This window comes from Brassica napus, chromosome C2 (genome assembly GCF_020379485.1).
Source record: "Brassica napus cultivar Da-Ae chromosome C2, Da-Ae, whole genome shotgun sequence".
In the NCBI taxonomy this organism is placed as follows: domain Eukaryota; kingdom Viridiplantae; phylum Streptophyta; class Magnoliopsida; order Brassicales; family Brassicaceae; genus Brassica; species Brassica napus.
In genome coordinates this window covers 31,314,536-31,385,383 of record NC_063445.1, presented here as the reverse complement: position 1 = coordinate 31,385,383, position 70,848 = coordinate 31,314,536, and the positions used below count along the sequence as shown (strand labels likewise).

Genomic DNA, 70,848 nt, shown 5'->3' with positions numbered 1-70,848 from the left:
ACCGGCGGATCGAGACTGAAGCACCATGGCCATTGCCGCCAAGATCAAGCTCGTGAGATCAAGCCGGCGTCGAGTTCAATTCTCGAGCTTTGTTGCGGTCTTTCTGAGCCAAGATGACTTGGAGCAGATCGCCACCATTTATCTTTTCTCCTTCAGTCACAGGCTAGCTCGTCGTTGGCGGGGATGGAATGTAACTCGACCGATGCGGGAAAGCAACAACAGCCTCATCGACATCTTCCATGTTCGATTCAATCTTTCAGAGCCGTCGTCGGTCATGACTCCTCCTTCTCCCCGAGGACTCCTCTGGCTCGATCTCCCCGGCGACTACTGCGATTGTGGACCAGAGACGCGTAAAGTCATCGACTTTTTGATCCCCCTCCCGGAGGACGAGCCTTGAGCTTCGTCGAGTAGACATCGGAGACGACACGTTCAACTTCACCGGCGGATCGAGACGGCAAGCTTCACCGGCGGCGTATATGAGGATCGAGATGACAAGCTCTATCAGGATCTTTGGCTCTTTGGTGGGTACATAAAAAGCAAAGCTTTTTCGTTGGTTGAAGAAAGCTCCGAACTTTGACCAATATCTCTTGCTCCGTCGAATCAAACCCGTGTGTTGGTGAAGAAACAAGAAGACATTGTTGATATTTATTTTATTTTATTTTTGTTTCTCTCAAGTTTTGATAGATTTCAAGATAGTTATCCTTGAGCCCCCTCCTTCTAGCGCCAACTGTTTGATCCAAAAATGATGTTTATGCTGAAATGTTTGTTGAATCAATACAATAAAAGAATCTAAAAATAAAAGATTAGATTCTTGAGGTTTAGGAGAAATTTTGAAGAATCAAATGAGATATGAACATCAAAAAGAATTTATAGATCGAAGATTGTATTACAAGAGTGATCAAGTAAATCTAAATCTATAAATTCTTTGTAAGAAATGTTTAATGTGTAAAATGGGAGAAGAGATCCCTTGCTAAAGAGACACATCTCTTTATTTATACAAGGAAGAAGCTAGGGCATCATAATAAAATGGGTCTAGCTCATTGTCTAATGGCCCTTGAGGGAGGATGTAAATCCACCCTCAACAGTGATCGTGAATAGCAAATAGGGGAGGCGGCTGGGACAATCACGATGTTTTAGGTTTCTTCAAGGAGAAGTAGATATATATATGATATATCTATACGGGCCCATTTAGCACTACACACAATTGATGGTAAGTTTGGTTTAATTATAATTCAAATTAATGAATTAAAAACCGGTTCGCATAACCGGGTCGTTACAATTCTCTCCTACTAATGAAGAATTCGTCCTCGAATTCAAATCCTAAACCGAATGTCTAATACCATCAAAACGAAATCCAAATAATCAATCATCATCAAAATCTCAATCTCTCATGCCTGTTGCTGGAACCGTCTCTCATACAACCAACTTTGATTAAAATGGTCATCATCCCTGCATATCTTCTCTTGAACCTTGTGGGTGCCATGGCTCACCCACTTGCCGCCGCTCTTTCCGAGTATAACTGATACATCTCGATGAATACCAACAGCTCCAAATCTCTCTGCGCCGGCAAAAGAAATAAGATGTCTTCAACTTGACTTAACTCTGTTAAAAAAACGCTTGGCCGCTACAGACACTCCGAACTATGTGAATCTCCCATGTCAAATAAGGTGGAAGCTCTCACACTCGACCGAAACTGATCTTACAAATTTGTTTTTTTTTTTAACACATGATAACCGTAGAAGACATCATGCACACACATACACCATAAACTACCAAGGTGAAAGATACATACCATCAATCGGCTCGACCCTCATTGCCTCCTGCAGCAAATCTTCATGGGGCGATGGCCGGACGCTTAGCCGGCGGTGGAAGTGTAGTATGTCCCCTTGCTGGACACTCTCTGAAATAATGACCCGTCTGACCACAATTAAAGCAACTACCAGGTCCTGCTGCTGGAGCTGCAATCTGCCCAGTACCCTGACCATCAGCTGGTCTGCTCCGACAATACTTGGAAACATGTCCCATCCTTCCACAACTAAAACACTGGACGCATTCTCCAAAATGGTGGCGATGGCACTTGTCGCAACTAGGTGCTCCTAACTGTTCCATGTTCTCTTTTGTGGCTCTGAACTCTCTCCCGACTTAGGTTGAGTTGCTTTGGAGTATTTCTGCTCCTCAGCAATACATGCGTCTTGCACATCAGCTTTCTCTACTAGATCCTCCAAGCTGGTGTAAGTAACCATACTGCAACTTCGCGGAGATCAACTCGCATCCCATCTAAGAACCTCCTGATCAAGTCCTCTGCATCGAAATTATTACCAGCAAACAAGCGGAGTTGGCAAAACTCTCGCTTGTACTCCCTGACACTCCTAGTACCCTGCCTCAAATGCTTAAAAGCATTCTTCGCCTGGTGCAACGCTTCTCTGGGAAATTACTTCTTGTCGAATGCAATGAGGAAATCCTCATAAGTCATGTCGCCATCACGCATCAATCGCACTCCATCCCACCATACTAATGCATCCCCACGCAGATACAACTCTGCAATATTAAGGCAAAGGCGCACTGGACAATTGATAGTCTGCAGACACGTAGCCAGCCTATGCTTCCAATTATAGGCCTCTACAGGATATATTGTTCCCCCAAAAGTCTCCAAATCCACAGATTTCATCTGTCTCATCACTCGCATAAGCGTCTCATCAACCTCGGGAACTTGCCCTGGAAGGACAGGTGGTGGTGGTGGTGGAGCCTGAAAAACCCCTGGAACATGCTGGATAGGGGGGCTGCTGCTGTCCCTGAACCTGAACTGGTGGAACCGGCTGAATAGGGGGCTGCTGATGCCCATGAACCTGAACTGGCGGAATCTGCTGACCCTGCTGAGCTGCAGCCATCTGCCTAACCACTTCTTGTGCAGCTACTCTAGCAGCCTCCTGGACAGCTTGCTGGACTGCTTCCTGTGCGGCCTGTCTGGCAGCATCCTGCACCATCTGCCTAAGGGCATCCTGATCAATCGGTGGAACTGGTGGCGGCACATGCTCATCTCCACCCTCTCGAGAAGCACTAGCAGCCTGAGTGCGAACAACTCTCTTACGCGGCGGCATCTGAAAGAAATAGTAACTCAATTAACTTCTGCCGAAACCGAACACCAACGATTCAAGACATAATGCCAAACATAAAGGTGCTATTTACTTTTATTTTTAAAATCCCCATATTCCCATAAATATTTTAAAAATCGTCTAAAAACCAATTAAATCTGAGTCCCACAAATCGCCATCCCGGGTCAGAGCCGGGACGGAACCCCGCTCTGATACCAAATTGTAACACCCGTATTTTCCGAAATAACTTAAATAAATAAAAAATCTGAAATCTCCATTTATTACTTCTCAAAAGTCAACTTCAAAGTTGTAAATCAAAATAACATAATAAATCTCGTAAATATCTATAAAAGCATAAAAACTGCAAGTCTGAAAAAGAAAGAAATAAAACTCCCAAAGCACCAGTCCGATAGTAATCACTCATGCTCGTCAGTCTCACCTGAAAAGGAAAAGAAAGGAGGGGTGAGTAACAGGGGAGTTACTCCGTGAGGTATGAGATGTTAAACCGCAAACCGCTGACTCAGTACATAGCACTACGACCATGTAGGCCTAGCTCTAGCATGAAACAAACACAGTGTCTAATACACCACATAAAACATCCAGTGCGCTGATAATACATGCTACTCTATGCACCCCACATTTCCTCATAAGGATATATGTATATCTCCAGGCGTACAGTAGTCCATCTCTGTACTCCCAGAATCTGCGCGTCGGCGACTGATACAAACGTCTTTGTACCCCCGTAATCTCACTGCTCGTCGGCGGTTTACACAAACGTCTTTGTGCATCCGCAATCACACTGCTCGTCGGCGGCTTACACAAACGTCTTTGTGCACCCGCAATCACACTGCTCGTCGGCGGCTTAGACACAATTGATGGTAAGTTTCGTTTAATTATAATTCAAATTAATGAATTAAAAACTGGTTCGCATAACCGGGTCGTTACATAATGTTTTAACACCCAACTAATCTTTCTCAGGACCGGCTTTGACACTCGATAGATCTTGGGACAAAATTTTAAAATAGGCCCTCCAACATATAAAAACATACTACTTATAAAACTCTTACTACAAATAAAATACTAAACAACAAATTTGTCCATTAATATTTTTTTCTTATCAAAAATTTACCCATAGAACATTTCTGAAATCTTATTACATAAAGTTGTGTTTATTCACTCCAGAGGCTGCCACATAAGATTCCATCTAGGAAAGTCGAGCTCTCTCGCGCTGACATGTGTCCCGTCCGTACAAAACACCGCACTTCATTTACACTGGTTTGATGGGGTTTTATCTGATCCTTGTGTGTTTTCGTTTTGGGCTCTAGAAATAAAATATTTTTGCGGCCAGAGATGATGTATTTATGCGTAACTTTAATTCTAATGAAACGAAGAGAAGGAGATTGTCTCTCCCCTTTGATCGATGGTGGTGACGCCTGAGCTTCTTCGCACTATCTGAAACGGTCTGATTTATGGCGGTGAACCTGCGACTATAAAAAGGTTAGATATCCTCCTCTCAAAATAATCTTCTCAATCTGATTAACTTACGAAGTTCTCCACTTATCTTATTCGTCTCAGCGACTTTGACGCCTGCCATGGCAACCCGCGACTTCGCTTGTCATCTCTGACGCGGATGCAATTGATCTCCGGTTGGGATTGCCTCCCTCCATCGTCGTGTCTAAGCTTCCTCCGCCGCGTGAGCGACGTTCATCTTTTCACTACCGTGACCTTTAAAGCTCACGATGAACAGCCATCTCAGCTCCCAAAGTCGTCGATCTCACCTCAAATTGCAGAGGATGTGAAGCTGAGATTTATTCTTCATCAGGCGACGAGCCTAATCCTCTGAAGAGCTTGAGATCGACTGATATAAAAAAAATAGTTTACATCCCTTCTCTTTTGTTTTTACTCTATCTGATAAACTATTTAAGTTACACATATTTGCAGTTTGGTCCTTTCTCTTTTGATTCTTGAGCGTGAGCTTCGCCTTCTCCTTTGTCTTGGTGCTTCTCCGAGAGTCTCTGCTTTTTGATCGGTCCCGTTACGGCGAAGAAATACACCGCCGCCGGAAGTTTGAAATCGAAGAATCCGACCGGATCTAAATCGAGTATAAGCTCTTTCGAGGATGATGATGATGTTGGTGATAGGGGTTTGTGGTGAGGAAGAATCAGAGAGTGGAGGATGTCGATCTGAGTGGAGGTGAAAGATCTTCGTGTAGGGAGCTGGCGAGAGCGATTTTGAAATTGGGAGAGGTGTACGAGAGGATTGAAGGGGCGAAGTAGAGGATGATGATTGAGTTGGATAAGCCGATGATGGAAGCTGCCAAGGAGCTTGAGTTGTAACGGAAGAATATTTTGATGGATATGTAGATGGAGCTTGAAAGATCCAAGCTTGGCAAGCGTAGAGTTGCTGCTTCATGTAAAAATATAAATTTTCTTTGTCTCTGCTTAGCAACTTGTGAATATATGTAAAGTTTTGATTTTTATGTGCTTTTATATATTGAAACTTAAGCTTGTGAGATTTCTGACTGTTGATTTGGAACCATATCTTTGAGCGTCTACTCAATTGAGTTACTGAAAACTTGAATTGTGCTTTTTTGTTGTTGTTCTTGTGTAGGTAAGAAGTTGTAGGGATTAGATTGTGGAGAAGCTATACTGTGATAGACAAGGAGCAGTGGTTGGATCTGAGAGCTCATTCGGAATTAAAGAAACTGTTATTTTTTTTTTTTGACGAACGAAACTGTTATTATTCTTTCTCACTAAGTTTCAAATTAGAGCAATGTTTTTTCTCTTTTGTTTATTCTCTTCTATAAAGTACATCGGTACCAAAGAACCTCATATAAACTAAACAAATACTAAAACTCATATGAGGTTTTTAGTATTTATGAGGTTCTTTGACCAATCTGAGGAAACCAAGATGCAATCAATTTCCAAAAACCGGCCAACCAGATATCAATTTGGGAAAGTTTCCAACCAATTCGATTTGGTCCGGTCCAAACCTATCTATGGAAACCAGGAGATACTCTAGACCATTCAGAAGACATCCAAGACGTCCTTAGCTACACCAGCATCCAGAGGATCAGGCGGATTCTCTTTACCATCAAATTTCCTTATTTGGATGCGTTCACACCATTTACTTGCAAGGAAAGTCGTCATCAGCTTATGGCAAAGGAGCAACGACCATATTCTTCATCAAAGCCATTCAGAGACATATCAGGAAGACTTCTTGACCGTTGCTCCCTCCAGAAGCTGTCCAGATACAAAGGCTCCACAAGTTTCCTTTTGTCTCAAGAGCAAATCAAGCCTAACGGCTACATTCCATGGAGTCATCAAAGTTTTGCTTCCAAAACTTTTACTTCAAGTTTATTTCTTTCATTTTATCATTTTATGACTGTTAGAGTCTGTCATTATCGAGCATATATAAGCTCAAGTCATTTGTCTTTGTAAATCACCCCCATTTTGAATGTAATAAGAATTATTCAGTTTTTCTAGTTTTGTCAAAACTATTGTTCTAAGTCTTTTGAGTGTGTGTGAAGCAGCTCCAAAGCATCTTGACTTATCAAGTCTCCTTTCCATAGAGTCTTGTGGCGTCCTCAATCCACCATCACTTCCATCCCATTCGTTTTCCAAGCTTGAGCGTGATATACATCGAGCAAGCAAAGCACCATCTCGATCCACTTCAATCATCAACTGATTAGGCTGAGAGTGTCACACGACCAGCAGCCTAATTCCATCATATCCCATCTTTTCAACTATCTTATTTTATCATTCATAAGCATTTCATTCATTTTTGTTTGCATTTGTTTCAGGTACAACTAGCATTCCATTCATATCTCCCACCCGATCATATATTTGGTCGATCCATCAAGCTTCCATCATCCATCTTTCCAACCCTGATTTCCAGCCTGTAACATTTGGTATCAGAGCCAAGCTCCTGAATCAGGTTATCATATCCTTTCATCATTCATATTTGCTTGCATTTGTTTTTTCCATCCATAAATCGAAAACTCCATAAAAACTGTTTCTTTTGTTTCAAGTTTTGTTTCAAGTTTTGTTTCTGCATATTTTTGTTCTTGCTGTTCATCATATTTTAAAACCACGAAAAAGAAAAGAAAAAGCTTCAAAACGTGGAGAGCTCTTAAAGAAGTCATGAGATATGAGTTTTCACCAGAGTTTACAAGTTATGAAATCCAAGAACTATACCCAAGGAGATATCTAACTCATGGTTCCAAAGAAGCAAGAAAAGTTGTAGCACAAGAAGGTCAAAGAGTCTTGCCTAAAGAAGACAACTTTCAGCCAAACCAGGGGCACGCCATTGTCCATTTCTTAGATCAGAAGAGTGACATCCCAAAGGCCATGAAGATGAGTAAAAGTGTCGGCCAAAACACTTTGATCAGGTCCAAAGGAAAAACAGAGCAAGCTATTGTCCAAGTAAAGGCTAAGGTAAGTCCTATACTTGATAAATCTTTTCATGAATCATCTACCACTTGTATGATGCACTTGTCTTTGTCCAAGAGTGTTATTACAGGTATTAAAGAACCTACATCCCACAGAGATGACACACCAAGAGAAAACCTTCTAATGGATCAGAAGGACAAGCAATCCAAGTTGTTTAAAGAAGCAAAACCAGTAACCAAAGTATCAAACCAAGGTAAGTGTCTAACATCACTTTTAGATACTGGTTTAAACGTGTATATTACTGGTACAGGGATACCATATGAGATCCATATGCTTACTGAACTCACAAGGGCCGACCCAGAACATGAGCTCAATCAAAATCCACACCACAAGTGGAAACCGAAATCTGAACAAAGAATTGTTCAAGTGCCCAAACCTGAGGTAACTTTCACTCTAGATCATCATGATATTACTAATCCCATGACATGATTGATATGCTTGTCTTGTCCAAGAGGAAGTGAAATAGTTACAGGAAACCAAGGTGGGAACAAGCCAAATAAAGAACAAGAAGTTCTTACGGCCAGAGCTGACATTAAGGTTTATTGTTCTTTGTTTTCTTCAGTTTATAAATCCCTCTACTTTGGTATAATACACTTGTCTTTGCCAAGATGTTTTTATCCAGGGATAAGCCAAAAAGAACATGAAAACCGAGCTGGGGTATCAAAAGAAGGCTGCAAAGAAGAAAGCTTCAAAAAAATCCCATCGGATAATCTTTTGTTACTAGGAGAATCAACCCCAAAGATGGTCAGAAACGAGGCTACTAAGAGTGTGAAGGACCATCAAATCAAGAATATATGAAATGAAAATGTCCAGGATAGAGGCGTGATCATTTCCCATCTGTTCAAAGAAGAGCCATCCGATGCACAATCCATCCCCAGACCGAAACAAAACCGAGGTAAGACTTTGGAATCTCAAAAGAGAATGAAAGCTGACTTTCTCTATCTTGGTGCAGTATATCCAGTTTCGAGGTCAAAACTTTATCAAGGGGCAGGGTATGATGCGGTCATCAAATCAGCAGCTCGACCAGAGTGTCACCAAACCATCCAAACCGGCCACTATGGAGATACCAGCGACAGAGGATCAGTACAAGGAGAATATCTCAACAACCAGAAGGTTTTTTTCCATGAATATAATTTTAAAAGAAGGATAACTCATCAAGAAATCAATGAGGCTTGGAATTACAAAAAATGATTCACGGAGGAAGAAGTTATGAATTTTACAACCCGGAGGTTCCCCAACCCGTCTAGTTGCGAGTATCAGCCATTAGAAGTGGATTTCAGCCCAACCATGAAGCGGCCTTCTCCTGAATCAAACATGAGCTTCAAGTTTAATGTCGTATATTTCCAGTAAGCCTGAAATCAGAAGAATTAGAAAAGGAAAAACCAAGATGCAATCAATTTCCTAAAACCGGCCAAACCGACATCAATTTGGGAAAGTTTCCAAGCAATTCAATTTGGTCCGACCCAAACCTATCTATGGGGGAACAAGGAGATACTCTAGAAAATTCAGAAGACATCCAAGACGTCCTTAGCTGCACTAGCATCCAGAGGATCAGGCGGATTCTCTTTACCATCAACTTTCCTTATTTAGATGCGTTCACACCATTTACTTGCAAGGAAAGTCTTCATCAGCTTATGGCAAAGGAGCAACGGCCATATTCTTCATCAAAGCCATTCAGAGACATATCAGGAAGACTTCTCTTGACCGTGGCTACCTCCAGAAGCTGTCCTGATACAAAGGCTCCACAAGTTTCCTTTTGGCACAATAGCAAATCAAGCCTAACGGATATATTCCATGGAGCCATCAAAGCTTTGCTTCCAAAACTTTTATTTCAAGTTTATTTCTTTCCTTTTATCATTTTATGACTGTTAGAGTCTGTCATTGTTGAGCCTATATAATCTCAAGTAATTTGTCTTTGTAAATCACCCCCATTTTGAAAGTAATAAGAATTATTCAGTTTTTCTAGTTTTGTCAAAACTATTGTTCTAAGTCTTTTGAGTGTGTGTGAAGCAGCTCCAAAGCATCTTGACTTATCAAGCCTCCTTTCCATAAAGTATTGTGGCGTCCTCATTCCACCATCACTTCCATCCCATTTGTTTGCCAAGCTTGAGAGTGATATACATCCAGCAAGAAAAAGCACCATTTCGATCCACTTCAATCATCAACTGATTAGGCTGAGAGTGTCACACGACCAGCAGCCTAATTGCATCCTATCCTATCTTTTCAATTGTCTTATTTTATCATTCATAAGCATCTCATTCATTTTCGTTTGCATTTTTTTTCATGTACAACTAGCATTCCATTCATATCACCCACCCGATCATATATTTGGTGGATCCATCAAGCTTCTATCATCCATCTTGCCAACCCTGATTTCCAGCCTGCAACACTATCTCTTCCTTTTTCCACGTTCCATGTTTCTAGGAGTTTAAACTCCAACTAATCATTTTAGTTTACATATTTAACTCGTTCGAAAAGCCAAAAAGAGGCTGTCTTTTCTGTCCAAAAGCTATCATTTTCAGTTCTAAAGCTTTGAAGAGATTCAAAGCTATCATTTTACTGTTTCTTGTTTCGCATTACAAGAAACATGGGAGAATAAGGGAAATTGAGAGAGCCGGAGAGTCATGGAAATATCTGAGGATGACTCATGTCGGAGAGACAAGACCACTGACTGATACTATGACTCATACACAACAGGTTATAGGATAATTCTTCACGCTCTCTAAAACCAAAAAATCAACCCTATCTCCCCACCTTCAATCATCGTTAGATCCTTGCTCTGGCGGCCGCCATCTGCGTGTGTCACCATCAGAGGCTTCCTCATCTCCACCTCCTCTTTCATTTTTTCTCTGCTGTTAGATTCAAGTTTATTATGAGCTTCCAATTTAAAATCAATTGGTGATTAATGGATTGGCTCTAACCCTTTATATATTAGTTAATGTCCCATTAAATTTCCGATGTGGGATATATATCCCTAATATCCCTCCTCGAGATGATGGCTTTTATCGGCCAGAAATCTCAGAACTTTAGGACATTTATACTCGGTCGAGGGAGTTTATTATGACAGTTATACCCGGTTGAGAGGGTCAAATACGACCTTTATACTCGGTCGGAAGGGTAATATTAATTAGGAGTTTAGGGTATTTAGGACATGTGCTCTGATATCATGTTAAATTTGGGTTTATTATGGGCTTTAAACTTAAAACCAATTGATGATTAGTGGATTGGCCATAACCCTTTATATATTAGTTAATGTCCCATTGAATTCCCGATGTGGGATATATATCTATAATATCTGCTTTGCCATCTTTCGGTCTTCCGTCGATATGCCAGGTTTTGTGGAGGCAGCTCCGCCAAGGGTTCGTTTGCATCCACCCCTGGCGGTGTAGATCCGAGGTTGTGGGTTCTTCTCTGACGTATCAGCTAGGCGGTAGACGTTGTGGTAGATCGGAGTTGACTCTTGAGTGCTTTCACCATAGGTCTCGATTTTACTTTTGTAGGTCTCGCTTTGTGAGCAGAGTCGAAGGCGAGTGGCAGTAATGACATGCTCTCTCCTCCTTTTCCGGTCGTTTTGTTTTGAAGAGTCTCTTTTCGTGTGGAGTGGAGCGAAAAGCTCTCTTTTGACGTCGGCTTGGCGTCTCATCGATCGTTGAGGATCTGACTTTTTACTCAGGCTTGGTGATGGTTTAATCTAGTCGGGGCGTGCTAGGTATTTGGAGCGGCTGTGTGGTTGCTTTCTTTATGTGGTTTGCGTTTGTAAGAAAAGTTTAGAGTTTCAAGGATGTGATTTGAAAAAAAAGTTTAGAGTTTCAAGGATGTGTCGTCTATGGCTCCTCCTCCTCTTCTCTTGTTTTGCACCCCTTGTCCTGTCCTCGTCACTTCAACATCGTGTTGTTTTGGCCATTGGTGTTAGAGCTTTCTGTTTCAGCATTGTTTGTTTTTCTGCGTCTCTCCAACGAGGTTGTCGATGCGCAGTTAGGCCGGATCATGTTCTGTGCTCTGGAGTAAGCACTCGGTTTCAAATCTCTGAGTGGGTCAATTGGGTTTTGTGTCAATGTGGAGACTTACTTGAGGAATCACCATCCCAGTGCGCGGCAGATTGTTTGATCTTCCTAGTAGGTGTTTTCTCTTCTTATTGCAGGTAATAAAGAACATGATTTCTTGCTTGCCTCTATCTCAGCCCGTTTCTTGTCATTGACCGTTGGGATCTTCAGGTTCTGGTAGGTTCTCCTCGGGTTTGCTATCTCCTACCTCTTTCTTTTCAGCATTTAGAGCTTCATAGTCAATGGAGGCGAAAAGTTTGGGAAGATCGTCATGAACTTACTCCGGTGATGGCTCGAGATATTTCATCAACCGAAGAAACGAGGTGAATGCCACCCTCTCAGAATTAACATTAATAGCAGACAACGGGGATTGATAGTCTAAGAATCTCAGAGTTTTCTAATGGAACGGGGATTGATAGTGTGGTGGTTGAGTGAAACTATTTAGGCTTTGTGTTGTTTTAGATCATTTTGTTTGACCCGAGCTTGTAAACCAAAACTTGAATTACTGCTTTAGGTGAATGAATAAAGTAAATATTAAATAAACATAGTTATGTGATTAAGTTGCGATTATATATAATATAAAGTTTACATAAACTACGAGTAATTACTTTTATCTAGTGGTCATTTCCCTTAGAAAGTTTAGTTTCTGGCGCCCGGATACGAAGTCTGCAAGAAGCAATTTTCTTTTATTAAACGTTGTCGTTTTGATGATGCCAAATCATCGCCACGTCGGATGCCACATAAGCGAGTAAACGGTTGACTAACTCTTCTAATGGTCAATGTAGTTTTATGCACATTTTTGAATTAGTTTTTATTGCTAAAATTTGGTACATTTAATTAAATGTGGAAAGCATACATAATAGTTGATCTATTACAGTCTCTACTTAATATTTTGATAACCATCCTACTGGCTCAAAGTTTAGAAAGTGATGTAGATAAGAAAACGTATACCAAAATACAAAAATCTTACTTGGCTTTTTATCCTGGATAGTTGCCCAACTCGCAATAACCTCCTCTCATGGGCTTTGCAAACGGATCCTCTCTGTAACCTCAATCCCGAAAGCAGAGATCATCTCTTCTTCTGGTGTTCCTTCTCAACTGAAGTTTAGAGACCACGGTCTTCGAAACTACGCCTTACACTCCTCTCGGATGGCTGGGATCACACCTTACAGATTCTGATCAGGCTTACTAGAGACAAACGCTTGCGGTTCCTAATTATCCTTGCTTGGAAATCCGTGATACACGAGCTATGGCGTGAAAGGAACAATCGACTCCACCGGCGACTGTTCAGGTCCTCCGATTCTCTCCGTTCTTCCATCAACTCAACAATCAACAATCGCATCTAGGCCATGCGTTACAAGAACACAGCAGAATCATCGACTTACATACAACTTTGGCTCTTCAGTTTTATCGTGCTCGAAAGGAAGAAATGGAGGTGGGCTCCCAGTAGATTTTCTTATCTACATCACTTTCTAAACTTTCAAAAACCGGTTAGCTAAAGGCTACAGCATTGTAAAAATAATTTTTTATTCGAATAAATTTTACATTCATTCAAAAAAATGTCTAGGTTCTCCCCATAACTGTTTTCCGCTAACTCATTTTTTTTTTGAATTATACAGTGGTATCCTGGCCCCACATAAGTGGTCCAGACTAGTCATGTGTTACCACGTGTCGGTTTCCTGTCTCTGGCGATGCCAAAATGTTAATTCTCCAGTAGCCGGGATTCATTTCCTTAAACACTTTGATATAAAAAAAGCAGGCTCACAACTGGGTGAAAGCTCATGTATCATAGTTTATATGGATCACACTAACTAAAACATTACCAAAAGACTTCAATCAAAACCAGTTTGACCTCTTCTTTGATAACACCACTATATGAAAAGTATTGCCAAACAGCAACAGGGTAGCCACCGTCGCAACCATCACCACAGCGGAATCCATAACATGCTAAGAAACCATTTACTGATAAAAAATGTATCATTAAATGTTATATTCTTATAAAATCTCTTTTATTAAAATAGAATCATTCCCATGGAGCAAACATTTTTCTCGTAAGTTTTTTAAATTAAATACACTCTTCTACTATATAGTTAAACACACCCAAATTAATTACTCTCTCCCTTATACTACTACTGAATGTGTTTCCAAACAACTACTAAATGTGTTTCCAAACAACACAATAATTAATCTTGTATATAAACAATATAAAACATTAGCTCCTACATTTTTAATAATTTTTTTTTTAACTTTTTTTCGATGACTTGGCTAAAACCCTCAATTCATTTATGAAACAAATTCAAAAAATAAGTATAATTATTTTTCGGGCTTTATATACTGCAAAATATTTTCATTTATTATAAAATAAATCAATTTAATCGATTTTAAATTTATATTTTCATAAATAAAAAATTGCATTCATTTAATCTTAATAAAGCTTTCTTACTAGATTTTTTTTCTTAGATTGTTTTTATTCTTAAGAGCATATAATTATTAATGCGAGATTATGCTTGGTTTAAATTGACATCGAATAATTTTGATAAGATAAAATGTTAGAATAAATTGACATAAAATAAATTTTATTATTTAAAAATTTATCAAATAAGTATATCACACAATTAATCATAAAAATTACATAGATTTTATTAAATATTTATAACAAACAAGTTGAATAATTTTAAAACAAAATTAAGTTATATATAATTTTCAAATTAAATATAGATACAAATAATATAATTATATAGTTTTCAAATACATTAAAATTAAAATGTTTAAAGTTTACTTGTAAAAAATGTTAAAATATATTAATTTTGTAGATTAGATTTTATTAAAAAGTATTTCTTCTCTTTTAAGCTCATATCAAAATCAAAATTTATATTTATATGCAAATATATCTAGAAATAAAGGTGATTACTGCAACGTTCATAGAGAGACGTTTACAACCAAGAGAGGCGACTCATAAGGCGACGTTTACATAGCAACGTTTTTCTTCTACTGCAGGCTCCGTCCGCCAGATTTCGTTTCTGTTTTTAATTATTTTCACAGTTTTTCGACACAATAAGTTGATGGCCTTGAAGTTAGTGCTATGGGAGATTTGGGGATTTTGTTTCTTTGGATTTTCCAATTCCGCTGAATATGGTGGATTTTGTTTGATCTTGCCATGGATATGTGTAAGACCCGTTCTGTGGACCCTACTCTTTAATAACTCTCTCCCACAAAATAAGTTGTCACTAATTGATAGTTGACAACTTGATGAAAACTTGTCCTATAAGAAGGTTGTTAAAATGTGAGGTTTTGAGTTTAAATAATGTCAAACTCACCAATAACTACATGGAGAGCCAGTGAGACTCACAAAGGAAGGGTTAGGTTCGATACTCTGCAGGACCAACCTAGAGTCCACGGGACGGATGGGGTCCACGGGACGGGTTGTTATAATATGTTTATGGCAACTTCTTCTTTGGGCTGTGATGCTGATTTCTGCGTTTGATGTGGTGTTTATCTCCTTTTGGGCACAACTTTCCTGTATACGGTGGTTTAGTGGCGGTGTTGTTCCGTCAAATCCCAAAATTGAATGTTTCTGTTCAGCGGTTGGGGTATTTCTTCATCTCCATTTCGTTGTTGTCGTTGCTTCGTCAGCCTTTTGGCATGACGGTGTGATCCGTTCCCTTTTGGACAGAATTTTAAAACCGCCATGGCCACCACCGTTAAAGAGGATGTCTATTCGTGGGCTGTTCATTGAGTCTTTGTTTTCGTCAAAGAGACGTCTCTGTTTGATTCCGTTTTGGTGTGTGGGATCCGGACTTTGTCAGAAGTTAGTAAGGATTATGAAGTTTGTGTCTACGGGTTCTCGAATTTGGGTTGAGTCTTTTTGGCTCTTTCGGGATTACATGATGCAGTTGTGGTGTGTGAATGATACATGGTCACGATTACGGCGGCAAATTATTGTAATGACCCCAACCCTAGGCTTTGCCCAAGGGTCAAGTCATTTTTTCTTTAAAGAGAGAGAGAGAGAGAGAGAGAGAGAGAGAGAGAGAGAGAGAGAGAGAGAGGGAAGGAAGAAGCTCACCAAGAGTCCTCGCCGGCCAACTTTCCGGTAAGCCACCGCCGGATCTCCGCCGTCGCCGCCGGTGACCGACACCGGTGACTCGCCGGCGACTCGCCAACTCGGCCGAGTCGACCCGGTGAGTCAACTCGGTTGACTCGGTTAACCGGTTGGTTAGCCGGTTTGAATTGATTTCAATTCGGTTAGGCTAAACCGGTCGGTTTAAATCAATTGGAAATCGGTTAGGATAAACCGGATTAATTAATTAAATAATTAATTAATTAATTAATTAATTAATTAAATAATTAATCTTTGACCAGCGGGTTGACTTTTCCGTAAATACCCGTTTTAAACCGTTCGAAAGGCGTTCTGACTCGAAATTTCGATCTGATTTCAGATTTGGAGTCCATTTGAGCAGCTGGAGTTCATATATACCACTTCTCTTCATTGCTAAGGTGAGGGCTACTCCGTTAAATCCCGAGCTAGTTTAGTACTACCGTTATGGAAAGTTTAGTTTCGAAACATGATCCGTCTCTGTGAATCGAGTCTGTTTGAGAGTCTTGCTTGTTTATTATTATTATTGATTGTTAAACCGGAAATAGGATAATAGAGGATTCAACGGTTGATTGAAATGATTGATGTTAAGAATTGTTATATATATGTATATATATGCGAGTCCATGTTTTGGAGATTTGCGGGGTGCAGAGACGTTTGCACTGGCTGCCTATGTTTGAGGAGTTTTGCGGGGTGCAGAGACGTTTGCACTGGCTGCCATGTTTGTGGAGATTTGCGGGGGTACAGAGACGTTTGTACTTACGACGCCTTAGAGATTTGCGGGGTGCAGTGTGGACTACTGTGCTAGCGACGCCTGTAGAGTTATATATATTTATATCCTTATGAGGAAATGTGATATGCTATTATCGCATTGGTTGTATCATGTCTAGTCCACTAGACATATGTGATTGTTCTGTGTGGTGTAATAGGCACCGTGATTGTCTCGTGCTAGAGCTAGGCCTACATAGTTGTAGTGCTATGAACTGAGTCAGTGGTTTGCGGTTTAGCATCCCATACCTCACTGGGCGATTCCCCTGTCGCTCACCCCTCCTTATTTCCCCCTTTCAGGTGAGACCGATGAGCAGGAGTGATTTTTCGGACCGGTGCTATTGGGCTTTTGGGCTTCTATCGTTTATCGTTATGGTATTTCGTATTTTGGATTCTCGGTTTATGTCGTACCTTATGTTTCGGATTTTATTTTATATTATGGAATTCATGCGTGGATGTGGACTTTCAAATATTTATATATGGATATTTCAGATATTTGTATTTATCGAAGTATTTTTACTATTTCGAAAGTGACGGGTGTCACATTTTGGTATCAGAGCCAGGTTCCGTCCCGGCTCCGACCCGGGATGGCGATTTTTGGAGACCTGGTTTTATTCGGTTTTGACGGTTTTAAACGATTTCAAAATATTTTCAGGGATCTGGGAACTTTGAAAATAAAAATAAATAGCACCTTTCCGTTCGGTATCACTCCTTCTTAAATGTTGGTATCCACAGATCGGCATAAGTTAACTTTTTCGCTTTTCTTTCAGATGGCGCCCAGGAAGAGAGTTGTTCGTACTCAGACTGCCAGAGTTGCTAGAGAGGCTGAGGATGAGCATGTCCAGCCCGCAGTTCCGCAGCAGGCGGCTCCGCCTATTGATCAGGATGCTTTGAGACAGATGGTTCAGGATGCGGCTAGGCAGGCTGCACAGGAGACAGTCCAGCAAGCTGCCCAGGAGGCTGCCCGAATAGCTGCTCAGGAGGTTGCCAGACAGATGGCTGCAGTACAGCAGGGTCCGCAGATTCGCATGCAGCAGGCTCCACCAGTTCAGGTTCAGCATTATCATCAGGTTCCACATCAGCCGGCTCCAGTCCAGCAGTACCCTCAGGTTCCTGTTCAGCCGGTTCCAGGAGTTTTTCAGGTTCCACCGCCGCCACCTGCTTTCCCAGTTCAGGTGCCCGAGGTTGATGAGACATTTATCAGGGTGTTGGGACAGATGAAGTATGTGAGCTTGGAGCATTTCACTGGAACGACGGAACCTACAGTTGCTCACGATTGGAAGCACAATTTGGATAAGTGTTTGAAGACCATCTCGTGCCCACCAAGGCTCAAGCTAAACATCGCTGAGTTGTATTTGCGCGGAGATGCATCAATCTGGTGGGATGGAGTGAGATTGATTCACCGTGGCGAGCTGACATATGATGATTTTCTTTACGCGTTCAACAAGAAGTATTTTCCGAGGGAAGCTTTGCATGAGAAGAAGAATGATTTCGAGCATTTGAGACAGGGTGCAAAGTCTGTCAGGGAGTATGAGCGGGAGTTTAACCAGCTCCGCAGATTTGTGGGTAACAACATAGATGAGGAGGATCTGATCAGGAGGTTCTTAGATGGGATGCGAGTAGAGCTTCGTGGTAGGTGCAGTGTGGTTACCTACACCAGTTTGGAGGATCTGGTAGAGAAGGCGGCTGTGCAGGAGAAATGTATGGGTGAGGAGCAGAAGTTCTCCAAAGCAGTTCAGCCTAAGGCAGGAGGGGCTTCGGGGTCGCAGAAGAGGCCTTGGGAGCAGACTGGAGCACCCCGTTGTGGGCGTTGTCGTCGCCACCATTTTGGGGAATGTTTCCAGTGCTATAATTGCGATCAGTTTGGGCATCTTGCGAAGAACTGTAGGAAGCCACCACGAACTCAGGTTGCAACACCAGCAGCAGCAGTAGCACCAGCAGTGGCAACGAGGAACTGTTACGGCTGCAACCAGCCGGGTCACATCTACAGAGATTGTCCGAGGAGAGGCAATGCGGCACTTCCACCACCACCGAAGCGTCTAGCCATCGCTCCACGTGTCTTTGCAGTTGGAGATCCCCAGGGAGCTGAGCCGATAGCGGGTATGTGACTTTTTCATACTTGTTGTGTTTGAGTAATTTGGTTTGTGGATGCCATGTGTAGTTAGCAAAATCTTGTGTAGGATCGGTTTTGGTTGGAGGAAAGTCAGCTCACACCTTATTCGACACGGGAGCCTCTCATAGTTTTGTGAGTCCACGCTTAGCCCAGTCTTGGCCTTTTCGGGGTGTATTCGAACCGAAGGCTAAGAAGATTCAGACTGCCGGCACGGAGAGATTGGGAGCAGTCGGCGTCCATCGCAATGTACCAGTTATTCTTGGAGGAGTTGAGTTGCTCGGAGATTTGACGGAACTGGAGATGAGCTGCTACGATGTTATACTTGGAATGGATTGGTTGTCACGACATCAAGTAGTACTGGATTGTCCGAGAGCGAGAGTCCATATCCCCAGAGCAGAAGGGAAGATCATATTCCAGGGGATTAAGACGCACCATGGAATTTCCATTGTCTCCATGTTGCGCGCAGATGAGCTACTGGAGAGAGGAGCAGAAGGATTTTTGGCGACCATTTCGATGGTTAAGGAGGATGGTCAGCAGGAGCTGCATGACATTCCAGTGGTTTTCGAGTACGAAGACGTTTTTGAGGCTTTAAAAGGGCCGCCACCAGCTAGAGCAGACGTTCTTGCGATCGAGGTGGAGCCAGGAGCAACACCAGTTTCACGAGCCCCATACCGCCTTGCACCAGCTGAGATGGCGGAATTGAAGAAACAGTTGGAAGAGTTATCAGATAAGGGATTTATCAGGCCGAGTACTTCACCGTGGGGAGCACCAGTGTTGTTCGTGAAAAAGAAAGATGGGAGTTTCAGACTTTGTATCGACTATAGAGGTCTGAACAAAGTGACCATCAAGAATAAGTATCCGCTTCCGCGTATTGACGAGTTGTTGGACCAGTTGCAGGGAGCTTCTTGGTTCTCTAAGATTGACTTGGCATCGGGATACCACCAGATTGCGATAGCTGATGGAGATGTGCGGAAGACGGCCTTCCGTACACGCTATGGGCATTATGAGTTTGTGGTGATGCCATTTGGATTGACGAACGCACCGGCAGCGTTCATGAAGCTTATGAATGATGTGTTTCGGGAGCACTTGGATAAGTGTGTGATCGTTTTCATCGACGACATTTTGGTTTATTCTCGGAGTAGAGAAGAGCATGCTGAGCATTTGAGGATTGTGCTGGATAAGCTTCGGGAACACCAGTTGTTTGCCAAGCTGAGTAAGTGTAGCTTTTGGCAGAGGAAGATTGGATTTTTGGGCCATGTGATTTCAGAAGCAGGAGTTGCCGTAGATCAGGAGAAGATTACCGCCATTTCAGAGTGGCCGACGCCAAAGAATGCTACGGAGATCCGCAGTTTTCTCGGTTTGGCGGGGTACTACAGGAAGTACGTCAAGAGTTTTGCTAGCATTGCAAAGCCAATGACGAAGCTGACGGGCAAAGACGTCAAGTTTGATTGGTCAGACGATTGCTCGAGGAGTTTCACTGAGTTAAAGCGACAGCTGACCCATGCGCCCGTTTTGGTACTCCCGAGGCCAGGGATACCATATGAGGTTTACACTGATGCGTCAGGCACTGGTTTAGGATGTGTATTGATGCAGGAAGGTCAGGTCATTGCATATGCATCACGTCAGTTGAGGCCTCACGAGGTCAACTATCCTACGCATGATTTAGAGTTAGCAGCAGTTGTATTTGCACTGAAGATCTGGAGATCATATTTATATGGGGAGAAGGTGAAGATCTTCACGGACCATAAGAGTTTGAAATATATCTTCACTCAGGCGGATTTGAATTTGAGGCAGCGTAGGTGGGTCGAGTTGTTAGCAGACTACAACCTGGATATTGCTTATCATCCGGGAAAAGCTAATCAAGTAGCAGATGCCTTGAGCAGGCGCAGGAGCGATGTTTCAGGAACCAAGGAGGTTCAAGAGTTTACTAGGACACTTGCTAGTCTCAAATTGTGTGCCACTACCGTGGAAGGTGAGGCAGTTGGCCTCGAGGCTGTGGAGCAAGCAGATTTGTTATGGAAAGTGCGTAAGGCTCAGGATGCTGATAAGGCTTTGTGTAAGCAGATCGAGATTGAGAGTATTGGATATCATACAGCTTCGAGTGGGATGTTCATGTATCGGAACCGGGTTTGTGTGCCTAATGATGAGTTGTTAAAAAAGGAAATCTTGCAGCAGGCACACCACTCGCGTTTCTCTATTCATCCAGGAAACACCAAGATGTACAAGGATCTCAAGCGTTATTATCATTGGCTTGGCATGAAGAGGGATGTTGCTTCATTTATATCGCAGTGTCAGACGTGTCAGATGGTCAAGGCCGAGCATCAGGTGCCTAGCGGGTTATTGCAGAACCTGCCATTGCCAGAGTGGAAATGGGACATGGTAACTATGGATTTTGTGACGGGGTTGCCAACCACCTTAGGAGGAAAGAATGCCATCTGGGTAATCGTGGATAGACTTACCAAGTCAGCCCATTTTCTAGCTATTAAGAAGACGGACAGAGCTGATCAGTTAGCACAGACTTACATCAGCGAGATTGTGAGATTGCATGGAGTTCCTGTCAGCATTGTATCAGATCGAGATACAAAGTTTACGTCCGAATTTTGGAGAGCCTTCCAGAAGGCGCTTGGGACGAAAGTGCATATGAGTACGGCTTATCACCCGCAGACAGACGGTCAGTCAGAGAGGACGATTCAGACTTTGGAGGATATGCTTAGAGCTTGTGTTTTGGATTGGGAAGGGAGTTGGGCAAAGTACCTACCCCTAACGGAGTTCGCCTACAATAATAGTTATCACTCGAGCATTAAGATGGCACCATATGAGGCTCTTTATGGTAGGCCTTGTCGCACACCGCTTTGTTGGACCGAAGTGGGGGAGCGACGTGAGATAGAACCTGCAATGGTTCAAGAGACAGTTGAGCAGGTTGAGATGCTTAAGATGCGGCTTAGGGAAGCCCATGACCGTCAGAAGAGTTATGCAGATAAGCGGCGTAAAGATCTGGAGTTCCAGGTTGGCGACCTGGTATACCTGAAAATGAGGACATTTCAGGGAGGATCTAAGACTCGGAAGCTGAAGAAGCTTAAACCGAGATATATGGGACCATATCCCATTTTGGAGCGAATTGGAGCAGTTGCTTACCGATTGGATTTATCCGAAGAGTTATCAGATTTCCATGACGTGTTTCATGTTTCGGTTTTGAGGAAAGTCGTGAGAGAACCAGAGCTCATTTTGCAGCAGCCGCCCAGTGACCTTGGTAGGAATTTGCGTGCGCCGTGTCAGCCAGTAGAGCTATTGGATCGCCAAGTGAAAGCAGATGATGGTATGATGACTATGTTGGTCAAAGTTCGTTGGGAGAGAGATGGTATTCAGGAAGAAACTTGGGAGTCCGAGCCCCAGATGAGGATTGATTATCCGGAGCTTTTCCGGGTTGACATTGGACATGACAACTTATGAATTGAATTCGGGGACGAATTCCTTGTAAGTAGGGGAGAATTGTAATGACCCCAACCCTAGGCTTTGCCCAAGGGTCAAGTCATTTTTTCTTTAAAGAGAGAGAGAGAGAGAGAGAGAGAGAGAGAAAGGGAAGGAAGAAGCTCACCAAGAGTTCTCGCCGGAGCCACCGCACGCCAGGACGTCATCAAGCTCGTCATCACCATCAACCGCAGCTCGAGGTAACCGGAAACCGCCATGTTTTGAGTTATGTTTCGGTCGTTTTAGTAAATCGATCATAACTTTCTAACCGTAGTGAATCTCGTGCATCCAAGGCCATCATCGTGTTCCTCTCGTCAAGACGAAGCCGTAGACACCAACCGCGTCGCGATCGGAGCCTGGACGAAGCCGTACGCGCCCCCCGAAGATTCGCCTCTGCGCGTGCGTGAGTTCCTCGCGCCGCCGCCGGACCACCGTCCTCCGCCGCAGCGCCGCAGCGCCGCCGCCGGACCACCGTCCTCCGCCGCAGCGCCGCAGCGCCGCCGCCGGACCACCGTTCTCCGCCGCAGCTCCGCCGTCGCCGCCGGCCAACTTTCCGGTAAGCCACCGCCGGATCTCCGCCGTCGCCGCCGGTGACCGACACCGGTGACTCGCCGGCGACTCGCCAACTCGGCCGAGTCGACCCGGTGAGTCAACTCGGTTGACTCGGTTAACCGGTTGGTTAGCCGGTTTGAATTGATTTCAATTCGGTTAGGCTAAACCGGTCGGTTTAAATCAATTGGAAATCGGTTAGGATAAACCGGATTAATTAATTAAATAATTAATTAATTAATTAATTAATTAAATAATTAATCTTTGACCAGCGGGTTGACTTTTCCGTAAATACCCGTTTTAAACCGTTCGAAAGGCGTTCTGACTCGAAATTTCGATCTGATTTCAGATTTGGAGTCCATTTGAGCAGCTGGAGTTCATATATACCACTTCTCTTCATTGCTAAGGTGAGGGCTACTCCGTTAAATCCCGAGCTAGTTTAGTACTACCGTTATGGAAAGTTTAGTTTCGAAACATGATCCGTCTCTGTGAATCGAGTCTGTTTGAGAGTCTTGCTTGTTTATTATTATTATTGATTGTTAAACCGGAAATAGGATAATAGAGGATTCAACGGTTGATTGAAATGATTGATGTTAAGAATTGTTATATATATGTATATATATGCGAGTCCATGTTTTGGAGATTTGCGGGGTGCAGAGACGTTTGCACTGGCTGCCTATGTTTGAGGAGTTTTGCGGGGTGCAGAGACGTTTGCACTGGCTGCCATGTTTGTGGAGATTTGCGGGGGTACAGAGACGTTTGTACTTACGACGCCTTAGAGATTTGCGGGGTGCAGTGTGGACTACTGTGCTAGCGACGCCTGTAGAGTTATATATATTTATATCCTTATGAGGAAATGTGATATGCTATTATCGCATTGGTTGTATCATGTCTAGTCCACTAGACATATGTGATTGTTCTGTGTGGTGTAATAGGCACCGTGATTGTCTCGTGCTAGAGCTAGGCCTACATAGTTGTAGTGCTATGAACTGAGTCAGTGGTTTGCGGTTTAGCATCCCATACCTCACTGGGCGATTCCCCTGTCGCTCACCCCTCCTTATTTCCCCCTTTCAGGTGAGACCGATGAGCAGGAGTGATTTTTCGGACCGGTGCTATTGGGCTTTTGGGCTTCTATCGTTTTATCGATTTTATCGTTATCGGGCCTCTAGGCCTTTGGACTTTTATCGTTATGGTATTTCGTATTTTGGATTCTCGGTTTATGTCGTACCTTATGTTTCGGATTTTATTTTATATTATGGAATTCATGCGTGGATGTGGACTTTCAAATATTTATATATGGATATTTCAGATATTTGTATTTATCGAAGTATTTTTACTATTTCGAAAGTGACGGGTGTCACAATTATATTCGCGACTCTAGTTCCACTATTGCTGCAATGGTTTTCGGGTCAAATTGAGATGTACTCGACATGTAGTACCATTACTCAAGCCATCCATTATTAAACAAAAGAAAGGATGGTGATGATAGATTGTGGAGTGCAATGATCCCAGGATATGCACATTACGGAAACTCTGACAGAGAAAATGAAACATTTGATAAAATGCAAAGAGCCAAGGTGACACTTAACGAAGTCACTTTCCTTGGTCTTTTATCTGCTTTTTCACATGTTGCCTTGTGGCACCGAGGCAGAAGACGATGCGTTATTCTGGCTTATCAAGGCTCTTTATTATTCTTTGATGAAGATTTCAAGACTGGAATGTAGAATCAACAAGACTGTTGTTATGAAGAATAATATGTTATTGATGGATTGTATCAGAGTTATGGGGTCTACCACTACAAGAAAACATATTTTTTACGAGGGCAGTATTCGAGGTTAAGTCGTCGTAAATGGGGTGTTACGACGAATTAACCTCGAAAGACGTTTCGTTGTTAAACGTCCGTGTAACGGAGGTTTCGTCGTAAAGGACTCATTACGTTTACGACGAAATAAATTCCTCGTAAAGCGAAAGGAAAGATTTCGTCGTAAAAGACACGTAACGCTTTGTGGTAAAGCCCACGTAATGCATTCGATGTAAAGCACACGTAAACGAATTCATTGTAAAGCCCACGTAAACGTTTCGATGCAAAACCCTCGTAAAAGTTTCTATGTTAATCACTCGTAAACTTTCGATGTAAACTCCATGCAATGTTTACGAGGAGTTTACATCGATTCTTATTATATTATATATAATAAATTTAAATTTATATTTAATATTCGAAATTTAGAATATTTTAAATTTTAAAACGAAATATGAAAAGGAAAAACATATTTTAAAAAAGTTTTTAAAAGTCATACAATAATATTTAAATTCATAATACAAACCGAAATATAAAAAAACTACATATTCTCGAAGTAGCCGGTGGGGTTGCTCGGCTATTGACAATTTGGATCGGACTCTTCGGGATCCCATATTGGCAACCCAAGAGCGGCTCGTCTCTCACTCAACATTCTCTGCATAGTCGGGTTTCCCACCGCCATCACGTCTAACAGATCCTCAAGAGAGTCTAAACAAACCTGCTGGCTATCCAATCGAGCTTTCATCTGAGAATTCTCTTCATCCCGCCTCGAAGTGTATGATGAAGTTACCCGCAACTTCGTTAACAGAGCCAATGCCGACTGTCCGTCCTTTTTTTTTAGGAGTCACTTATAAAATTAAAACATATATTAATATAGTTAATTATGTTAAAATATTAAAATTAATGTAAACAAAAATTTTAAGTTGTATCTCTTCGAAGATTCTGTCGACCTCTTCGGTGGTCAATGTGACGGGTAATCCATCGGGAGACTGCTGGGTTAGTTGTGTCTCCCGTTCTTCAATCCGAGCAGCCACTGCATGGAAGAGTTTCTCAGATGCAGGATCCACAAAAACTCCGTCGGATGTGGCGTGAGTCATCTTGAATAGCTCAGACAGAGATGGTAAGACTCTCGTCTTCTCTAACTACACAAAAAAAATATATTTAAATATTAAAATTTAAATTAATTGAAAATTTTAAAATAAATATTAAAAACAAAACTTACAACTTCTAGACTGATTCCTGCATGAGGTTTTTGTCCGGTTCTGTGAACCATGAGCAAATGACTATCTTTATCCTTCGTTCTTCGAGAAGCAGAGCACGAATTGGCCTTTTTGATCGAAGAGGGTAGCTTCCAATATGCGATGAGGCCATCCCACACATCCGTCGTGAGCTCAGTGGGCTTTCTCTCATACACGTAGATCTCTCACTTGTCCTTCCAATCGGAGAGAGTGTTGCAAAGGCGGGTCTTTGCCTTTGCAAAGAATTCCCTCTTCACCCTCTCGGTGATTCCCAAAGACCAATGCCACTTTTACTGAAACACAAATTTTTTGAAGAAATTACAATTAATAATAAATATTTAAAAATAAAAAGTAATATTTAAAAGTGAAAATTTAATTAAATTTAAAAATCTTACCGCAAAACATTTACACCAAGTGGTCTTAACGTGATCTGGTGTCATGCTCCAGTTCGGATATGCCCCGTCGTAGTAACCCTTCATCGTCTCCGAAACGCTCCGGCAACACGGTTGTTAGCCTCAAACCTGAAACAAAAAACAATTTAATTGTTAGAAAATAAAAATAATTTAAATTTTAATGTAATAAAAATTAATAACTTACCAAAAAGTTCCTGGCGGTCTATCGGGGTCTAGAACTTCCAAACCCTCCCGTCCAGGCTGGACAAGCAAATCCTCCACCGTATATCTCGCATATGGTGCATATGAAGGCACACGCAAATCTGGATGAACTGCACCTGCTGGGGCAGGCTGAGGTGCAGCCGCTGGAGGAGGAGGTAGAGGCATCTGCAGTGGAGGAGGAGGACTCCAAGAAACTCTCTGAGAAGTCTGAGAGTCTAGAACTGCATCGGAAGATGATGGACCGGAAGAAGATGCTCCGGAACCATCGCCAAACAACTGAGAATAAGTAGGTGATGCTGGTTTCCTCCTAGGAGCCATCTAAAAAAAATTAAAATAAATTTAATCAATTACGACATAATTAAAATATTATTCCGTCACCTAACTAATCACCTAAACTATTATTCCGTCACCTAACTAATCACCTAAACTAATTACCTAACTAACCACATAAACTAACTAACTAAAAAAAATTAAAAGAAGAGAGAGAGGGGTACCTTAAAGGGAGAGAGCAAATGAGTTTGGGAGGAATGAACGAGGCTTGCCTCGTTCTGCGGCGTCTCTATATATAGAGAAAGGCATTCGTCGTAAACTCCACGTAATGTTACGACCAAGTTACCAGGCCCGTCTTTTTTCATTTACGACGAAGTTACCAGGCCCATTTTTTTTTCATTTACGACGAAATTACGAGGAATCGATTTAACCATTTACGACGAAGTTACCAGGCCTGTCTTTTTTTCATTTACGACGAAGTTACCAGCCCCGTGTTATTTTTACAAGGACTTTACTACGCTTAACCCTAAACCCCGAAAATGAAATCCCTAAACCCCAAAGTCACATATCATCTAACATCATCATCTTCTTCTTTACTTCTTCTTACTCTTTCTCCAACTTAAACCCTAAAACTCCAAATAATTTTTTAAAATCTAAAGAAATACATATTATATAAAACAACAGTTGTTATACATACATTAAGATGATATAAAAACAATATTTCCTTAAACAAACATTACAATAGAGAAATACAACATTTGTTACATATATTACATCACTCTAAAACGTTTTCGTTCTCATCAATATTACATCACTCGAAATAGTTTTCGTTCTCATCAATATCAGTACAATCATCATCGTCGCTTCCCTCGAACTCGTCTACACGTGCTTTATCTGTCGCATATTCGGGAAGATCTTCATATTGAAAGTTTTCCGGGTCGATCAAAAGGATTTCATTAGTTTGTTGTTCAGGTACCTCAACTTCAGTGATAGCGTCTTCTTCTTGCAAAGGCGGTTCTTCTCCAGCGATAATGCGTCCACGAGGTATAATTTTGATAGCAGCTAACCAGTTTATCCCGGAAGTTCGAAGGCGAGGATAAGGAAGGAAGCTAACTTGGTCGACTTGTGAAGCTAAAATGAAAGGCTCAAATTTGTTGTATCTTCTCCCAAAATTGACATCCACAACACCAAATTTGTTATACCGAATCCCTCGGTTCACAACAGGATCAAACCATTCACATTTGAAGAGGACGCATTTTAGCTTCAATAACCCCAGAAATTCCACTTCAATAATCTCATGCAAGATCCCATAAAAGTCTGTTTCACCTTTCACACACATTCCGTAGTTACTCGTTGCCCGATGTCTCCCATACTCGTATGTGTGAAAGGTAAATCCTCGTGTGAAATACATAGGTGATGTGGTGACCTTTGCTACTGGACCTTGAACCAAATCGTGAAACCATACGAGATAATATGGATCGTCATAATCAACCTGCAAAAAACAGATATTCTTAATTAATATTGAAGTATCAAAAAAATTGCTTAATTAATATATGAATGAGATATATTACGTACCTGTGATTTTAACCGCTTGACAAAGTGCTTATTTTCCGTGTGTCCACATCAGTTGCAAATATTCCTGGTATTGCTTCTTCAGCTTGAGATACAAACATGCTGCAAATTAAACAAATGATCAAGTCATATATAATTAACTTCAATTCATATAATTAACATTCACAAAAATATTTACCTTTCAAAGTAACGGGTCACTGCATCCTCGCAGTTGAGCAGAATATAAGTGTGGACACTATGTTTATCCTCTTCACATGACCACCATACTTCTTTCGTTTTACCACCAAACCGTCCAATTTGGCAGAAAATGTCAGGAACACTATCAATTTCATATGATGTCAGTACTCCACCATCATCATATCTTCTAGGAACTTTTTTTCTCGTACGAACAGTTGAGGCAAAGTAGTATGATGTGAAGTTAGATGTTTCGGCTGTCAAACTCCCCGCAACTATTGAACCTTCCACCTTTGCAAGATTTCTTGCTTTCCCCTTCAAATGTTTCATCTGTCGCTCATACGGATACATCCATCCGTTGTGAACAGGTCCACGAAGCAATGGTTCATACGGTAGGTGGACAACTAGATGCTCCATGACGTCAAAAAATGAAGGAGGAAATATCTTCTTCAGGTTGCACAATATGATCGGAATGTTCTCATGAAGTTGTTCGATGACTTCTTCCTTGAACGTACGTGTGCTAAGATCTCTGAAGAATGCTCTGATGGCTGTATATTACAAAAGTAATCAAATTAATAACATTTCATAACATATGTATATATATTATAAATTTATAATTACCTGCAAGTGCTTCATGGACATTTGCTGGAAGGAGCTTGGCAAAAGCAAATAGAAGTAGTCGTTGCATAAACACATGATAATCATGACTCTTCATTCCGGAGAACTTTTGACCTCGTTCAACACATCTTGACAGATTTGAAACATAACCATCAGGAAACTTAACTTCTGATGCAACCCAGTCAAACAAAGTTGTTTTGGCTTATGATGACAACATGAAGATAGGAACAAGAACGTTTCCATTGCTCTTGATATGTATCTCACTTCTTGAGCAAATATCAGGTAAGTCCATCATTGACTTTTTGTTATCTTTTGTCTTCCCAGGGACGTTCAGTATTGTATTCATGATGTTCTCAAAAAATTTATTCTCAATATGCATGACATTTAGATTGTGGCGTAAGAGAAGATCCTTCCAATAGGGTAGCTCCCAAAATATACTCTTCTTATGCCAATTGTGAGAGACACCATACCCATCAGGCATATTTCCAGGAACATGCCAGTTTCCTCCAACCTTAACTGTTTCCTGAGCTCCGTAATAATCAATGTCCGCTTCGATCTGCTAGCCAGTGAGATATGGAGGAGGACTGTCTCTGACAACTTTTTTGTGCCAAAACAATGTCTTATTTCTTCTGTACGGATGGGAAAGTGGAAGAAAGCGACGATGACAATCAAACCAATAACTCTTCCTACCATTCTTCAGTTGAAAAGCATCCGTCGATCCAAGACAATATGGACAAGATAATCTTCCATGTGTTGTCCAGCCAGACAACATCCCATAAGCAAAGAAATCACTTATCGTCCACAGCAGAACTGCTCGCATCGTAAAATTGTTTTTCAAGGAACAATCGTACGTCCTCACCCCTTCCGACCACAATTGATTTAGCTCTTCTATCAACGGTTGAAGAAAAACATCAAGAGACTGTTTTGGATGATTCGGCCCAGGGATTATATGGTCAAAAATAGAAATTCTTGTTCCATGCACATATCCGGCGGTAAATTGTACGGCGTAAGAATGACTGGCCACAAAGAATATTATCTCCCAGACATTTCAAATGGACTAAATCCATCGGTGCATAACCCAAGATAGACATTCCGAATATTTGTAGCAAAATCTGGGTGTACCTTGTTGAAATGTTTTCACGCTCTTGCGTCTGAAGGATGTGCAACCTCGCCATCTCTCTGGACATGTTCAGCATGCCACCTCATCGACGCAACAGTCCTCTCAGATTGATATAATCTTTTCAATCTGTCTGTAATTGGTAGGTACCACATCCTTTGGTACGGTACCCTATTCCTCCCACGGCCTTGCGGTTTGAATCGTGGTTTTTTGCAGAATCGACACTCTTCTAACTTGTCATCTTCCTTCCAGTAGATCATGCAGTTGTTGATGCAAACATCAATCATCTCCGAAGGCAACCCAAGACTATAAACCAATTTTTGAATCTCATAATAAGATTCAGCAGACACATTGTCTTCTGGCAAATACTCTTTAAACAAGTCCGCCCATGCATCCATGCAATTCTCAGGTAAATTATGATTCGTTTTAATATTCATCATCCTAGCTGCTAGAGACAATTTAGAGAGACATTTTCTACAACCAGTGTAGATTGGTTGATTTGCAGCATCTAGCATTTCATAAAACCTTTTTACATCCAAATTAGGTTCTTCTACATTTCCAGTTCCATCAGCTATTGTTGTAGTTGTTTCTAAAATGCATCACTAATCATATCTTGAACCCTATCATGATCTACCATCCACTCCTCCTGATGATAATTATATTCATTATGCAAATGATGCGGTTCTTCATTATGATGAACATCCTCAAAATTATAATTACTACTACTAGCTTCATTTCCCCCATAACCCTCTCCGTGTTGATACCAAATGTAGTATTGTGGTGTAAATCCTTTGTTTACTAAATGCTTCCATACAGTTTCACTACGTGCAAATTTTGAATTCTTGCATTTCCGACAGGGGCAGAACATCTTACCGCTTTCCTGCATGATCGGTGTACAGCCCGCCTGGTGCATGAATGTCTCTAGCCCACTCAGAAATGCGGTCGTCACCCTCCCGTCGGAATCTTTGTGCAAATACATCCAACTCCGTAACTCGTAAATACTACTGCCACCGGCCATTTTTTCCTTAGATTTTGTTTTGAAAATTTTTTTTTCTGATTTTTTTTGTTTTCGTTTGTGTGTTGTGAGGAAGAGAGTTGTGGGAAATGACATATATATATAGAAATTTTCGAGTTTAGAAGGTGAAATATAACAACGAATATATAACAACAAATTTAGGTAAGTTAAAACACATTGAATACACGTTTTCACCTAAATATAATGGTAACATGTTTCGTTGTAATGTCGATGTAACGGTTACGACGAATTTCTCTTTCCACGTACTTTCGTCGTAAACTTACATTGACTTTACGACGAAACTGTTTCTTCGTAAAGTTACATGGAGTTTACGACCAAATTTTGGACTCATCGTAATTTCGTTGTAAACGCTATGTAAATTTACGAGGAAATATTTTTCTCGTAAATCTTCGTTGTTATAGAAACGTTTTTGTACAATATTTAAAGGACACTGGTACGGACTAATTGATATCAGATAGTCGTTCTTTCAGGACTACTACTAGACCCAATGGGTTTTACTAGTACGATCAAGGAACCGCCTCACGATACAGTAAGGCTGAAGTATAGTATTGGAGAAAAATGGTATTTGAAGATATACTACGAATACACATATTCGTTAGCGAGTAAAGATGTTCTTGTCAAGAACGCATCGTGAATGTTGTTTCTTTATACATTTTCAGCATATGGCTCACATATCTGCTTGTGTAATAATTTACCTTCTATAGTTCTGTATGGCTTCAACTTTGTAATTTTAATATAATTCAATAAAATTTTAGTCGGAAAAAATAAAATAAAGGTGATTATTGACCAATTTAATTAATCGCCAAAATAGAAAGCATTACAAGAGTAAAGGGACTATAGTGCAATCCGTAGTAAAATATAATTCTTAAATTAACTAAAAAAGATATACATATAAACGGAACCCCTGAATTGTTTCCTCTCCCAGCCGCCGCTGTGCCGAATCGCCGTCGCGTTGTACCGCCACAATAGCTCGTAGATAGATGGCTTACAGAGGAGGACGAGGAAGAGGAAGAGGTGGGTTTGGTGGGTTTGGCGTTGAGTATGCAAAGGCAGAACCTTTTGTTATTTTCCCTGTAAGTTCAAAACTTTATGCTTTGATTCATCTCCTCTCCTCTCCTCTCCTTTCATCTTATGATGCAAAGGCTGAACCTTCTGTTACAGGACATTACCTTACCTGACCGTAAATCAATCTCAGACGATACCCAATTACTTAAGAACTTCAATTTCTTTGAGAGGTTCTGGAAAAGTTCGCCTTACCACTTAGGCGATGGTGTTTCAAAGAAAGGTATCTTCTTACTACAAAACAAAAAAAAAACTCTCTTAAAAGGTTTGGTCTTTTTTTTTTGGTTATTCAGAGAGTGAGAGTTTAGACATTGAGAGGTTCTCAGACACGTTGAAGCCAAAGAAGAAGAAGTCTAATGAGCGGGGATCTTTCTATGACTATCTTGTTCTTAGACCTGATAACTTCCCTAAAGAACTTCTTGGAGGTTTGAAACTAATCTTCTTTTTAGTGTAGATTCTTCTTGTAAGTTTACTGTTTGATCATTTGCAATCTTTTCAGATACTCGAAGAGAACGGCCTGTGAAGAGAGCAAGATGGACTCAGGACGCAGGTAACTTTGTTGTCTTTATTAGCTTCAACAATGTTTTACACATAAAGAAAGAAACTCAAACTTTATGTCTGTTTTTGTAGATCTGCAGAAGTTGGAGGCCTTGGAGAAGCTTGAAGCAAAGCTTAAGGTATAACAAACACAGTTTACAGTTCAACGAGTCCTTGATTGTTTGGTTTATTTGGTTTATAGGCTGAAGGCAAGGAAGAGAATGAAGAAGGAGAAGGTGATGAAGAAGTTGAGGAATCTGAGGGAGAAGATTCTGAAAATGGAGATTATGATCAGGTTCTTCTTATTCTTTTGCAACTAATTGGTGAAATGATGTCAGCTCTTCTGGCTCTGAAGTTTAGTTTAAGTTTCTTCTTCTTTTATGTTTTTCTTTGTAGAATAAAGACTTTGATGATGATGACGACGATTATAACGAGCCGGAGGATAACGATAGTAAGCATATATCTCATCTTTACACTCTGAAGATTATACACTTGCAAACTTAGAGAAATGATTCTGACTAACTTTGTGTCTCTCTTTTCTTGTCAACAGATGAAGACGTATATATCTAAAGCTTCTTCTTATTTGTCTTCCCAAAAAAGGATCAAGTTTTGAGAACAAGAGATAGTTAAAACTCAATTATTGCTTCATACAAATCACCTTCAAACCCTCGTAGAATAATATAATCTACCAATTGTTCCTTTCCTTCATTTTTTTGTTGCTTTTTAATATATCATCAGCCTCAATAAAAATTGTTGAAGGATTAGTTTTGCTGCCAAATCTCCAAAATAACATTTTTTAAGTTTATGTTACAAAAATAGCCTTCAAAAATTAAAATGACCAAAATAGTATTTTATCTTTTGAAAAATTTAAATTTTTTTTATTTTTCAAAATTTGAAATCTCATTCCAAAACCCCAATTCCAAAACCCCGCTTCTCAATTTTAAACCCTAAAATCTAAACCCTGAATCCTAAACCGTAAACCCTAAACCTCACCCTTTAACCCTAAACTCTATTTTTAAATCATAAACCCTAAACTCTAAACCCTAAACCATAAATCCTAAACTCAACCCCTTAACTATAAACCCCAATGTCTAAATTAATTTATCATTGAGGTATAAGTGTATATTTATCTCTTTTGATAAAATATTAAGTGCTATTTTGATCATTTTTATTATTAGAGGCTATATTTGTGACAAAAACTTTTTTAGTGTTATCCTAGTCATTTTCTATAGTTTTGTTTCCACTTCAAATCATAAGCAGAAACTAAAATAGTCGTTAAAAAGACCAGAAACTAAAATTACAGACTCTAGGTAGGTCCTAGTAAAAGAGCTCTACTGCTTTGGACCTTTCTTTTCGTCAAACAACTCTGCCTTTCACCTTAGTCGAATAAAACAATTGGTTTGGTTTGGTTTTGTATAGTACATCAACCAATCCGCAACAGTAGAAATCGCGTTAGGTTATGTGTCTTTTGGTGCAGATTCTTCGGAATTGTCAAGTCTCTCACTTCTCATTAATCTGATCTTAATAATCAAAGGAGAAACAAATGATCAGAATCCGAACCTACGAACCAAATGACATCGTATATGTTAAATTCAGTTATTTTCCTTTGATATTTTGGATGGGTTCACAAGGTAAAAGATGACCACAAAATATGCTATTAATTATGAGCTTTAATGCTGTTCCTTTAGAGTTACCTAGTTGTTGATTTGTCTTTTCATGTTTCGTGCGTTCCTTACAGCATGAAATGGAAACAAGCAGCAGGAGGTTCTTCTTATGAATGTTGCTATATTGGAGTGTCACCCGAGTTTGTTTATTTGTTTTAACCTAAACCAATGAGTATAGGTATAAGGCAGGGTTGCTCTCTATCCCCTTACCTTTACGTCATCGTTAGTAATGTACTTTCCAAGCTCATTAATTAAGCGGTTTTGGATGGTAGCATTGGGTTACATCCTCAGTGTCAAAAAGTCAATATGTCCCATTTGAACTTTGCTGATGATATTGTAGTCTTCTCAGATGGCACGCCAGAGTCGCTACAAGGAACTCTCCGTGTGTTTGAAGACTTTGCTGCGATGTCGGGCTTGCGAATCAACATAGCAAAGTCCACAGTCTTTGCAGCGAGACGAGGGAAGTCGGTCCTTGAGGGTGCAGCAGCAGGCTCAGGTCTCTCCATCTCTGCTCTACCTATTAAGTACTTTGGTCTCCCTTTCACCACTAAAATAATGGCTAGTGTAATAACTCTCACGCGCCAATAAATTTTTGGTCGAGAAAAATCCCACTCGAAAAGTTTTTAGTTGGTTCGACCAGGATTAATAAAAATAAAAATCGACCCGGTAGATTAATTTCTCGACGGGACTGTCTTGTGGTCGAAAGACCTTCCCTTGATAGTTTGGTCGAATCTTAAATATTTTGGTCGAATGTTTATTAAGATGGACGAGATTTTCCGAGAACAAGACGAAAGCGAAAGACAAGGAATATTTGGTTGAAAAATTATTTAAAATTATCGACCAACTTCCGAAATAATTTTAGAACTGAGTCATGCCCTTCACCAGCCTGGTTGTGCACTTATTCAGTCTTAGACTTGCACCTGCCTGCTTGCCTAGCTTCTTCAGTAACTGGCACATGACAATCACAAGCTGTCTGCTTGCCTTGTTTCTTAGGTTGTCATGTGAGAAGCACATGAGAGGGCTGGAGTTTCTTCAGGTTAAGGAAAGGACATCAGCTTGTGCTGAAAGTGCCGAAGCAGCTGGCCAGCTGTCCCCACTCAGCCTAGCTTTGTCCTGAGTGAAACCCTCACCTGAAGCAAGCTCACCTCATATTTAACCGCTCTCCAGCTGCTTCCAACGTTCAGATCACTGCAGAAAAATCTAGAAAATTTCAGAGAGGAAAACAGTAAGAAAAACAGTTAAAAAGTGGGACAAAAATCAGAGAAAAAATCAGAGAAAAATTATACAAGACCTTGGACGACTTCCTTTCATCCTATAGCTTAGTTCCTTACTGTATAGAAGATCAGAAGGTGAGAATCCAGAGTAAACCCTAGGCCTTGTTCTGTTTTTGTGAAGAATCAAATTTGATTTCTGTTTTTAAATCAGTTCAGTGGGGAGTTCAGTTAAGGGGGAGGACCATCTGAGTTCTTCTGTCAGTCAGTTGTTGTGGTAAGCTTCATCTCCTTGCCTCAGAACCAGTTCATGTTTAGCTAGGGTGTTGGTCGGATCACTTGTCTAAGTGATTATATGGTTCAGTTTGTTAGTTTCGGTTTAAATTAATTTTCTGTAAACCGCTAGCTAACTGATGTGAGCTGTCTAGACCTAAGCTGAAGTGAACTGATCCTATCCTGAATAAACCTTGTCTGAACCTAGCTGATCTGATTTAGGATGGGTAGAACCAAGCATGGACTGAGCTGATATGAACCTAGATAAACTATTATAGCTTGAACCAAACTGATCTTGTGATCATTCACTTCTGTTTCAGGTCAGAGGTGGAGTAAGGCTTTAGGTATCCAACCAGTTCCAAGACTAATCTCTTAGGTGAGTCTAGAAAGATGTTGAGATTGATTAAGTTAGCAAAGTCTCTGAAATATATAAGAATGGTGTTGTGTTTACTTATTGTGAACTCCACATAAAGAGTAATCAAAATGTTAAAGTGAGGTTAATCCTAATCTTAGTACTTGTTCTCAAATAATAATCTTAACTATGAAATAATCATGGTTTAATTAAAGATTAATCTTGATTTAATTAAGAATTAATCTTGGTTTAATTAAGAACTAATCTGATATTAATTAAGGAGTAATCATGATTAATTAAGTACTAATCTTGGATTAATTAAAGATTAATATGAGATTAATTATCGATTAATCTGGGATTAATAAAGAGTTAATTATGATTATTTAATGATTAATTATGGATTAATTTTGGAATGATTATGGAAGTAAAATCATGTGAAGTCTTGTTATATTCACTATCCCTAAAGTCCCCGCATTACTGTGACTTGGTCCTGCGAACGGAACAAGGTCATGAAGACACGGTGATGGGGTAGCTCCCTGGAGACCGTGTACTGCATGACGATGCAGTGTCGGATTGTTCATACCGGACATTCGACAATGATGGTGATGCTAACTCACTAGTCTCTGTTAGCCTTTGTGGTTTCTCGGGTCTAGTATATATATTGTATTATATGAGAATGGTAACGAGCGGGTGTTGTGGAAGTGATGTTTAAAATAAGAATTCACAATGATGAATGATATACTATAGTATAATACTAGTACTGGCATGATCATGTTTATGTATTGGATAATTGTTGATTTATTATTGATTGTGTTGTGATTCTAGATTCACTGAGTAAACTAGTTGCTCATGACTCATTCGTGTGTGCCGGTAACCCTTAGGCGGGAGACACTTTACTCTTTGGGACGGAAGGAGCGACCAACCAGCGGTAGTATTTTGTTGTCCTTGCAATTTACCTTTCGATGTATATTTAATTAAAACATTGTTGGGCGATAAGCCGTAGGATAAAACTATAACACTTTGTAAGATGTTTAGTAAATAAATAATGTATAAAAGATGTTTATAAATCACGAGTTCTCATATGATATTAGTCCTTGTCCGGGACGAACTAAATATCGAATATTTCTTTATCGGGTTGAAAAGCCTAGAGTAATATCCGATAGGAGCGTCTGTGTTCTTTGGTTGTTGGTCTAAGGCGATCAGATTTATTTCGAGAACCTCGGGTCGACCTTCAGGGAACATCGACCGTGTCATTTCCGGTTATCTACGATCGGGGGTGTCACAGCTAGAACCGACTACGAACCTCTCATAACAAAGATTAGGAACCGGCTCCTGTCATGGACGAGTAAGGCCCTATCTTATGCGGGACATTTAATTCTCATAAAGTATGTCATCGCAAGCACTACGAACTTCTGGTGCATAGCTTTCTGTCTTCTGCAGAGCTGCATTGATGAGATTGAAAGCATGTGTTCTGGTTTTCTCTGGAGTGGATCGCCAAACATAACGACAAAGGCCAAAATTGCGTGGGATGATGTGTGTTCTCCTTATGAAGAGGGAGGATTGGGAATTCGTCGTATCCAGGAGGTGAGTACAGTTTTCTCGCTGAAACTTATTTGGCGCTTATTTGCGCAAACAAAGTCTCTTTGGGTCATCTGGGTAAAGAGGTACTTACTGCGTGATGAGACGCTATGGGATGCAAAGGACACATGGCTTGGTTCTTGGGCATGGCAGAAGTTGCTGAGGTTTCGGTCTTTGGCAAAAGAGTTCTTACGGATGGACGTTAAAGATGGTTGTACTGTTTGTTTCTGGTCAGATATGTGGTTTCCTGAGGGAAGGCTGATTGAGATCGCGGTAAAATTGGCACGCAGAAGCTGGGCATCAGAAGGGATATGAGAATATGTGAAGTTCTTAGGTATGATGAATGGAAGTTCTGCAGTTGTCGTGATAGACTGATCCAAAGCTTGGTGGCTGAGCTACATGAGTTCCAGTTAAAGCTTACTGATGGAAGAGATGAAGTGTTATGGAAGCGGGGTAATGGAGAGTATGGTACCAAATTTGTTTCATCTGAACTTGGCATCAAATCAGGCAGCGCAAGAAGAAGGTTATGTGGAGTAAGATTGTCCGGTTCCCTCAAGGGGTTCCTCGCTATGCATTCATCACTTGGCTTGCGATCAGAGATAGACTCTCTTTGGGTCATCACTCAAGCAAATGGGGTCAGCCGCAACACTGCCTCTACTGTGGTGAGCCTGATGAGACTAGAGACCATCTCTTTTTTGCATGTCCTTATACATTCATACTTTGGCTAAAGATGGTAGGTAACCTGTTCGAGGCTGATCCAGACCCAGACTGGAACACCACACTGTCTCACCTGATGACGAGATCCTACGATCGCATCACTTTTATCCTCATGCGACTAGTTTTGCAAGTTGCAGTATACTATAGAAAGGAAGCACCATACAAGTAGTAAAACAGTCGACCAGCTTGCAAAAATGATCGACAAGACAGTACGAGATCGGATCACTTCTACCAAGTACCCCACCAACCCGAGGCTACATGGATTGATGAATAGATGGTTTTCTGCTCATATTTAATAGTCTAAAAGTTCCATTAGATTTCATTTTATGAACTCTTTATATCTGTACATATATTCTTTTGAGTTGATCAATAAATTTAACATTTCATCAAAAAAATATGTTCTAGGTTCAGTCGTGTTTAAAACCTTCACATTTCTTTTTGCATATTTCAAAAATATAGGCCCTCCTGTTTGATTATAGTGTAGCTTATACAATGGTTGTAAATAGGGTTGACCATCTCTGTAATGAACCAATTTCTGGCCCAACGAATTCAGCCTGTCAAGGCCCAACTGAGACCGACGAGAATAAGTGATTGTATCGGACTGGTGTTGCTTTTGGACAATTCTCTTTATTTTCTATTTCATACTTTCGGTTTTATGTTATTATCGTTGACTTTATAATGACGTGAAAATTTGTTAAATATATATGAGCAATCTTTTATAATATCAGTGGAGATTTCCAGAGATTATTATTTATTATATTATTTTGGAAAAATGCGGGAACTCGGTTTAATTTGATATTTTACTGTAACTAACAAGCTGTTCTCGAGAGTCAAAATACCGGGATGGTAATTTGTTGGAACTCAGTTGTAATTGGTTTTAGATGATTTTCAAAATATTTATGGGGATTTGGGTATTTTAAAAATAAATAACACCTTTCTTTTCGGTATTACTCCTTTAAGCGTTGGTATCCGGTGTTCGACAAAAGTTAGCCTATTTGCTTTCCTTTCAGATGCCGTCAAAGAGAAGAGCCACCGTATTCAGACCGCAAGAGATGCTAGAGAGGCTGTAGATGAGCATGTGCAGCACGTGGTTTCGCAGCCCGCAGCTCCAATGATTGATCAGGATGCCTTGAGACAGATGGTACATGACGCAGCTAGACATGCCGTACATGAGGCGGTCCAACAGATTGCCCAGGAGGCAGCTAGGCAAGCTACCCAGGAGGCAGCTAGGGAAGCTACCCAGGAGGTCATCTGATAGATTACTGCAGTTCAACAGGGTCAACAGTATTCGCAAGTTCCCATTACGTCGGTTCCAGGAGTTTTTTCGGCTCCCCCACCGCCACCAGTTTTCCCAATGCAGTTGCCAGACTGAGATGAGCATTGGGGGGGGGGGGGGGGGGGGGGGGGGTACAGTGGATGCTACAGTTGCTCATGATTGGAAGGATAGACTGATTCAATGCCTGAAAACTATCAAGTGCTCTGATGTGATTCTGGATAGCACAAAGGAATGGAATCATGAACATGATCATGGAGAGCTTGTAGCTGTTGAAGAACCTACAACTGAAGAGTGTTTGAGCCGAAATAAAGCTGTTATCATCAGAGACACTTTGATCTACATGCAAGCTACTCTACATTCAAGCTGATCATCATCTAGGCAAGTAGCTTGTGTGTACTCTTTTTTCCTTGATTGGTTTTGTCCCACTGGGTTTTCCAATCAAGGTTTTTAATGAGGCTACAAGTTTCTTCTCTTACCTCCTAGATGATTGATCTCGGTCTGTCCACATGAAGACCTTATGTTATGTATTATTTTTAAGTTTTATGTTATGTTTTTTTTTCCGAAAAATCTAGTCAAGTGTGTGTGTTTCCAAGAGGAGCCTATGTCTTTATTCCTCTTGTATTTACGAGATGATGTGCATGTATAGCCTTCTCTCTATTTATATGTTTCGAAATCTAATAAGAAAGTAACCCATCTTTTATTCAAAACCTTTGTTTTCTCTCTTCTTGCCTTCTCGAGATTGTGAGTGTCTGGTGTGTAATATCCAGTCTGCTGGTGCGTAATATCCAGCATCTAAGGGATTTAGTTTGGTGTGTAATATCCGATTTATTGCCTAGGAGTATCAAGAGAACTTTCCGCAGCCTCTTGTGTCACCATTCGATCCACTGCTTTTGAGAAACTTGAGTCTTTTGATTCGTTTCTGCAAAGGATTATCCCATACTATCCAAAGAGCATCCTAGGAGCGCGTCATGCTCACTACGGCTCTGCCCTAATATCGTTAAACTATATATGTGTGGAGATGCAACAGTATGGTGGGATGGAGTACGATCGACTCATCATGGACGGCAAGCTGACATATGAAGATTTTCTCCATACGTTCGACAAGAAGTATTTTCCCAGGGTACTAGGACAGTAAGGGAGTACGAGCTGGAGTTTAGCTTACTATGCAGGTTTTCCGGTAGTGGTATGGATGAGGAGGATTTGATCATGAGGTTCTTAGATGGGATGCAAGTGGAACTTTGCGGCAGATGCAGCGTGGTCTCTTACGCAAGCTTAGAGGATCTGGTGGAGAAGGTTGTCGTTAAGGATACATGTATGGCTGAGGAGCATAAGTTCCTCAAGGCAACTCAGCCTAAGACAGGAGGGACTTCAGAGAGGAGGACTTGGTATCAACCAAACGTCAAGTATAATACTTGTGTAAGGATGCGGCATAAAAGTAGGAGTTGTTGGAGTAGGCCATTAGGTGCCCAGGTTGCAGCACCAGCCGCGGCAGAAGCACCAGTATAGGCAGCTAGGAACTGCTATGGTTGTAACCAGTCGGGTCATATCTTCAGAGATTTCTCAAGGAGGGCAACGTGGCACTTCCATCACCACCCAAGCGTCTAGCCACCATTACACGTGTGTTTACGGTAGGAGATCCTCAGAGAGCTGAGCCGTTAGTGGGTATGCATCTTTATCATACTCATTGGTGTTTGAGTATTTCGGCTTCGTGGTTATCATGTCTGGTTAGTAAAATCGTGTATGATCGGTTTCGGTTAGGGTGAGTCAGCTCACAATTATTCGACACATGAGCTTCTCACAACTTTTTGAGTCCGCATTTGGTCAAGTCTTGGTCCTTTCAGGGTGTTTTCGAACCAAAGGTTAAGCAGATTCAGACTAGTGGCACAAAGAGATCGGGAGAATCTGAGATTCATCGCGATGTACCAGTTATGTGATCTCACTCAAATTACCCTAAGTAGTGAATTACTTTCTCAATTAAGAGGTTCAGTTGTAGTACTTAGGGATCAAATCCACGAGGAGCTAGGGAACCTAATAAATAATCAGAGTGATTAAGCTAGGTTGATTATGATTAAATGTAAAAACCAGGTTTGTGAGCAAGGCAATTGCTCGATTGATTTGATTGGATTTTTGGTGCTTTAGATGAAATAGTTAGACTTAGGGTTTCTATTCAGGTAATCATGATTATAATCCTACAGATGCCTAATAAGTTCTATGCATGATACTATAGAGCTCAAACACTTATAAACAAACTGATCGGCGTTCGCTTTCAAGGTTTGTATATTGACCATATATAAGTGTCGATCGATGATTCTAGAGGAATATCGATCGATACACTTGTTGTACCGTCGATCGATTATTCTATAAGAATATCGATCAACGCGTTCTTAGTCAAGCTTTACGTGCGGGTTGAATTATGCTCACTAGACTTCCTAGATCACCTTTCTCCTTACTCTAGCAATCCTAGCTCAATTAGGACGGATTCAGGGTGAGATGCAAGTGATGACTTGAGTCTACAACTCCTAGGGCAAGTTTTAGCTAGCTAAACTAGAAACATGCATTGATGACAATCCTAATGATGAATATCATAACTTAGCAATATGTAGTTGAGGCTGATCCCTCATAACCTATTTAAACCCTAAACCTAACAATAGAACTACTCAAACATGGCTAAGCAATTCATAACAACAATTAGGTATAAAAACTGCATAGATAAATAGATAGATATTAATGGAGTTCCAATCAAAAATCTCTTTGGATCTTCTCTCCAACTCTACTAAATCCTAGAAAACCTTTGCTGTGAAAATAATAAAACTAGAAAGCACACTTTTCCTCTAACATGTTGGCAAGCTATAAATATTAGGTTAATTGGTGAAGTCTTGGGCTCTAAGTCGGCTTGGACCTCTGCGCGCTTCGCCGTCGATCGATGTCACAGGATTTGCGTCGATCGATTATTGTCTCTAAATGTCGACCATTGGTCTTGCTCGATGGTCAGCTCGGATGCTTTCTCCAATTATCTCCAAAATGCACCAAAATCATCACTTTCTTCCAAATCACTCCTGATCCTATAAATATACTAAATAGACTCTAAAACATAATAATTAGTTATTAAAAAACTTATAAACCATGGCTAAAAATGGGTAAAATCCATGGCCTATCATTATGCTTGGAGGGGTCAAATTGTTCAAAGACTTGACGGTGTTAGAGATGAGTTTTTACAAATGTTATGCTTGGGATGGATTGGTTGTCACGACATCGAGTAGTATTGGATTGCCCGAGAGCAAGAGTTCATATCCCTAGAGCAGAAGGGAAGACCATATTACATGACATTCAGACACACCTAGGAGTTTTTATCGTATCCATGTTGATGCTGAGGAGTTATTGGAGAGAGGAGCAGATGGATTTTTGGTGACCATTTCGATGGGTAAGGATAATGGTCAGCATGAGTTGCATGACTTTTTTGAAGCCTTAAAAGGGTTACCACCAGCTAGAGGATACATTCTTACGATTGAGTTAGAACCATGGGCAGCACCGGTTTCACGAGCTTCATACCGTCTCACACCAGCAGAGATGGCTGAGTTGAAAAAGTAGTTGGAAGAAATTTTAGATAAAGGTTTTATCAGGCCGGATACTTCTCCATGGGGAGCATCATTATTGTTTGTGAAGAACAAATATGAGAGTTTCAGGCTTTGTATCGGCTACAGAGGTTTGAACAAAATGACCATCAAGAATAATTACCCGCTTCCGCGTATCGATGAGTTGTTGGACCAGTTGCAAGGACTTTCATAGTTTTCGAAGATTGACTTGGCATCAGGATTCCACCAGAATGCAATAGCTGAGGGGGATGTGCGGAAGACGGCCTTCCGTACACGCTATGGATATTATGAATTCGTAGTGAAGACATTCGAGTTGATGAACGCATATGCAACATTCATGAAGCTTATGAGTGTTCTGTTTCTCTAAGTCTTGAAGTGTCGATCCTCTGCTTTAGGGTTTAGTCTCCCCGTATATAGTTGTTTTAGGTCGGTCTTAGTCGGTTGGAGTAGGTTAAACTCTTCCATATTCGGAAATACGGAAGGTTCTCCTTATCAGAAGTTTTCCTTTTCCCGGAGGAAGGGGGTGGTCCCTGGTACCGGACCCGGAGTACTTCCTAGCGGGGACCCGGGGCGTCTCCTAACGGGGACCCAGAGGCCGGTGTCCTGCCTGGGGTCTGAAAGAATTCAATACCTGAGTATTTTTCCCCAACAAAGGGGGTGCTCCCTGGGACCGGACCCGGAGTACTTCCAAGCGGGGACCCGGGGCGTCTCCTAGCGGGGACCCAGAGGCCGGTGTCTTGCCTGGGGTCTGGATGAATTCAATACCTGAGTATTTTTCCCCAACACCTGAAGCAGAGGTTTGCCAGCTTTAAGATGGAAGAGCACAAAAGCATAGAGGAGAATCTTGATGTGTTTCTGAAACTGGTAGACGATTTGGCAAGTTTGAACATTAATGTGAGTGATGAGGACCAAGCCATTCAGGTCCTGTCTAGTGTCCTAAGGTAGTTTGACTCACTGGTTCACACACTTAAATACGGTAATGGGAAGGAAACACTGACTCTGAATGAAGTAACCAATGTTGCATATGCCACGGAAGTCGAGCTAAAGGAAAATATGCTCATTGGTAAAGCTAAGTCTAGCGCAGAAGGTTTGGTTGTGGCCAGGGGTAGACCTAAGAAGAAGAGTTCTGGTCAGTGGAGTGGAAGCTCAAAGAGCAAAGATTCAAGGTCTAAATCTAGACGAAAGAATCAACATACACCTAGAGAGTGTTGGATATGTGGGAAGGAAGGACACTTCAAGAAAGATTGTCCTGAAAGGAAAAATGGGAGAACAACTGATTCTGCAAATGTTGCATAGGAAAAGGAGTTTCCTATGATCTTGACAGCAAATGAAAAAGACCACAAGAGTGAGTGGGTCATGGATTCTGGTTGTATATTCTACATTACACCAGATAGAGATGCCTTATTTGATTTCAAGGAGTTTGAAGGTGGAAAGGTATTGATGGGAAACAATACCTTCAGTGAAGTCAAAGGTATGGGCAGGCTGAAGATCATAAACTCAGAAGGAGCTACGGTGATCTTAACCGATGTGAGATACATGCCAACCATGAGCAGGAATCTCATCTCTTATGGCCAGTTAGAAAAGAGTGGTTACAAGTATGAAGGAGAAAACTTCATAGTTACTTTATACAAGAATGGTCAGAAGGTGATTTCTGGGAAATATCAAGATGAGCTGTATTATTTGCAGAAATCAGTGGTGAAAGGAGAAGCATATGTAGTCAGAGCTGATGCGAACTTGACAAATAGATGGCACTCAAGGTTAGGACACATGAGTCTTAAGAACATGAATCTTCTGGTCAAAGGAGGTTATCTAGATTCAAAGGAAGTCAACACACTAGATTAGGAGTGTGTATTTGGAAAGTCCCACAAGGAAAGCTTTCCAGAGGGCAAGCACACTACAAAAGGTATTCTTGAATACATTCACAGTGATCTATGGGGCTCAGTTTCAAACGAGCCAAGTCTGTCGGGATGTGGATACTTTCTTACATTCATTGATGATTACTCAAGGAAGGTCTGGATCAGATTCTTATTGAGTAAAGATGAAGTGTTTGGGAATTTTTCCGAGTGGAAGGTACTTGTGAAAAAAAGAAAGATAAAGTGTCTGAGGACAGATAATGGATTGGAGTTATGCAACAATCTGATGGATAAGCTTTGTCTAAGACTCATGGATTAAACGACATAGGACTTGCGTTTATACTCCGCAACAGAATGGGGTGTCTGAGAGGATGAACATGAAATTAGCGGATAAGGTCAGGCGTATGTTGGCAGAAACATGAATGGAGAAGAAGTTCTGGGCTGAGGCAGCGTCGACTGTGGTTTATCTGATAAATAGGTCTCCTAGTGCATCTTTGGGGTTTCAGATTCCAGAGGAAGTGTGGTCAGGGTCAAAGGTTGATTACAGTCATCCCAGGCGGTTTGGTTGTGTTGCTTATGTACACAGAACATGGGACAAGTTAAGTCTAAGAGCTGTTAAGGGATTCTTTGTGGGTTACCCACATGGTACTAAAGGTTACATGGTGTGGTTATCGGAAGAGGGAAGATGTACTATAAGCAGGAATGTAGTCTTTGATGAAGAAAAACTATATAAGATCAAGGTCAGATGGAAGAGACTAATTCTAAGAAAAAGAAGAAAGTTACTTTTAGCACTGATCTGATTCAAAGACCGACTACAAGTGGTTCAGTTCATGAGTCTACCGGTCAACGTGGAGAAGCTTCAGGAATTGGGGATTCTACTGGTCAAGGTGGAGATGCTTCAAGAAGTTGAGAATCAGAAACTGAATCAGAAGAGGAAGAGGATTCTGAGGAAGATGAGGATTTAGCGTATGCGGTCGGTTTGGTCAGTAGGTTCATGGAAAATCCAGGAAGATGTCATTGGTCTGCGGTTAGGTGGATCTTGAGATATCTAAAGGGATCTTCAGATGTGTGTCTCACCTTTACAAAATCTGAGAAGTTTGAGATTGAGGGATTTTGTGATTCAGATTACTTTGCAGATCTTGACAGAAGAAGGTTAATATCTGGTTATGTCTTCAAGGTTGGTGGTAACACTGTGAGTTGGAGGTGTACTCTTCAGCATGTTGTGGGTCTTTCAACTACTGAGGCTGAGTACATGGCACTCACAGAGGCAGCTAGAGAGGGAATATGGTTGAAGATTTTTGCAGTGAATTGGGGTTTAAATCAGTAAGCTTCAAGTTGAATTGTGACTCACAGAGTGCAATTTTTTTGGCGAAGAATCTAGTTCATCATGACAGGACCAAGCACTTTGAGAATAAAGTGCATTTCATCAGGGACAAGGTTTGAGGATGGTTCAGCTAAAGTGCAAAAGATTCATACTTTCCTAAATCATGCGGATATGTTGACAAAGAGTTTACCAGGCAACAACTTTGAGAGGTATCTGGTGACACTCAATGTCACCAACTGAGTTGAGACAGTAGAAGCGTGAGATGGTTTGTCGGTTTATCACCTCGCAGCAGAAAAAAATTCAGATGATCAAGTCTGGGAAATCGACAAAAAGGTTCAGATGGTCAAGTCTGAAAATGAAGTCTAAAAGCAGTTCGGTCTTAGAGCTGAGGTTCACCGGTGAAGGTGACAAGTCTGTTTCTGGTGGTAAAACTGGAAGGTTTGCAGGACCGGTCCACTACTTAAGACTATGACGGAAGTCTCAAGTTCATTTTACAGTTGAAGTAAATCAACAAGAAGATGGTATTTCATTTACAGATATGACAAGTACAAGTGACCAAACGCCCAAGGTGGGAGATTTGTTGATTTTGTGCATTTGGTCTGCATTTCACCTACATCACTGAAGTGCCCACTTCAGAGACCTGTCTTCTGCAGTTTGAGGTTGTAGGGAAAACAGTGAAGTTATCTAGAGCACTGAAGTGTCCACTTTAGAAAAGTTGCATATTGAACTTTGATGCTTTATGGATATCTGTTATGTTTGGGTCTTAATGACTGAAGCCCAATAGTGCTAGGGTTTAGGGAGACACTATATAAACTCTCTAAACCTAATTTCTTGTCTCTCAGCACCCATAACACTCATTTGGATACAAAGAAAGATTAAGGATATGAGAGAGGCAAGAAGTAAGAGCAAAGAAAGGAGATTGAAGAAGTATCTACAGATGGTTGAGGAGAAGCAAAGGGAGATCCGGTCAAGAGTCTCAGGCTGTTTCTTCTTCTTTGGACTGTGGGTTTCATCTCCTATACACATAGGTTCAGTAAGCTTAAGTCTTTAGGTTATTGTTGTGTTGTCTCTAGGTGAATAGAGAAACACAGAGATTGTTGTGTAAGAAAGCTTTTGTGTACACTTGATACTAGTGAATCGTTGAGAGTGTCGTCCTCTCCTCAGATGTACCGAAAGAGAACTGGGTAACCAAATCTTGTGTGTCTTTAACAAACTCAAACAAAACTAGAAGTGTGCTAAGGTTAATTAGTCAAGTGAGATAAACCGGTTAGTTGGTTAAGAATTTCTCAACAATTTCTATTTCAAATGTTGAAACTAAACTTGAATGTATTTACAATTAATTTATATTATATATAAATTAATATTTCATATTAATATAAATTAAAATATTACAAAATAACTATGATATGATATATTTAATCCAATTGAAAAATAATCATACAAATTAAATGTAATCAAAGATAGTTAAATAATGCATAGAATAAACAATTTTGATATAAATCTATAAAAAATTGCCATTGTTATAGGGTTACACCAAATATAGTGTGACACTGTAGGAAAAAAAAAGAATCATACTATAACGCAGTTGCATATGCCCTTGGGCTGGAGAGAAAAAACATCACATCTGACACTATTTTCACATTTTACTATGCGGTTGGAGTTGGCTTTAAACTATCATCATTGTAAGACTTTTATAAAATCTCTCGTAAAAAAAAAAAGAAAAAAAGAAGATGATTTTTAATGAGAAAATTCTTCTATAATCTTAAGATGAGATTCAATAAACACATATTTATTAGATAATCATATAATTTACTAAACAAAATAGAATATTATTACAATATTATGTTTAAAAAAAACATGCAATCTCTCATCAATTATATTTTTTTTTGCAGAGGAAAGAGCAAATTATTATAAGCCTAGAATATAATTTTATTAGAAAGTGAATTAAAAAACCCAGATTAGTTCAACTTTATTATAAGCTTGTAATTACATAATCTAGCTAGGAGTAGGACCATCAATATCAAAGTTTTTTCACATAAATCAATCACAAAATATATTAATAATTAATTAATAAATCTAAACATTTTGAAAGATTTATATCAAAGTCTTTGAGATATTTTTTAATCAGTTTTATTTAAGTAAATATAATTTAAATTCACTGAATTTTTTTTAATAATACTAATGTTCCGACCATAAGAAATTCGTATAATAATAGAAAGTAAAGATGAAGTGTTTACAAAAATCATAAAGAAAGTAAAGATGTATTTATGTCATGGTCAATGGTGGTGACTATAACACCATAAAGAATATTTCCAAAAAAGATCAAGAAAGAAACCCCGCCTTCGTTCCTAAGCTGCAAAAGAAAAAAAAAACCCGCCTTAGTGTCTAAGCTGCTACAGTTTCCACCAACAAACAATAAACAAGTCTATCCCATGTGGGAATGCTCCTTTTGTCAACGTTGAGGAATAAACAAAACATTATCCTCGAATCGTTTGTTAGTTTGGTGTGCTTTGTGTTGTCTGCTTTAAGTGTTTAGACCCACATATAACAAACAACGTGTCATTTTATTATTCTAACAAAAATATTATTTAATGTGTGTATAAATAAGCAAATAGCCTTTCTTTCTTCTCTTCACTTAACCACTAGTTCGAGTTGCATAAAATGGAGAATAATCTGGTGGGATATAGATTTAGTCCTACGGGGGAGGAACTGATCAACCATTACCTCAAGAACAAGATTCTTGGTAAGTCATGGCTCGTCGACCATGCCATTAGCCAGGTTAACATCTGTCGTTACGAACCATGGTTTTTGCCTTGTAAGTTCATCTCTCTCACTCACTCTTTCATCATCGATCATCTATTAATTTCTTCATTGGTTGCAGCATTATCGAAGCTTGAATCGAAGGATCTTGTATGGTACTTCTTCTCTCCCAAGGAGTACACGTCTGCGAAGAAGAATGTAACGAAGAGAACTACACCTTCTGGGTATTGGAAAGCTACTGGTGTTGATAGAAAAATCAAGGATAGGAGAGGAAATGGTGTTGAGATTGGTATTAAGAAGACGCTTGTGTACTATGAAGGTAGGGTTCCTAATGGAGTTTGGACTCCTTGGGTCTTGCACGAGTATCACATCACTTCCTTGCCTCTTAATCAGGTAACACTTCCTCAAGAGTTTTTATTTTATTTATTTGTTTGTTTCTCCCAAAAATTGGATTTGCTATCTCAACTATTTTTTCGTTTGTTTTATTTGAGTTTTTATTTCTATGTAGTCTTTCTCTTGGGAAATCGGTTTTGATTCGATTTTTGTTTGATGAGGCTTTAATTCCCCTGTGATGTTACTACTACCTCAATTTGAGATTATATGTATTAGTTGAATTTCTAATTTAGTCACGATCTTCTAATATGAATATATTAAATTTGAGCTTTTTGCAACTCAAACTAATTGACAAAAAACTAAATTTATCATTTTTTATATGTCACTTCGTTATTTGTGCAAGTCCAAAAATATTTCACTAGTAAAATATGGGTTTCAGATCCAAAAATAAAATGAAATTTGGGATTTGATTCATCTGTCTCTAAGCTAGTTTTTGGCTGTGATTTCTCTTGTATTGGATGCCACCTTAAGCTCAATTTGGGATTAATTATGTATTAGTTCAATTGGGATTGTGGTTCATTTTTCTTTGATTTTCTTCTAGTTATGATCTTCTTAATATATATATATATAGATATATGTAAATATGAATTTTGGAGTTATCATTGACAATAAGTGGATTAACCTATAATTTTTATATATTACTTTATTATTTTCTTTTTTTTGTCAACTACTTCATTATTTCCAACTAGTGATCTAGGATTTTCCTTCTTTCACAAAATATGGAGTTTGGTTATAGTCTCTGGACTAGTTGTTTGACACTGATTTCCCTTGTTTTGGATGCTATCTTTAGCTCAATTTGATGGTTAAAGGGTTACAGAAGTTGTGCCCCGTTATTTATTTATTTAAAGCTTGTGAGTTTTGTTTTCCTTGTGATAGCGTTGTGTTGAGTGATTTGTATTCAATTTTGTTTTGCTTCCAAAGAACTTTTATGTGTGTAACTTTGTTATCTGCTTCAGAGGACCTATGTTATATGCCAAGTAATGTACAAGGGTGATGACGGAGACAGTTTGTATGGTAATAACTCGAATGAACCAAGTAGCTCTATGGTGTCTGATTCCAATCCTGTCAAATTCATTAACACATCACCTGAGGTGCATCTAGCTTCTCACAATGATTTTTATTTATTCATTACTATCATTAACCCGTTTCTTGACATGTTCAGGTTGAGCAGCAAGGTCAAGAAGATGGTATGTCTATGTATGACTTGTTAATCCCACTGAACCAACAAGTGGATCTCTCTCCTTATGATGTGTTCAATCCAAATAAGAGTTTCACAGACAACAATTACTACCCACAAACTCCTTACGGTGATGATTATTGGAATCGGTTGCTGGATTATAACGGAGGGAATTTCGAAGATGTGTTTCGCAATCAAGAACTCACAATCCAAGAGAACCAAAGCAATCACAGGCCAAAGAGACCTTTGACAGGGATCATTGTTGATGATAGCTGCAGTGATAGCGATGCTGAATCCATATCTGCAACAGTAAAATTATTTGACTCTTTTTCTTTATCAATATTGTAGCATAAGAGTAATCTGTATTCACTGCTTTATGTTCTAATATGACCAGAGTTACCGAGGAACATCAAGTCCAGGTGATAGCGATGGTAGTGTAGACGAGATTCTGTCGTTGAGGAAAGGCTCTTCCAAAGATATACTAACTTCTATTAATGGAAATACCCGGGAGTCTCGTTTCACACGACGCACCATACCATCAAAACAAGAGGTCTTGAACTGCTCATATGTTGATTTTTGGGCTATTTTCTTTAACATATGATGAATTTTTAAAGGTAATAATGTTGTTGTTTACTTTTCAGGTGAAAGAAGGTAAGTCTAAAGCCAATGATGATGATGCATCCATGGACAAGAAGGCATTATCACCTATAATGAAGACAGAGAAGAAGGGCTGGTTTATTACAGAGGAAGCAATACAGAGAAACCACAAGAATGCACCGTATATCTATTTCATGAACATGATCATAGGACTCATCCTCTTGGTGGCTGTCATTGGCAACATCATATGGTTTTATGAAGCCTCAGAAAATTAACCAGCTGATGAAGTTTGATTGCAAGGAGAGGCAAAGCAAAAGGATCGAAGCACTCGTTTTTAATTGGATTTTTTCTGATTTTTATTTATTTTGAATGTGTAATAATATATATACTTGTGTCGGTGTGTGTATGTATGAACTATAAGTGAAGCTCAATTTTTCTTTACCTGTGTATATCTAACAGGTCTTTTCTTGTGACTAAAGTTAAAAGTGGAATTTAGGGTTTGTAATCTAGATCTAGTGTACAAGAACTGCTAAATAGACGTGTAGAGTTTACGATCGATATCTTTAGAATTGTTTGATTATGACTTATTATTGATTTGTTAGGTGAGTTCGAGATCAAGCAAACACAAGACCAAACGATTTGTTCACCCTGTGTTTTCCGAAGCTACGTACAGGGGAGGTATCGGAGTCCCTCAACTGCTATCTTGATTAGCAGATGCATCTAAAACAACAAATAATTTGTCAGAAAACAGAGTATATGGAAATAGTTTTTTCTTTCTTATTACTTAGGTCCAAGACTTTATTTATACAAGAGTTTATATCCATAAACGGAGATACACAAAATATACTTCTGTATCAAATCTTAATGTAATATCCGTATCAAATCTTAATGTAATATACTCTCTCTAGATATGTACATATCGTAATACCCTCCCTCAAGTTGGAGAGTGTAGATTTCGAACTCCCAACTTGATCAAAAATGCTGCAAACTCTTTCTTCCCAAGTGCCTTTGTCAAGATATCTGCCAGCTGCATCTTTGTTGGAACATGTCTCGTTGTGATCAGACCTCTCACTATCTCATCACGAATACAATGGTAGCTCACTCGAACATGTTTCGTCTTCTCATGACAGATAGGATTAGCTACCATATGTATCGCCGAGATGTTATCACAATGGACTGGGATCTGCGCATCAAACTTCACCCCAAGTGTTGTTAACAGATTCTTTAGCCAAATCAACTCTTGAACTGTGTCTGACATTGCCTTATATTCAGCCTTGGTCGAGGATCGAGAGACTGTGTCTTGCTTGAGTGTTCTCCACGAAACCGTCGAGTCACCTAACTGAATAAACCAGGCCGTTAAGGACCTGCTTGTGAGGGGACATGCTCCCCAGTCGGCATCACACCAGGCGGTCAGAGTTAAAGGATGACCCGCCTTAAGTAAGATCCCATGTCCCGGGTTCCACTTCAAGTACCTTACCACTCTTATAGCTGCATCCCAATGCTCCTGTCTCGGCGCTTGCATAAACTGAGATAAGATATGTATTGCGTATGATAGCTCCGGTCTTGTCACACGCAGATATATCAATCTCCCAATTAACCTACTGTATCGTTTGGGATCCGACAGTATGGTTCCATCAGCCAATGCAAGTTGATTATTCTGGTCCAACGGAAACGATGCAGGTTTCGCTCCAAGAAGTCCTGCTTCAGTAATGATGTCTAGAGCAAATTTCCTTTGGCATATGTAGATACCTGATGCATTACGTGCCACTTCTATCCCCAAAAAGTACTTAAGAATGCCAAGATCCTTCATTTTAAAACACTGACTCAAGTATTGTTTGAACTTTGTAATCACCTCCAGAGAACTTCCCGTAATAATCAAATCATCCACATAGATCAATACATGAACCTGAATCTCACCACTTCTATACACGAACAAAGAGTAGTCTGAGACACACTTCACAAAACCGTAGTCCTTTAATGCCTTTGATAACTTCGCAAACCAGCATCGCGGCGCTTGTTTAAGGCCATAAAGAGACTTGTGCAATCTACATACTTTGTTCTTGTCTTCTACACGAAATCCCGGTGGCAATCTCATGTATACTTCTTCCTCAAGTTCACCGTGCAAAAATGCATTATGCACATCCATCTGATGAACTTCCCAATCCCTTGCAGCAACCAACTCCAGAAAACATCTAATAGTCGTCATCTTCGCCACTGGTGCGAATGTTTCTGTATAGTCCTCTCCTTCGACTTGTTGATTTCCAAACACCACTAGCCGAGCCTTATGTCTTTCAATGGCTCCATCGGCCCTATACTTGATGCAGTAAACCCATCTACACCGAGTACCTTTTTCCCCGGAGGCAAGTCCTCCACTGTCCATGTTCCACTGTCCTCGAGAGCTATTATCTCATGTTTCATAGCTCCCCGAAAATTTGGATCCAAAATTGCTTGAGAGTAATGTTGTGGTATTACATTATCTGCGACAGCTGCCAAATAAATCCTATGATTTTCAGAAAATCGGTCACAGGAGACAAAGTCTTCAATAGGATAACAAGACGTCATATGTATTGTATTGGCAACGAAATCTTTCAGCCTTATTGACTTTGTCTTCTGCCTGTGTCCCCGCCCTAGCAGTTCCTCCTCTACAGGTGTGGTAACCACTTCAGATTGGTTCAGTTCTGAACCATCATTATCATCATCATTCACTTCCTCATCATGTTCCACTGCAACTCTATCCAAGTCGTGTTGTACTGTCTCGATATCTTCCTCAGTTTCTGTAACTATCAATGATGGCATTGTCACCTCCTCTCTCACTGGCGGTGTAGGCATCACTACAGTCTGCTGATCCATCTCGACTTCCTCTGTTGGTGTAGGTATAACATGAGTAGGAATCATGAGCTCATTATCCTCATCCACGGTCACAGGTAGAGTAGAGAATGGAAGCTCATCTTCAAAAAATATCACATCCCGAGAGACTGAAACTTTTCTGGTTTCAAGATCAAAAACTCTCCATCCTTTCTTCCCGAACGGGTAGCCAAGGAATATACTTCTTTTGCTTCTACTTGCAAACTTATCTCCTCCATGTTTCTGTTCATGCACATAGCACAAACACCCCATCGTTCGTAGATGCTGAATCGGTGGTGGTCTTTTATATAGCATCTCAAATGGTGTCTTCCCTTTCAGTATATCCGATGGATTCCTATTTATCAAATATCCAGCGGCTAGTGCACATTCTCCCCAGAATTCAATCGGAAGAGATCCCTGAAACCGCAATGCACGAGCTACGTTCAGTATATGTCTGTGTTTTCTTTCCACCCTCCCATTCTGTTGAGATGTCCCAACACACGAAGTCTCGTGCATAACTCCCTTATCTCGGAAGAAATCAGTAAGGCAGATAAACTCACTGCCGTTATCCGATCGAAATGTCTTTATACGAGTGTCAAACTGCCTCTCAACCAGCGAGAAAAACTGTCGTATACGCGTCGGTGCTTGTTGTTTATTAGGCAACAAGTAAAGCCAGAGACTACGTGAGTAATCATCTAGAATAGTCAGAAAGTATCGTGCTCCACACAGAGCTGGAGTTCTATAAGGACCCCACAAGTCGCAATGTATCAATTCAAAAGGAGCAGAAGTCTTATTCAAACTGTTTGGAAACAAATCTCGAGAATGCTTAGCGCGGATACAAACTTCACACGCTTTATTGTCTAAAACACCAGAATTAGAAAAACCAGAAACATTCAGCTTGTCTACAACTTTAGAAGAGGGATGTCCCAAACGTCGATGCCATACGTCCCACGACAAACGATCCGTGCACCCAGTCATCAACGCAGCAGCTACACTCACGCTCCTAAAGAAGTACAATCCATTCAGCTGTTCATCCGCACCAATCAGGGTCTTCTTGATGCAGTCCTGAATTGTACAAAGCTTATCAGATATCTGGAAGATGCAGTAACTATCACGAGTCAACTGTGAAACCGAAATCAAATGACAATCTAATCCATCAACCAAGAAAACATCTTTAAGCTCAATATGTGTCCCCGTCGAGACCAAACCTTTCTGATTAGCAACCGTAAACCTACCATCTGGCAACTTAATATTGATTGGTGCCATATACTGAATATCCGTAATGTAATAGTTTGATCCTGTCATGTGGTTCGTTGCTCCACTGTCAAGCATCCAAGTTTCAAAGAAATTCTTACCAGACAAACGAGTTGGTGGCGGTTGCTTCCTCTCCTCCAGCATCGACACAAGAGTTCGTCATTGTGTCTCATTCAGACCACTAAACCCCACACAATCAGCTTCTGTGATTGCAGACGAACTGGTTCCCTGAGACCCCACACCAAGAGCTCCCATTGCATTGACCAGTACCGTCTCTTTTCCTCTGTTTTTCGTCAAGGCCTGAACACTTCCTCGGTTTGCCGGTCCTTTGTTCCTAGGAAGATCTCCCACCATGGAGGATACCCAATCTGCCGGAAACAGGTGTCAGCAGAGTGTCCCATCCGGCCACAACTTGTACACGTTGAGCTCTTGTCTCGATCTTCTGGAGAGCCTCTGTTTCGCAGCTGTGATTGCACCGCAAAACTCACACCTCCAGTTTGCTCAGTATATGATCTCACAACCATTCGAGAATCTTCTTCTTGAGTCAACGTATTGTAAACGTCGTCCAATGTCGGGAAAGGTACCCGAGAAAGAAGAGCTGATCGATTCGGTATGTAGACATCATCAAGTCCTCGTACAAATTCATGGACTCGATCTTCATCTCTTTCTTGCTCAAGCGCTAAGTTAAGATCGCAAGTACAAGATCCACACTTGCATCTCTTCATAGGCCGGTAGTCAGTCAACGTAGTCCACAACTTATTCAAGTATCCAAAGTGAGCTTCAATCGGCTGTCCTCTCTGCTGAGCCGTTGCAATCTCTGTCTTGATTCTCTGGATCTGTGAACCATTCTTCACCGAGAACTTCTTCTGGATATGTTCCCATAGGCTGCGAGCTACATCATGGTGTGACAAGTTTGTACGCACGTTCGCATCGATCGTCAACTTCATCCAGGAGACCACCAATGCATTGTTGGTCCACCAATTTTCAAGGTCCGTCGAGTCTTGCTTGGGCTGTGGGATAGTACCATCCACGAATCCAAACTTCCTACGAGCTACAAGAGAAAGTCTCAAGTTTGTTGCCCACTCGTCATAGTTCGATCCTCTAAGCAACAGTTGGGATATGATGCTTCCCGAGTTGTCGCTTGAGGTCAAGTCATAAGGAGATATAGTTCTCCTTCGAACTCCAATGGTTTCTTTCGTTGTTTCCACTGGAACGAGTCCTCCGTCGCTTGTCTTTCTGTCGGTCATTGTGTATCACCTAAGTATTGTTAGCTATGATCAATGAAGAATGATGATCTAGCCGTCAAAGATGAATAAAACCCTAGTAGGGCTCTGATACCATGTCAGAAAACAGAGTATATGGAAATCGTTTTTTCTTTCTTATTCCTTAGGTCCAAGACCTTATTTATACAAGAGTTTATATCCATAAACGGAGATACACAAAATATACTTCCGTATCAAATCTTAATGTAATATACTCTCCCTAGATATGTACATATCGTATTACGATAATATAATTGAGATCTTGGAAGAGTTTAAAAAAAATCTCTGCAAGGAGTTGAAGAAGTCGAACATGATCTCTGCAAGGAGTTGAAGAAGTTCAAACAAAATCTATGCGAGACGTTACAACAAGCCATGGAGCCTCTTTTATGTACAGCCCAAAAGCTACATGATGCTTCACCTCAACGTAATGGTAATGTTTTGGACGTGGAAGTAGAATTTGGTGGTGTTGAATTTGATGTTCCCGTGGTGACGGTCAAAAACGGCGTGGTCAATAGTTTCTCACGTAACAAAAGTTTCCAAGTCATCAACAGGCAGTGTTGGATTCGCGCATCCAGCCGAGCATACTACAACATGTCTTCGGAGAAGAAAGAAACATTAATTAAAGAGATGGTAGAAGCCGTGACGTGCACACAAGCAAGTTTAATGACAAGGAAGATTACACGTTCATTGATGATGGTGCTCCAAATTGGACTTTTGGACTTTTGGACAAGGTTGTATGATTTATATTCTTTTATTTGAGGAATATTATATGTGGAAGAGTCCCAAAAGAATAAGATTCCATGTAGAAATTTTAAGTATCGAAGGTTTTTGAGTTGAAGACCACGGTTTAGATTTGAGGGCTAAAAAAAAAAAAACAGGGAGAATATTTAGATATATTCTAAATATTATGTTTATCTAATTTATTATTATTTCGATATTTATCTTATTTAGTAAAAATTATCTTAAAGATTTTTAATAGTTTATAAGTTATTTGGTTTTCATATAAATGGGCTTCTTTTGCTTAGAGTTGTATTAAGTTTTCGATGATTTAATAAGAAAAAGATTTATAAACGAGCACGAGAAATAGTATTTCAAAACCCTAAAGAGCTTCCGATATATTAAACACTGAGAAGAGTATTCCCAAACCTTAAAAGGTTCCGCTACATCACTCCACGATTGCTTGATCAAGCTTCAATGTCATAACAATGGTGATTCCCAAAACAGAGTAAGTTATCACAAGAACATAAAATAGATGACTCAATTTCAGATCTAAAAGATGAAGACAGTAAATCACTCCCGGATTTGTCCTCTCTGACTGATCTCCACCATAGTAATTCCGTCGAGTTTCACTCTCCCGATCTTGGGCTAAGACGTCTTCTTTTTCTCTCTATGTGCTTCATCAGTTCGTTGGTTTTTCTTGTCAAGTTGATGATGCTGTTATAACAAACTTATCAACTTTTCTCATTAGATAAAATGCATCTTTTAATCATCATCCGTAACCTGGGGTGAGACTTGGGGGTTTCCTTTTCTTTCAGGTTGAAGCCTTGGCAAGCAAGGAATATTTGGGCAGGCACAACAAGCCCATCCAGAGTTTGGTTGAATTAGATCCACAACCTCCAACTTTCAGACATAACTCTGAAACTCTCTCTCTCTCTCTCTCTCTCTCTCTCTCTCTCTCTCTCTCTCTCTCTCTCTCTCTCTCTCTCTCTCTCTCTCTCTCTCTCTCTCTCTCTCTCTCTCTCCCTCCCAGACCCTAGCTCAATGTCACTCTCTCTTCTCTTTGCTGCGACTCTTCAAAGCTTTCACTTCGGCGATACTCTGATGATCTCACTCACCTCTTAGCCAGCTTCTGACTCTTCCAAACCTAACCGCAGTTACAATATATTCTCTGGCTCTTCTTCTTTCTTTCGATAGCCTCTGTTTCTAAGACTAAAACTCCTTGATCCTTTCAACCGACTAACCTTTCTGTAGGTCTTTGATATCACTCAAACTATCTAAGGAGTGAATTACTCTCTCAAATAAGAGCTTCAGTTGTAGTATTTAGGGATCGAATCCACAAGGAGCTAGAGAACATAATAAATCTCACTACAAGAAATAAGGGTAGTAATAGCGGACGGAAAACGCTATGAGTTAATAGCGTTTATTTGTCCTTTCTGACAGCGCTCGTTATAATAGGTCCGACACTTTTAATAGCAGTTTTTTTATGCTATAGTTAACTATACAACGATAGCGTTAGTTTGTGTGCAATTGTTAATATTTATAATAACATGATACAACAGTTATTAAAACTAATTAATTTAATTTTTCCAATAGAAAAAATAGCAAATGTTTCGTGTTATTAATTTGTTTTTAATTATCTGAAAATTTATTAAAAATATAATTCATAATTCAATATTAAATAGAAAATTAATTGAAAATTTAAAATCAAAATTTTATTTATTAATTGAAATCAGTATACAAATAACTAAAGAACAAATTAAACCATAAACAAATTAAAACATTAAACCAAAACAAAATTAGCCAAAACATAATTAACCTAAAGCTAAACTAAGCCTCCTATCGAGTCCTCTGCAGCATACATCAGAGTTTCTCTGTCGCCTTGTATGTTCGATACATGGTAGTACCATGATGGTACATGTACTTGTCAATCTTCTTTGACTCTCGGTATTTCTTCAGGACAGTGGATTTTGGTTGGCTTCCTGATGATGAAACCATCCTTCACAAGCTTCTGTTCTGGCCTGTAGTTTTTTTCAAAAACAAAGCAACATCCTTTTTAGAAAATAAGAGATTAATATCCATTCTTTAAGCAATACAGTGATCAACAACAACTCAGTAGGAACTCAGGCAAATAAAAATGATGGTAAGAGACAAATTCAGTGGTTACCTACCATTACTTGTACAAGGCGCTGAATCCAAAACCAGACTTTCAGATTTTCTTGAGCAACAAAAAGCAAGTTTTCCTGTGGATGTGACTGCGAAGTAGGGATCATACAGCAACACACAGCAGTAAGAAGTTCAAAAGAAAACAAACAATCAACTTGCCAACAGAGACAGACTCGAAACGAAATTCAAATCTTAATAAATCAGATTGATAATCAGAAACAAGTTGATAATCAGAAACAGAAACAATAGAAAAGAAGCGATCAATCTTAGACTTTAACAGAAACAGATCAAAACGAAAATCAAATCCACACTTCTCAGATCAATTTCGAATTCAACCAAAGACAAGTATAAATCAAAACTTGAGCAATACAGAACAGATTAATCAAATCAGACTTGTTCAAAATTTCGATTTTAGTCTCAGACTTAGATTCAATAACCAAAATAGAAAAAAAAAATCAGATTCAACACAATAGAAACAGATCGATCGTCCTCAATTATAATCAGATCCAAATCGTCAAAACAAATCAGATTTTTTTTTAACAGCAAATCGACAGCAAGTATATGAAGAGTTTAAACACAGTACAAAATCAGAGAACCTTAATCTATCAGATTTCGACAACCACAACACAGATCTATCAGTTCTTAGCATGAATATGAAGAGATATATCGAAAATCAGAGAGTTTAGAGAAAGAAGAAGAGAAGAAGATAAGGAGGCTGACGAGGAAGAAGAATAGAAGGAGGCCGACGAGAAAGAAGAAGAGAAGGAGGCCGAGGTTTGCTAGGGCTTCGAGCACAGCTTACCCAGTCGCCTCTTTCTCTTTTTTTTTGACCTCTGTCTCTCTCGAACGCGATCTGTTCTCAGAAAATAATTGGAAAAAAAAAAACAAATCTCAAGCGTTGATTCAGTATGATCTAACGGTGCAGAGGGTGATCCGCGCATAATCAATAGAAAACAAAGGTGAAGATAGATAGGAGATTGATTTTGGACCTTTGATTTAAAAATCAATCAATGGCTCAAAAAAAAATAGTACAATTTATCTTCTTTTTTATTTATAATTATTGTAAAATTATTTAAACTTTAAATAATTTGATATCATAATTTAAAACTTTTAATCCGTATTTTGTATTTAAATTTTCAAATTGTGTGATTGATTAAAAATTAAGATTTAATGTTTTATGTGATATAAGTCAATATGAGGTATGTGGTTTGGAGTTTAGAGATTGAAGTTATATTATGAATATATTGATTTTATTTAGATTTTATAGTTTGTATAACTTCATAATTTAGTATAAAAAGGTGTTATAAATTTAAAATGTTATGATTTAATACTTTTTGTATAGAGTTTGAAATATGATATAGGGTTTGGAGTATAAGTAGGGCTATGGATATATGTAGGTTTTGTATTATAATGTTTAAACTTGAATATTTCTGTATGATATATAATCTGAGTGTTTGGATTAAAATGTTTAAAGTTGAAGATATACGTATAAAATGAAATTCAAGATATAGGATTTGAAATATGTAGTTAGGGTTTAGGGCATGTTTAGGGTTTAGAACTTAAGGTAATTTTTTTGTTTTTTCTAATTTATTATTAGTGTTGGATTTTCTCTTTATCATATTAAGATAAAAAAAGTTTTTTTTGTTGCTTTTAAAATCATTAATAAATATAATTCACTGTAATAACACAAGTAAATCACCAATAAATATAATTTTGATGTGATGTAGAGATTTGATATAACATAATCTTTATTTTATTATGATATTTCAAATTTATTGAACAATCATAAAAAAATGTTCTTTATAAATCAAATTTTTAAGATTTAGTGTTTGAGGTTTAGAATTTAGATTTATGATTAGATTTTGGATTTGATTTGAGGTTAAATTTTGGGTTTATGGTTTGAAATTTGATATAAGGTTTGGAATTAAGTTTTGGGGTTTAGTGTTTAGGATATACACCTCTAAAAATATTATATATAAAAATATTTTTTTTATCAAAACTCAAATTATCATTTTTATCCTTTTTAGGGTATATTTAAGATTAATAAATAAAATTTACTCTAATAAAACACAACTAAAGCATAGAATACCTTAAGTTTTTTCATTAAAGATTCAAAACACACAAAATCAATCCATGAAACACAGGAACTCATTGCAAAATACAACAGATAAACTCGGTGATGAAATCTGGTAATGTTATCCTTGTTGCTATAGTGAAGTATGCATAGAACCCATGACCAAGAGGCTCTTTTTCAGGACAGTCTTCAAGGTCCAGCCCTTCTATCTATATACATTTACACCATTGCTATGTTACACACAACAATGTTACACACAACAATACAATCACAAGCTTGTTCTTTGAGGTTGCAGAATAAAACTACTTACCAGCTGAAACTCATCCATTGAAATGGATTGTTATGCAGAGAAAGATTTTACAGACTCTTGCAATCTTTCAGCAATCCATCTTTGCAGAGTGATGCATGGAGCTCTTCAATGACGTTATTTGCAAGGCTATCCCAAATCAACTCACCCACTGCAAAAACTAATAACCATAATGAAACCGACATCTAAGAAATAAACACAGCACATAATATCAACCGCTTCAAACGTTTCCAAGATATCTAAGGAAAGTAACAAGTTCTACAAGAAACAGACACTAAGAAATAAACACAAGACATAATCATTGCAGGTTTTTGATTTTAAAAAAAGAACAGTTTTGATGAAAAGTTTACACTATCAGAAAGACAGAAACTGATCAAATGAAACTCGGATCCTATACAGCTCAGATTAATTTCGAAATTGTCTTAAACTTAACAGAATCATATTAATCATTCTACATAAGCAAACAAAGCTCTGAGACATGAAAAAAAAACTCGAAAGTGTCAAACTTCTGTTTATTGGTGACCAATCACACGCAAAGGGTAAAGGGCTGACCTTTGGCCTGAAGAAATGAGGAAGCTTGAGGAAGGAGGAGTGAGTATGGTAACGCGAATTCATCTTCTTTCTTGAGAACAATCATCGAGCTCGAATTGACGCCACCACCGGAGAAGGGAGAGAATGAGAGTGAGGTGTTGGCAGTGACTATAGCATCCTAGCAGCGGCGAGGCGGAAATCTCTAGTTGCTCACGACCCACCTTCCTGTAAAATCAAAACAAAATCAGAGAGAGAGAGAGATGGCGGATGAGAGGGATGGAGATGGTGGTGATGAGCGACGGTTTCAAAAAGAGTGTGGTGGTGAAGCTTCAATCGACAGTGGCTAGAGATCAAATCTGAGAATTTGAGGAAAGCCAAGCAGATTGAATCTGAGACTACTTTGTTTTCTTCGTACGGAGAACAAAGAGAAATGAAAGAAAATAAAAATAAAAATTAAACTATTTTGTTTATAAGTCAAAGAAAGAAAGACTAAAGTAGAAAAGAATACTTATTTTTTGATTAAATTAGAGATATTTTACTTTACGATAGCATTTAATTTTGAATCGTTAAAACGCCTACATTTAGCAAATTAACGCGGTTAAATTTTTTATTTTCCCGCGATAACAAATATAGCGTTTTAAATTGATAAACGCTATAAAAAAGTCAAGTATTGATATACAATAGTAAAATTATCATAAACGCTATAATATGATGCTATTAATACTCACATTTCCTGTAGTGTCTAATCAGAATTGTTAAGCTAGGTTGTTTAATGATTTAAATTTAAAGTTGCAAGTTTGTGAGCAAGTAATTGCTCGATTGATTGATTGGGGTTTTGGTACTTAAATCAAAATAGCTAGACTTAGGGTTTTTATTCAGGTAATCAGAATCATAATCCTACATATGCCTAATAAGCTGTATGCATGATATTATAGAGCTCAACACTTAATAACAAACCCTTAGGCTTTCGCTTTCTAGGTTTGTCTATTGACCAGTGTCGATCGATTATTCAATAGGAATATCGATCGATACACTTATTGAAACGTCGACCGATTATTCGATAGGAATATCGATCGATGCTCTTGGTCAAGCGTTAATGCGCAGATTGAATATGCTCACTAAGCTTACTAGATCAGCTCTCGCTTATTCGAGCAAGTCTCAGCTCAGTTATGATGGATTCAGGGTGAGATGCAAGCTGTCGCTTATGTTTACAATTCGTAGGGCAAGTTCTAGGTAGCTAATCTAGAGACAGACATTAATGACAATCCTAATGATGAATATCACAACTTAGCAATCTATAGTTGGGGCTAATCCCTCATAACCTATTTAAACCCTAAAATCTAACAAGAGAACTACTCAGACATGGTCAAACAATTCATAACATCAATAAGGTATAAAAACTGCATTAGATAAATAGATAGATATCAATGGAGTTTCAATAACAAATCTCTTTGGATCTTTGGATCATAGAGGTGATTCAAGGAGCAGACGAAATCATAATAAAGCAAGAGAGGTATGCTCAAGGAATCCTATGTGACACAAAGATGGAAGCGTGTAACGCAACTCAAATTCCAATGGAGGTGAATTTGAAGATCTCAAAAGCTGAAGATGAACGAGAGATAGATGCTACCGAGTTCAGAAGAATCATAGGATGTTTGAGGTATCTGTTTCACACAAGACCCGACCTGTGTTACGCAGTAGGTGTTCTTAGCAGATACATGCACAATCCGAGAGACTCTCACGGACAAACCATCAAACACATATTGCGGTATGTGAAAGGAACAACAAACTTTGGTCTGTTCTTCAAGAGAGATGGGCCAAGGAGTGTTGTTGGTTATAGTGACAACAGTCACAACATTGATCTCGATGATGTGAGGAGCACGTTAGGACATGCATTCTACTACGGTTCATCACTAATCACTTGGACATCGCAGAAGCAGCAAATGGTTGCATTGTCATCATGCGAAGCATAGTTCATGGCAGCAACAGAAGCAGCGAAGCAAGCTATATGGATCAAGGAATTGTTGAGTGAGATACTAAGCAAATAAGGCGACAAGGTCAAGCTTAGGATCGACAACAAATCAGCCATTGCTCTAACGAAGAATCCAGTTTTCTATGGAAGGAGTAAACATGTACTCAAGAAGTATCACTTCATTCGTGAGTGTGTGGAGAATGGACAGATCGAAGTGGAGCATGTGCCGGGTGTTGAGCAGAAGGCCGACATCCTTACCAAGCCATTAGCAAGGATTATGTTCAAGCAAATGAGGAGCTTAATCGGAGTTCAAGAAATTGATCTCCCTAATTCAAGTTGGAATTAAGGGGGTGAATGTTGGATAATTTCAAGCTTGTGGAAACTTAACATATTATTAGATGTTTAATATGTTAAAATATACACAATAAAGAAACCTAGAAATAGGAAAATGAAGTTTTTATTTAGGTTAGGTTTGTGTTTTCCATATCCTACATGTTAAAAGGAATTGTCTTTCATATAAATATAGGTCTAATGGAAAAGTGTTCCAAAAGATCTAAGAAAGAAACATTGAGAGCTTTAATTTTGAGTAGTATCTAAAGCTAATAAGAAAAGTGGTCCTTGTTTCCTAACAGATTTATAATTCTTTGTTTCGTAGCAGATTTGACGATCGACTAGATTAAAGAAAGCTAGTCCTGACATAGCCTGATTTTGAAGATCCGCGCATTGAAATCATAGTTTTTAATATAAATAATTGCAACCCCAAACTAGTTTTGTTTTCTATTGCTTTTATCAGGGCTATTCCAGTATATGATGAGTGCATTTATAATAATTTGCATATGATATTGGTTCTTATGACATCAACAAGATCCCTAACTTAAATAATCTTTAACTTGTAATTCGGAACCTGACACGTACGGTCGCAAAGACTGACGGTTACAAGCAATTAACGAAACAAAAACTAACAAAGTAAATGAGAGGTAGTAGAAGTTTTCTTTTTTGGGGTAAAGTAAAAAAAAAAGAAAGATGAAAGATATACACATCTTTTGTGTTTCTTCTTCAAACTTATATATTGTAACTTGAAATTAAAATTTAAATCAAGCAAAGACAACAGTACCAAACAAACTGGACCATATGGGTTAGAGAGAGAGAGAGAGAGAGAGAGAGAGAGAGAGAGAGAGAGAGAGAGAGAGAGAGAGAGAGAGAGAGAGAGAGAGAGAGAGAGAGAGAGAGAGAGAGAGAGAGAGAGAGAGAGAGAGAGAGAGAGAGAGAGAGAGAGAGAGAGAGAGAGAGAGAGAGAGAGAGAGAGAGAGAGAGAGAGAGAGAGAGAGAGAGCGAGAGAGAGAGAGAGAGAGAGAGAGAGAGAGAGAGGGAGAGGGAGAGGGAGAGGGAGAGGGAGAGGGAGAGCTTTTGGAACTCCCCATTAGGTTAGAATGTACCATGGAACTTTGTCAGCTTAGCTAGAGATAGGCACAGAGAGTACAATTTCAAAACTTTATAATAAAAGGTAATTAGAGAAAATGGAGGTGAACATAAATGAAATTATCTGTCTAAAATTCTAAAGACTTCCCTTTCCTTTTATAGTTTTCGTCATCGCTTAAGTTCACAACCGAAGAAGACAATCCACCCATTTCTCCACGTGGCAACCTCCATGATGATTCATTATCTCTAATCACAACCGGAGAAGATGAAGAGTGCCCAGCAACACCCATTTCGGCACGTGCCTCCCCTGAAGAAGAAGACTCCTCTACGTCGAACCCAAACAGCCTTAGCTTCTTGGCCGTCCCCTCCTGCGGCGGCTGAGAAGGAGAAGAAGACGGCAACATCGCCAAGGACGAAGTCAAACTCGTCGTTGGAAAAACAGGACAGGAGTCATAAACGAACGGCTCAGATCTACCAAGATTCCACCGATGATGATGATCCAATGGTGATCCCGCGTAGTAACGCCCTCCAGTAACAGTTTTACCATAAGGTCCATAACCATACCCTAAAAACTGGTTATGATATAAAGATGGAAACCTCCCGTAATGCGGCATGGAATATTCTGTCACAGGATAATAACTAGCCGTTGGATAAGGAGGAGGCCCCAAGGTCGGGTAGTGATGATGATTAATGTTGTGTAAGAGATTTGTGTCTGATCTATTCCTCCAGTCGATGAACAATATGTTCCTTCGTTGCTCCGGTTCGTTGTCGTTGGGCACGTAGCCACGGTGGAACGAGACGGTGTCTCCGTTGTTGAGTTTCTTCTCTTTGACAAAACGGCTCCATCCTTTGGTCATCACGTAGCTCTGGCTACTGTTCCAATACGAGTAACGGAACCTCCACATCTTGCCGTTTTTGTCTTGGAAATCCAACAGCGTGCCGGTTTGATTGTCCTCTAACGGGAAGTAATTCTCTGCATGTTGCTTTGGAATCACGAGCCGGTTTAGTTTCCCGACGTCGCTTGGTGTAAGCACTTTCTCGAACATGGGCTCTCTCATCGCCGAGTTGAAGTTGTTGTTGTTGTTGTTGTCTGAACCACTAGCTCCGTTCTCTGCTGGTTCTTGGTGAGTGCTCGCCCTCGTTGACATATCTATCAAAAGTATCAAACTTTGTTATATGGATTCTTGAAATGACGATGTCCCAATATTTAGATCTTGAAAAAGTATCCAGCTTTCTTTTATGAAAGGGTTAATGAGAAGATTGACGACTAAATTCAGTTCAAGATCTTCAAAAAGTACCCGACCTTTTTGACAAGAGGATGAACCAATTCAAGATCTTTCAAAAAGTCATCAACCTTTTTCTATGGATCTGATGAGTGATTTTCTTGACAAGATGATGACCCAACACAAAATCCTTTAACATACATGAGATAATACTGATCAGAAACGAAATAAAACCATATCCACAATTGTAATAATAACGGGTATTAAACAATTCGATATATATCAAATCAGTGAATTGAAAATCAAAATGGAGAACAAATAGAACCCTAGAATCCAGAAGAAGACGGACGTACTCTTGGTGTTTGCTTCTTCTTAGATATTTTCGTTGACTCCAAAAATATTTTATAAAGCTGAAAATGAAATCAATGGTGTCTCAAGTTCAAGTTGGAGATCTCTCTTATTTTCTCTCACGTTCTCTCTCTAGATGACTTTAAAGTGTTGGGAAAAATAGTGGTTTAAGAGAATTTCTCGATGATAGATTGAAGATCACTTCCTAGAGAGAGTAAAAGGGCCCCATGAATGGTGTGGCTCGGGTAATGTGAAAGCTTCTTGTCCTTTTCAGTTTAGCTAGACTTGGGGTGACTCTAGCTATTTATATAGATATACAAATCTATACATATATTGTGTATATGTAAGGTAAGTGTATCAATGTTCTTAGAATATTTGCTCTCCTTTTGATATTATTATATATATATATATATATATTTTTTTTTTTTTTTGGAGAAATAGTATTTTTCTTTATTTCCCTCTTTATTCATTTCAGATCTTTTAATTTTAAGTTGTATTTATAATGTTTGTTTGCTGATTTCCTCTTGCCAGTTGTTTTTAGCTAATTAAATTAATTACTCATATATTATAACTAATTTGTGTGCATAAACATATAATACACTATAAAGTAACTTTGAAATATAAATTTACTAGATATTATTTGACTTATATTCTGACGCATGGAATAATTAATTATAACATTTAGATATATAATAAATAAAAATACTTTGAAAATAATAAGTATCAGATTATAAGATATACATGACTCCTTATAAATATAATTAATTTATAAATGTATATTAAAATATCTGAGATAACCATGAAAAATATTTAATGATAAATTCACAAGATAAAAATTAGTCCAAGTGAACTTTATATGAGATTTTGGAATGAATTCTTTAATATATACATCTTTAATTCAAATAAAACTTTGGAAACAATTGTTCTAGTATCACTGAGAACATACATTTTGCTACATTTTTTTATTTGTAAATAATATTGCATTTATAATAAATTAAAAATGTCAAAAAATTGGTAGTAATATTTATTATAAACGTGATATTATTTAAATTAAAGCAATTATAAAAAGGTTTTATTCTAGTTTAAGATACTCCCAAAAAATGTGATAGTAATTTAAATATTTAATGATTGTTTCAAGTTTAAATTAGAAAATACTCGGGTGATAACCATGTTTTGTCTACCGGGTGATAACCAATAAATTTATTTAGATATTTAGACTATAATGTTAACACGTGGCAGTCGAATATCTCAATTAAAACCATATATGTATTAATTTCTAAATTTGTCAAAAAGGTAATCACGTGTACCTTATTAAGATTTTTTTTTTCAACCTCTTAGTTATATTAAATGAGATGAAGAAATTGTATTATTCTGACTTTTTTTAGTAATTAGTATTACCTTTCCTGCTGAACAAGTCACATGGATTATCTTATTCATTTTTTTTATAACTTGGCTTGCTTATATAAATGCATGAAAAAAAAGAGTTTACAAGGCTTCTGCCTTTAGTTACTTACGGGCCTAGCCCAGTATATATCAAACCAAAATAAACCCATAAGTTAGAACCTAATAGTGTTTCTTTGTTGCCTCCTCAGCGGAGAATACGAAGTGATGGTGATCAGAGAAGAGCCCCTATGACGTGAAAAACCAAAGCTGCATCAGACAAGAGGACAACCGTGGATTAGTTGGCCGTAGGGAGGATAATTTGTTCCTGATTTGGTGATCAATCTGCTTGATCAGGGAGTCCATCGAGCGAAAAGTGTTTCTATGAAGTCTTGAGTTTCTCTCAGTCCAGAGAGAATAGATTGAAGCCTGCCAGCACCAGAGGGCAAGTTGAGTAGACAAGCTTTTGGCTGGGAGAGTCTGCATATTGAGAAGAGAGGCGGTCCAGTCACCTGTAGGTTGCAGGGAGCATCGAGCCGCAGTGGCACTCCAGACCCCAAAACTAAAAGGACAAGAGAATAGTAGGTGATCTCTACTTTCGGAGGCTGAGTTACAGAGGAGACAAGTTGGTGGCGTTTGAATTCCCCAGCTGATGAGCCTATCTCTTGTAGGACATCTGTTCAATACGAAAAGCCAAGTGAGGAAACAATGTCGAGGAATGCCTCTCTTGATTCAAACCGCAGAGAACCAATTAACTCTAGGTAGAGTGCCTCTCAACTCCTGATAGACCTGACTGCTTCTATAGTTATCCGATGAGTTGTTTCCAATCCGCCATTCATATTGATCTTCATGTTCCTGGAGTTCTATAGTAGTTAGGAAAGATGCGACCTCTACCTGATTTTCTGATCTTGCAGGAGGAAGAGCCCAAGCGATGTTACTATGAAGCGAAGCTAAAGAAGCCTTCCATGGGATTCCAAGATGTGAGGTCGCAGTTGCAGAGAGGTAGTTAGTCAGCTTCCCATAGGGGGACCAGTTGTCTGTCCAGAACCGAGTTCCTGTTCCATTGCCCACACGCAGATGAATCCAAGGGTAAATTGTGTCCCTCATCTTCAACAATTTTCTAGCCATCCAGGACATTGATTGGTTTGGTTTCATTGTCCAGAAGTTACTGATATCATCTTTTAATATTTCAGTTCGGAACCAAGCAACCCAGATGGAGCCTTGTTTGAAGAACATAAGCCAAATAAACTTTAAGCAAGCTGCCTTGTTCCAGGAGAGAAGGTCACGAATTCCTAAACCTCCTGATTCCTTAGGCTTCGTTACTTCCGACCATGCGACTCTTGCTGAATGGTGACCTTCCAAATTACCTTTCCACAGGTAGTACCCACAAAGGGAATTGATTCGCGCTACACAAGCTTTTGGAAGGATGAAAGCAGAGGACCAGAAGGTGGTGATTCCAGCAATAACCGTCTTGATGAGGAGTAGCCTACCAGCAAAAGAGAGAGTTTTCACTCTCCAAGAGGTAAATCTACTATTCACCTGTTGAATGAGAGGTTCACAGTTTTGTAGAGAGAGCTTCTTAGTGCAGAGGGGAACACCTAGGTAGCGAATAGGTAAAGAACCCCCATGCATTCCTGTAGAGGCTTGAATAGCTTCCACCTAGCTCTGGAGCCAAAAGGCCCGATGAAAAGAAACATGATTTCTGCATACTCACTGCTAGTCCAGACCGTAGCTCAAATTCTTTCAGAATCTGCAAAACCCTTTGTAGTGAAGCTAGGGAACCATCTAGGAATATCAGGAGATCGTCAGCAAAACAGAGGTGGGTTAGTTTAGTTCGAGAACACTGGTGATGATAGGAGAAGGAGCCTTCAGCCGCCTCTTTGTTTAGCATTTGGGATAGGCAGTTCATTACTACAACAAAAAGATATGGAGAGAGTGGGTCCCCTTGCCTTAATCCTCGTTTGCCTTTG

The 70,848-nt window shown here is 39.6% G+C and overlaps 5 protein-coding genes and 3 long non-coding RNA genes across 15 annotated transcripts in view; 4 read left to right on the top strand and 4 right to left on the bottom strand.

Moving 5' to 3' along the window:
* Window positions 1-633, bottom strand: part of LOC111205052 — a 4,137-nt gene extending 3,504 nt beyond the window's left edge. For all 3 annotated transcript variants that reach the window (XR_007319714.1, XR_007319715.1, XR_007319716.1), the window contains exon 1: window positions 1-633. This exon is cut by the window's left edge. This is a non-coding gene — a long non-coding RNA (uncharacterized LOC111205052).
* A 1,200-nt stretch (window positions 634-1,833) lies between these two features.
* On the bottom strand, window positions 1,834-2,109 carry LOC106357631 (DNA-binding protein HEXBP-like). Its single transcript, XM_013797308.2, has one exon. The coding sequence runs from the start codon at window positions 2,107-2,109 to the stop codon at window positions 1,834-1,836; it is 276 nt and encodes a 91-aa protein (XP_013652762.1).
* A 2,260-nt stretch (window positions 2,110-4,369) lies between these two features.
* On the top strand, window positions 4,370-5,876 carry LOC106426619. Of its 2 annotated transcripts, XR_001285346.3 has the most exons (3): window positions 4,374-4,589; window positions 4,668-5,504; window positions 5,703-5,876. It is a non-coding gene; the product is annotated as an uncharacterized LOC106426619 (long non-coding RNA). The 2 variants fall into 2 exon arrangements; XR_001285343.3 differs by lacking the exon at window positions 5,703-5,876 and having other exon boundaries at window positions 4,370-4,589; window positions 4,668-5,606.
* A 25,982-nt stretch (window positions 5,877-31,858) lies between these two features.
* On the top strand, window positions 31,859-33,377 carry LOC106434882 (DNA-directed RNA polymerase III subunit rpc31). The gene is made up of 8 exons (XM_013875731.3): window positions 31,859-32,087; window positions 32,176-32,299; window positions 32,370-32,501; window positions 32,576-32,626; window positions 32,707-32,753; window positions 32,816-32,908; window positions 33,010-33,064; window positions 33,164-33,377. The coding sequence occupies exons 1-8, from the start codon at window positions 31,995-31,997 to the stop codon at window positions 33,181-33,183; spliced, it is 615 nt and encodes a 204-aa protein (XP_013731185.1). The 5' UTR covers window positions 31,859-31,994; the 3' UTR covers window positions 33,184-33,377.
* A 15,705-nt stretch (window positions 33,378-49,082) lies between these two features.
* On the top strand, window positions 49,083-51,830 carry LOC106434883 (NAC domain-containing protein 69). The gene is made up of 6 exons (XM_013875732.3): window positions 49,083-49,269; window positions 49,336-49,607; window positions 50,564-50,698; window positions 50,770-51,093; window positions 51,179-51,334; window positions 51,426-51,830. Exons 1-6 carry the CDS (start codon window positions 49,116-49,118, stop codon window positions 51,654-51,656), a joined length of 1,272 nt encoding a protein of 423 aa, XP_013731186.1. The 5' UTR covers window positions 49,083-49,115; the 3' UTR covers window positions 51,657-51,830.
* A 7,328-nt stretch (window positions 51,831-59,158) lies between these two features.
* Window positions 59,159-63,000, bottom strand: LOC106390160. Of its 3 annotated transcripts, none has more exons than XR_007319712.1 (4): window positions 62,558-63,000; window positions 62,009-62,156; window positions 59,630-61,928; window positions 59,159-59,479 (listed from the first exon to the last, which is right to left on the bottom strand). It is a non-coding gene; the product is annotated as an uncharacterized LOC106390160 (long non-coding RNA). The 3 variants fall into 3 exon arrangements; XR_007319713.1 differs by having other exon boundaries at window positions 59,630-61,907; window positions 62,009-62,165; window positions 62,558-62,999; XR_007319711.1 differs by having other exon boundaries at window positions 59,630-61,907; window positions 62,558-62,999.
* Window positions 63,001-64,080: 1,080 nt separating this feature from the next.
* LOC106434881 (secreted RxLR effector protein 161-like) lies at window positions 64,081-64,509 on the top strand. Its single transcript, XM_013875730.1, has one exon. It carries the CDS (start codon window positions 64,081-64,083, stop codon window positions 64,507-64,509), a length of 429 nt encoding a protein of 142 aa, XP_013731184.1.
* Window positions 64,510-65,985: 1,476 nt separating this feature from the next.
* On the bottom strand, window positions 65,986-68,905 carry LOC106434886 (B3 domain-containing transcription factor NGA4). 3 transcript variants are annotated; one of them, XM_013875734.3, is made up of 3 exons: window positions 67,504-67,904; window positions 67,231-67,340; window positions 65,986-67,077 (listed from the first exon to the last, which is right to left on the bottom strand). In XM_013875734.3, exon 3 carries the CDS (start codon window positions 67,073-67,075, stop codon window positions 66,056-66,058), a length of 1,020 nt encoding a protein of 339 aa, XP_013731188.1. In that variant the 5' UTR covers window positions 67,076-67,077; window positions 67,231-67,340; window positions 67,504-67,904; the 3' UTR covers window positions 65,986-66,055. The 3 variants fall into 3 exon arrangements, with proteins under 3 accessions (XP_013731188.1, XP_048604118.1, XP_048604117.1); XM_048748161.1 differs by lacking the exon at window positions 67,231-67,340 and having other exon boundaries at window positions 67,504-68,905; XM_048748160.1 differs by lacking the exon at window positions 67,504-67,904 and having other exon boundaries at window positions 67,231-67,476.
* Between the last annotated feature and the right edge of the window lie 1,943 nt (window positions 68,906-70,848).

What these genes read in the sequence shown, in the direction of transcription:
- LOC106357631 (XM_013797308.2), bottom strand. Translation starts at nt 2,109, where the DNA reads ATGGAACAGTTAGGAGCACCTAGTTGCGACAAGTGCCATCGCCACCAT.
- LOC106434882 (XM_013875731.3), top strand. Translation starts at nt 31,995, where the DNA reads ATGGCTTACAGAGGAGGACGAGGAAGAGGAAGAGGTGGGTTTGGTGGG. An exon ending in CCCTAAAGAACTTCTTGGAG is followed by an intron (nt 32,502 to 32,575) that starts GTTTGAAACTAA and finishes CAATCTTTTCAG; the next exon opens with ATACTCGAAGAGAACGGCCT. An exon ending in AAAATGGAGATTATGATCAG is followed by an intron (nt 32,909 to 33,009) that starts GTTCTTCTTATT and finishes TTTTCTTTGTAG; the next exon opens with AATAAAGACTTTGATGATGA.
- LOC106434883 (XM_013875732.3), top strand. Translation starts at nt 49,116, where the DNA reads ATGGAGAATAATCTGGTGGGATATAGATTTAGTCCTACGGGGGAGGAA. An exon ending in CGAACCATGGTTTTTGCCTT is followed by an intron (nt 49,270 to 49,335) that starts GTAAGTTCATCT and finishes CATTGGTTGCAG; the next exon opens with CATTATCGAAGCTTGAATCG. An exon ending in CTGAATCCATATCTGCAACA is followed by an intron (nt 51,094 to 51,178) that starts GTAAAATTATTT and finishes TAATATGACCAG; the next exon opens with AGTTACCGAGGAACATCAAG.
- LOC106434881 (XM_013875730.1), top strand. Translation starts at nt 64,081, where the DNA reads ATGGAAGCGTGTAACGCAACTCAAATTCCAATGGAGGTGAATTTGAAG.
- LOC106434886 (XM_048748161.1), bottom strand. Translation starts at nt 67,075, where the DNA reads ATGTCAACGAGGGCGAGCACTCACCAAGAACCAGCAGAGAACGGAGCT.